At 52.4% G+C, this 68,300-nt stretch overlaps 4 protein-coding genes across 6 annotated transcripts; 1 reads left to right on the forward strand and 3 right to left on the reverse strand.

The window, feature by feature from the left end:
• Positions 1 to 210: 210 nt before the first annotated feature.
• Positions 211 to 2,028, reverse strand: PPP1R35 (protein phosphatase 1 regulatory subunit 35). Of its 3 annotated transcripts, none has more exons than XM_034988500.1 (4): positions 1,662 to 2,028; positions 1,329 to 1,581; positions 1,114 to 1,250; positions 211 to 297 (listed from the first exon to the last, which is right to left on the reverse strand). In XM_034988500.1, exons 1-4 carry the CDS (start codon positions 1,890 to 1,892, stop codon positions 241 to 243), a joined length of 678 nt encoding a protein of 225 aa, XP_034844391.1. In that variant the 5' UTR covers positions 1,893 to 2,028; the 3' UTR covers positions 211 to 240. The 3 variants fall into 3 exon arrangements, with proteins under 3 accessions (XP_034844391.1, XP_034844390.1, XP_034844389.1); XM_034988499.1 differs by lacking the exon at positions 211 to 297 and adding an exon at positions 776 to 1,029 and having other exon boundaries at positions 1,662 to 2,001; XM_034988498.1 differs by lacking the exon at positions 211 to 297 and having other exon boundaries at positions 776 to 1,250; positions 1,662 to 2,005.
• Positions 2,029 to 21,216: 19,188 nt separating this feature from the next.
• Positions 21,217 to 26,210, reverse strand: CUNH7orf61 (chromosome unknown C7orf61 homolog). The gene is made up of 3 exons (XM_034988502.1): positions 25,162 to 26,210; positions 24,649 to 24,972; positions 21,217 to 21,693 (listed from the first exon to the last, which is right to left on the reverse strand). Exons 1-3 carry the CDS (start codon positions 25,213 to 25,215, stop codon positions 21,460 to 21,462), a joined length of 612 nt encoding a protein of 203 aa, XP_034844393.1. The 5' UTR covers positions 25,216 to 26,210; the 3' UTR covers positions 21,217 to 21,459.
• A 233-nt stretch (positions 26,211 to 26,443) lies between these two features.
• TSC22D4 (TSC22 domain family member 4) lies at positions 26,444 to 37,399 on the reverse strand. Its single transcript, XM_034988501.1, has 5 exons — positions 36,729 to 37,399; positions 35,282 to 36,317; positions 32,606 to 32,772; positions 27,490 to 27,538; positions 26,444 to 27,104 (listed from the first exon to the last, which is right to left on the reverse strand). The coding sequence occupies exons 2-5, from the start codon at positions 36,041 to 36,043 to the stop codon at positions 26,895 to 26,897; spliced, it is 1,188 nt and encodes a 395-aa protein (XP_034844392.1). The 5' UTR covers positions 36,044 to 36,317; positions 36,729 to 37,399; the 3' UTR covers positions 26,444 to 26,894.
• A 3,037-nt stretch (positions 37,400 to 40,436) lies between these two features.
• NYAP1 (neuronal tyrosine phosphorylated phosphoinositide-3-kinase adaptor 1) lies at positions 40,437 to 48,932 on the forward strand. The gene is made up of 7 exons (XM_034988503.1): positions 40,437 to 40,519; positions 41,765 to 41,916; positions 43,429 to 43,784; positions 44,246 to 45,763; positions 46,654 to 46,869; positions 47,084 to 47,193; positions 47,776 to 48,932. Exons 2-7 carry the CDS (start codon positions 41,849 to 41,851, stop codon positions 48,025 to 48,027), a joined length of 2,520 nt encoding a protein of 839 aa, XP_034844394.1. The 5' UTR covers positions 40,437 to 40,519; positions 41,765 to 41,848; the 3' UTR covers positions 48,028 to 48,932.
• The last annotated feature ends 19,368 nt before the right edge of the window (positions 48,933 to 68,300 follow it).

Genomic DNA, 68,300 nt, shown 5'->3' on the forward strand with positions numbered 1-68,300 from the left:
TTTTATGTGAAACTTGAAGCAAAGAGTCCATCTCCCCTCCCCAAAAAACCCACTGACAAGAATTTTTTTGTGGGAGCTTTGGACAGAAGGCTAACTTTGGAAGAATTAACAGTGGAGCTAGGAAAAGGCACTACTGATCAGACCACCCACCCACCTTTTTTGTGATGTGCAACTGGATGAATAGGCAATTAACATGAAACTCTTCAGCAGCTCCTCAAGTGTTCCTGGAATTTTGAATATTCATTCAACAAATATTGAGCACTCTTGGATCTGGTGTAAACAAGATGGGCAAGGCCCCTAGAGGTAAAAGCAAGGAAGTAATTTCAATAACTGGGTGCAAATAGCCTGCTGTCTTGCAGGGTCCTTGAGCCAGGTAATTAGGGAAGGACTCCCTGAAGTTTAACAGACTGAGACCCACCCACATGTTAAAGTGATCAGAAATAAGTAGTGCAGGGGCACCTGAGTGGCTCAGTGGGTTGAGCATCAGACTCCTGGAAGTCCTGCTTCCGGCTCCGCGCTGAGCGTGTAACCTGTTTGCGACGCTCTCCTTCTGCTCCCTCCCATCTCCCCCTACCCCCTCACGCATGCTTTCACTATTTAAAAAAAAAAAGTGCAAAGTAACAACGTGGTCCTATGACCGAAGTAAGGGGAAGAGGTGGGACAGTGTTCTCAACTTGCCATCACTACCAAATTCCAAAAAGGCCAAAAACTTGACTTCCAGACAGCTTTCATCCTGAGGCTTGACCCCATTTTAAGTCTCCCAAGAAGAGTCCCATTTGTTAGCAAAAATCACTTTATTCTGAAAAACAGTTTTAACACAAAAATATTAATTAGCAATCCCGGGAGCCTCCACGTCTACACTTCCCATCGCCTCAGTGTCCGGTGCATGAGGAAGGTATCCTCTGAAGGGCGGGGCCGGAGTTGAAGACGGAGAGGAGGCAGACCGTCCAGGGTCAGGTGTGGAGACTCATAAAATAACGTTTCTGGGTCACAAAGGATGGTCATGTCTGGCCCTGACCCAGGTGGCTCCTGTTGGGAATTGGAGCCCAAAGCCAAGGTTACACTCGGGAAGGGGAAGGGGGCACGACACAGAAACAAGCCCAGGTCCCTCACCTTTGGGGGCGGGGCTCGGGCCTGCGGCGGCAGGAGCGCCAGTTTCTCCCTCAGCGCAGCGTTCAGAACCTGTTCCTCCGGCACCTGCAGGCTCACCAGGTCTCGGAAGAGCCGCTTGGAGCGCGGCACGTTCAGCCCTGAGACCGCAGTGGGGAGTGGGGTGAGCGGCGCCTCTCATCCCCGCTCCCGCGCCCCGCCGGCCGTCTCTCTCTCACCCTCGGCCACGCTCTCCTCCAGGCCGCAGCGGGTCTGGAACGACTTTCTCAGCTGTTCCTCCACGGCCTTCGCGGCATCGAACTGGCTGCCGGCTGCAGCCCGCGCGGCCTGCAACTCGAGGCTCAAAGCCAGGCTGCTCTGCTGCGCGGGCGCCCCCAGGTCCTGCGGTGCCGCGGGCTTCTCGCTAGGTGCTGCGGCGGCCGGCGGCGGTTCGGACCGCACGGGGGAGAGCGGCGCCAAGCGAAAGCGGACCTGGGAGCAGAGAGCGGGACGGTGAATAGGTGGGCGCGGGCTTGTCTGCGGCCTGACGGCCAGGCCTTCCCCCAGCTCACCTGCCGCCCCTTGCGGGCCCCGCCCCGCCGGTCCGCCCGCCCCTTCCGCCGGCCGGGGCAGCTGGTCGGCCGCTCGGGGGTCTCGGACCGCGAGCTCAAGCTCAGGTCCAGGCCAGGCTCGGGCGTTGGGGCTCTGGGCTCCGGGGCGCGGGGTTCTGGGGGTGGCCCGGGGGCCGCCAATGCCTCCTCCCCTCCGGCCGACTCCAGCTCGGCCTCCCCACAGCCCATCATCTTGGTGTGGCTGCGGGGGTGCAAGGTCTCCGGAGGCCAGGGGTCACGGGACACGAAATCGCCACCCCACCCCCTCCGCCGCCCCTCCCGGATGCCGCTACCGGAAACCGCTTGCCCCTACCCAATGGGGCGGGAAGACCAGCCCCCGCTCCATCCCATTGGCGCTACTAAGCGTCATTTCCGTTCCTCGGCTGCCTGTCTCCCGCGGGCTTCCGCCCGCAACACCTCGGCCCCGCCCCTAAGCCGGAGTTTCGGAACCGCCGCCCGCGGAAGCCCTACGGGTCCTCACGAGGACCATTTCTCCTTCGGAAACCTGGATGTGGCGTCTCTGTCCTGCAGTCTTTACCTGACTTCTGCTCGAGTGCAGAGTGTGTCTCAGTCCCTTCTGTCGGGGTGCCAAATAGACAGCTTTAGGTCAGGAGGCCCCGCATTGGCCCTCCCTCGTCAGCGCCTCCGCAGCATCTCCCGGCGTTCCTCGGCCCTGGGACCGGAGCTTCCCAGTATGAGGGAGGGCGGGGCTCGCCGAGCCCAGCTGCGGGCTCCTTCCCGGGACTCTGGGCGTTCGTGGTTGCCCGGGCGGTAACTGCCTCGTTCCGCCTTATGGCCTTTTGTGACTTTTCCTCCTTCGAGGGCTCCCTACAGTATTCGTCTCTATAAAAATACGTATCTGTATGTTGAATATACAGTTTTTAAAAAGAAAGTCTCGGTGGATTTACCTGGACTTCTAGACTACGGGGCAGGAGACTGGATCGCTTGTCCGTTCCCTGTGTTCCTTGGGGCAGGTGCTCTCAGTTCTGTGAGCCTCTGTTTCTTCTTGTGCAAAATGTGCTAAGTCGGGCGCATGACTCTCGAGGCTCTCCCCAAAGGGGGTTAATATTCAGTCAACAGGCACGTTTGGGTACCACTTTGCAGTTTGATAGTTTTCTCATGCTTTATCTTACCAGAAACTGCTGTGGAAGATCAGGTGGAATGCATAGCTGGCCGCATTTAACACACACAAAATGCTCCCGAGGATCTCTGGGGTGAAACACTCTGCAGGCTTTCCTGCTGAAGAGAAGAAAAAGAAAGTATGAGAATTCCCTCTACTATTCATTTGTGAGAGTAGAGAGATACAAATGTAAATACTTGTGGTTTTGTTTTTTTTTTACGTGGAAGTATAATTCAAAAACTTTTCATGGTTACTGACATTGAGAAGGAAAGAACAGAATAAAAGGAAAACAGGCTAGACTTTGAATATAGTTCGTTTTCTTTGACTTTGGAAACCTATGTTTTCCATTATTATGTGACAAAAATTAATTTTTAAAAATCAGTCCCGGGGGCGCCTGGGTGGCTCGGTCGTTAAGCGTCTGCCTTCGGCTCAGGTCATGGTCCCAGGGTCCTGGGATCGAGCCCCGCATCAGGTTCCCTGCTTGGCGGGGAGCCTGCTTCTCCCTCTCCCACTCCCTCTGCTTATGCCCCCTCTCTCCCTGTGTCTCTTTCTATCAAATAAATAAATAAAATATTTAAAAAAAAAATCAGTCCCTAGGTGCCTGGGTGGCTCAGTCGGTTAAGTGTCTGCCTTCGGCTCAGGTCATGATCTCAGGGTCCTGGGATCGGGCCCCACATTGGGCTCCCTGCTCAGCGGGGAGCCTGCTTCCCCCTCCTTCTGCCTGCATCTCTCCGCCCTCTCTCTCTTTCTCTCTGTTAAGTAAATAAATAAAATCTTTAATTTAAAAAAATCAGTCCCTAAGTTGAAAGTAAAATGAAACAGATGAACCTAAATGTGTATCTAGTTGCTGGGGTAGCTACACAGAAGGGAACTCTTCTAAATGATTTGAAAACACAGTAATTTAACTATACATCCCAAAGATCTACCCTAAGAACAAAATTAACTCCCATAAAAAAAATAAATAAAAATGGGACACCTGGGTGGCTCAGATGGTTGGGCGTCTGCCTTCAGCTCAGGTCATGATCCCAGGGTCCTGGGATAGAGTCCAGCATCTGGGTCACTGCTCAACGCGGAGTCTGCTTCTCCCTCTGCCTGCCACTCTCCCTGCTTGTGCTCTCTCTCTGACAAATAGATAAATAAAACCTTAAAAAAAAAAAAAAAAAACCTGCCTTAAAATTTTAAATTGTATTCAGTAGTCATGTTAGGAACCTGTGAGGGCGCCTGGGTGGCTCAGTTGGTTAAGCGACTGCCTTCGGCTCAGGTCATGATCCTGGAGTCCCGGGATAGAGTCCCGCATCGGGCTCCCTGCTCGGCGGGGAGTCTGCTTCTCCCTCTCCCGCTCCCCCCTCTTGTGCTCTTTCCCTCTCTCACTCTTTCTCTCAAATAAATAAATAAAATCTTTGGGAAAAAAAAAAAAGGAACCTGTGAAAATGTGTAGGATAAAACAGTTATGCTGATATTATCAGAACTGGAATTTTGGCATAGTGAAAAGAGATACATATACAAAATCAATGGTGTTATGCAAATTCCCTGTTGTCTTGAATTTAGGAAGTAGCTTAGAAACTCTTGGTGTATTTTAGTTTAAATTGAAAAGTATATCCGAATTCTTTTTTTCTTAGATTTTATTTATTTATTTGACAGAGAGAGCACAAGCAGGGGGAGTGGCAGGCAGAGGAAGAGGGAGAAGCAGGCTCCCCGCTGAGCAGGGAGCCCCATGCAGGACTCAATCCCAGGACCCTGTGATCATGACCCGAAGGCAAACACTTACCTTCGACTGAGCCACCAAGTGCCCCGAAAAGTATATTCTAATTCTGTCCACTGAAAAGCCCTTAGAAACAATGATGGACCCAGTAAGCACCTGTGGTCCCCAGAATGTGGTAGCTAATTCCATTTCCCTGAGCACTTCAAACCCTCTACACATGTTTATAGTAGCTTTATTTGTAATAGCCAAGAACTGGAAACAACCCAAATGTCCTTCGCCAGGTAAAGAGTTAAACTATGGCCTATCCATTCCATAGAATAGTACTCAGCAATCAAAATGAACAAACTATTGATATATGACAACTTGGATGAATTGGCTAGGTTATGCTGGGCAATAATAATAATAATAATAATAATAATAAAGGCCAATCCCAAAATACCACATGCCACATGGTTCCATTTATCTAACATTTCAGAAATGATAGGAGTTTAGAAACGGAAGACAGATTTAGTGATTGCCAAGTGCTAGGGATGAAATGGAGGGAGGGAGGTGGGCATGGTCATAAAAGGGCAATACCAGAGATCCTTTGGTGTTGGAACTGTTCGTTTCCTTTACTGTAGTGGTAGCTTCAGGAACCTACACGGGTGACAAAATTGTATAGAATTAATATACACACACAAATGAGTACAAAACTAGGAAATCCAAATAAGGTTGGTGGATTATACGAATGTCAGTATCCTTGAGATAGTATAGTTTTGCAAAACGTTGCTCTCTTCGTCGGCTCAGGCTGCTATAACAGAATACTATAGACTGGGTGGCTATAAACAACAGAAATTTATTTTTCATAGTCCTAGAGGCTGGGAGGTCCAAGATCAAGGTGCTGGCAGATTCAATGTCTAGGAAGGAATGGTTTCCTGGTTTGTGGATGGTTGTCTTCTCATTTGTTGGAAGGGCAAGGGAGTTCCCTGGGGTCTCTTTTATAAGAGTACTGATTGCCTGATTACCTCCCCAAAACCCCACCTCCAAAGACCAACACACTGGGGATTAGGTTTCAACATAAGGATTTAAGGCGGAACACAAATATTCAGTCTCCAGCAGTTACCATGGGGGGAAACTGGGGTAAGTGTACAAGCGATCTTTCTGTGTTATTTCTTACAACTGCGTGTGAATCTATAAGGATCTTAATAAAAATGTTAATTAAAAGTAATGTTGGTTTGGGGAAGAGGAGCAGTGTCTGAGGGTGGTTGTGAAGAGGAAACAGGACTGGCCAAATGTGGGTGATTGTTGAAGACAGATGATGGGTACGTGGGGGGTTATTATAATATTTCCTTTACTTCTTTTTTTTTTTTTTAAGATTTTATTTATTTATTCATGAGAGACAGAGAGAGAGAGAGAAGCAGGCTCCCAAGGAGCAGGGAGCCCGATGCGGGACTCGATCCCAGGACCCCGGGATCATGACCTGAGCCGAAGGCAGACGCTTAACCATCTGAGCCACCCAGGCGCCCTCCTTTACTTCTGTATATGAGCGTTTCTATAATAAAAAGTTGTGTCTGGGGGCGCCTGGGTGGCTCAGTCGTTAAGCGTCTGCCTTCGGCTCAGGTCATGTTCCCGGGGTCCTGGGATCGAGCCCCGCATCGGGCTCCCTGCTCGGCGGGAAGCCTGCTTCTCCCTCTCCCACTCCCCCTGCTTGCGTTCCCTCTCTCGCTGTGTCTCTCTCTGTCAAATAAATAAATAAAATCTTTTTTTAAAAAGAGTTGTGTTTGTTTGTTTAAAGGAGGCTGAGATAGCTTTGGCACACAGGAAGTGTTAGAGCTGAAACTTAAAACTAGCCCGCAGGCCTTGGCTGCTAGGGGATATAAAGGCCCTACAGGAACACTAGCCATGAATTCAGTAAGTTCAGTTGCTCAATTTCAGCCTTAAAATTTAGCCACTACCTCCTCCTAGGTGCAGACAGAGATAAGAACAAGCCATTCTATTTGCCAGCTTATGGGTGGCCTCCAGGAAGTGGAAAGTTCACCACCAAATGACATTACAGAAACAATACGCATGTGAGGATGGGTGGGTGGAGGTGAGGGAAGGAGGGGGTCTCAGTCCTGCCCCCACTCTTCCTAAGACATTTTTTGGTTGGACCAGTGGAGAGGCTTAGAATTGCTTTTCCTTTTAAAAAAATAAACAACAAAACTCCCCTTTAAGAAGGTACTGACAAGTGACTCCTTCTCTATCCTTAACTTTAGAGTCTCCTCATGGTGGCATGTTCTAGAGCTGGACCCTCTTCTGCAAAGAGGGATTTCAATTACATGCCACACCAAACCAAGCCCTGTCTGGGGACAGCAGAAGGTGAGAAGGGGGAACCCTGGAGGAAGGAGTTAGGAGAGAAATTTCAAATATTGTCCAGTAACTGCCCCCACCCCTCTACTCTAAGCAAAAGAGGGGAGAAGCAGAGAAGCTTCCCTGACCGCACTACTTGAGATTGCCAAGTGAGGGGGCCCTGCCCAAGCTCTCATCAACTAACCCCTCCCCGCCCCCCACACACAGGCTGGGCAGCTCCCACCTCTGCATCATCTCCCATCCAGGGAAGGGTGGGGAGAGGAGGGAAGAGGGAAGGCTGAAGGAAGAGGGAAAGAGACACAGAGAAGGTCCCCAGGAAGAGGTCACACTTGAGGCCCTTATGTTCTGTCTTGATGGGTTAGACCCCACCAGGTATGATGTTCCCTTTAGTCATCTGGGAGGGGTGATTCCAGACCTGGATCCTCGTTTGGGGAAGGTGAGTCTGAGTGCTGGAAGGGGTCATTCAAGGTCATCCTGAGCTTCTGCTGGGCCAGATGCTATGGGTGGGTTAGATGGGACTGGAGAGAGGATAGGGTCAGAGGTCCTTCGAGGGACCATGCTGGTGAGTGGCAGGGGGAGATCTCCAATGCAGTGACCCATGGAGTGGCTGGGACCATTGCAGAGGGCAGCTGAGGAGTCCTGCCAGGGAGGAGAGGGCAGGGGAAGGGCAAAGGCTCCACAGGAAGCTACCCTCCAGTACAGCCAAGGCAGTCAAAGAAATGAGGCAACAGCCCTCGCCCACCACCCTCTGCAAACCTGCAGGGACCCTCACTTCCCATCTCCCATTCCCCAACTGGCTGCTGCCTACAGGTGGGGGCCAGCCCAGAGACATTTCCACACTGTGTCCCCGTCACATGGGGAGTGATGGAGGATGGGTCGCTGACCTTGCACTTCCATCAGCTGTGACCCACCCTCAGCCACACACATACACCCATGCTCCCAGCCCCCCTTTCCCATTCTGCCTGATCCCCAGGGCTGGCAGGATAGACCCCCTCCCCCCAGCAGAAGGTCAAGTCTGAGGTATTGTGGCCTGAGCCCACCACTCCTTTCTCCTGATCCAGAGAGGAGAGCACAGGTCAGGCTGCAGGCCAGCACACTGACTCCAAGCCCCCTGGCCTGCCACAGAGAGAGAAAATAAATGTCAAATTAGAGAAGAGTACTCTTGGGTGTCTGGGTGGCTCAGTCATTGAGCATCTGCCTTCGGCTCAGGTCATGATCCCGGGGTCCTGGGATCGAGCCCCGCATCGGGCTCCCTGCTCGACGGGAAGCCTGCTTCTCCCTTTCCCACTCCCCCTGCTTGTGTTCCCTCTCTCGCTGTGTCTCTCTCTGTCAAATAAATAAATAAAATCTTTAAAAAAAGAATAATTAAGAGAAAATTACTCTTTGCACATTGTAAACACTATCCCTGATTCTGACAATTTGGGATTTGTGTGATGTGATGATTTTTTTTTTTTTAAATGGCCAAAATTTCTTTGACACTCCTTTCCTTGAGAGGTGAGGTCTGTGTCCCCTCCCCTTGAATCAAAGCAGGCTTGTGACTCGGTTGCAGCTTCGCTGAACAAACTGTGCTTCCCACAAGCCTCTATCTGGGAGCTGGAGCGGGAGAGGGCCAGCCTGGGGGTAGCTGCCCTAAGGGTTCCTCCTAGGAACTTGGTTGCCTCTTTTGTTATGTAAATTAAGGAGCTCTCAAGATAGTAACCATCTCTTTCATCCTCTGCCCCCCTGCTGCCAGGGAGCTCAATGCCTCAGTTTGGGCTCCCCCACCCCCCATTGCAATAACTAACCTTGGCCTAGGTCTCTAACATGTTTCTCTCCCTTCTGGACTTAAAATGAATGTTAACACCTACATCACAGGATCGCTGGGGGAAATTACAAGAAGAGATCGAACATCTTTCAGAACCTCCTCTAAGCCAGGCGTTGTGCGTGCTGCTTAAAACAAAACCCTGTGGGGTGTGCTCATTCCCATTTTGCAGATGAGGAAATGCATCCGCGTGCACAGAGGCCAAGCATTTCACTCATGGGCACACGGCAAGTCAGCATAGGAAATAGACCATACCCTAGTGCTCTTTTCAGAGATGGAAAAAATAATGCATGTGTGAAAGCACGAAAAGCAACAATGGTTTCCTTCCTTCCATCTGTGGGCTCGTACAGCCCATCCAAACACCCCTTAGCTGGGGCCCTTCTCACCCTGCACTGCGAACATCAGTTTACCCCCTCTCCACTGTGACCTGGCAAGGTCGGGGGGAATTACCTTTCATACCAGGCAGAACCCACTGACTGAGTAAATGTTTGTCGAGTAAGTGAAAAACACCATTCATATTCCATCATTACTCACTGGATAGCTCCTTCATTTATGCTACAAATATCTATTGAGCAGCTACTCTGAAGATCCAGGCACGGAGTAAGTCCTCCGTGCACATAACTTCTTTTAATCCTACCAATCACTGTGTGTTTGCTGTAAGTCTTATTCACATTTTTTTTTAATGATTTTACTTATTTGAGAGAGAGAGAAAGAGCCCGTGTACAAGAGCAAGAGGGGGAGGAACAAGCAGATTCTGCTCTGAGCACGGAGCCTGATGCAGGGCTCGATCTCACAACCCTGAGATCATGACCTGAGTCAAAATCAAGAGTCGGAGGCTTAACCAACTGAGCTACCCAGGTGCTCCTTTATTCACTTTTTTCTAAATGAGGAGTTGAAAGTAGTGGTTTCTCCCAACTCCAGCTGCATTAGAATCTCCTGGAGAGCGTGTTAAAACACAGAATGCTGGGCTCCGCCATGAAGTTTCTGATCCAGTAGGTCTGTAGTATGGCCCAAGAAACTGCATTTTTTTTTTAAGATTTAGTTATTTATTTTAGAGAGAGTGCACGTGTGAGTAGGGGAGGGGCACAGGGAGAGGGAGAGAATCTTAAGCAGACTCCCCACTGAGCACATAGCCCAATGCAGGGCTGGATCTCAGGACTCTGAGATCATGACCTGAGCCAAAACCAAGAGTTGACTGTGCCACCCAGGCGCCCCTAGAAATTGCATTTCTAATAAACTCCTAGGTGATGCTCATCCTGCTGGCGTGGCCCACACTTTGAGAACCACAGCTGGGGTCTGTCTGAATACCCAGGTTTTTACCCACAAACCCTAGTGCTTCCCAACCAGGAGGTGGGGCAGGGGACATGAAAGAGGCCTTTGGGCAAATACTATTTGGGATGCACAACTTGGGGAGAAATGTGGTTGTCCCCTCCAGGTTTTGCTGGTGTAGGATGCTGCTGAATAATGACCTCCCAGAGATATGAGGTCCCATCCCAAGTGTCCTTAAAAGAGGGAGGCAGCAGGAGACGTGACACAGAAGAGAAGGAGACAATGTGACAGGGATCCGAGTGATGTGGCCCCAGAGGCGGGACGAAGCAAAAAAAAAAAAAAAAAAAAAAAGGATTCTCCTCCGGAACCTCGGGAGGGAGCACAACTCTCCTCACACCTTGATTTCGGCTCAGGGAAACGGATTTCAGACTTCTGGCCGCCAGAACTGGGGGAGAATGAATTTCTCGTGTTTGACACCACTGGGTTTGTGGCAATTTGTTCCAGCAGCCCCAGAAAACGAATACAGCTGGGGGGACAGGTCTGGGCTGCACCTCGGGCTCTGGCCACCGTGTTCCCCAGGATCCCACCCACACACTCACCTCAGCAGCATCCCCATCCCTGGAGAGCTGAGATTGGAGGCCCCGGAGTGGGAAGGATTTAGTCTTGAAGGACCATCTTGTCCTGAGAGGGCTTCCCCAGGCTCCAGAGAGTTGCCAAAGGAAACAGGTGAAGGCAAGAGGAGGAAGAGTGGGAGGTAGGAGACTGGCGGAGTGTTGGAGGCACTGGGGAGGGGAGCCTGGTGTTGACATTGTAGAGGAATGACTGACTGGGAGTCCCTCTGTGTGGGAGCCACGTCAGGTCCATGTCAAGAAGTTAATGGGGAGGGCCTGTGTCCAGCCATGCCCATCCAGTGGCCTCCCACATCTTAAGGCCCGGGGTTGGGGGGCCCCACAACTGGTCTCTGATCATGTCCAAAGTGTCAGGTGGCCGTGGTGACCAGGAAGCCTGCTCAAGGAACTGAGGCCTTAGGCACTGAGTTTTAGGAGAGCGAAACCTGGGCTGCAAGCAGAGCCCTAGGAATCAGCTACGCTGGGACATTGGGCACCCAGACCAGGGTCCTCCGATCCAATCAAACTCTCCTCTTCCTTCTCCACCCTCAGGCCAGGGGTCCCACCCCTTCTCACAAGTTCGTCTCTGCCATGCACAGTGTCAGTCCTTCGACCTAAGAAAACCCCCAGAGGCCCAGTGCATTTCCTATCCACATCCTAGGCTGAGGGAAGGCTTGTTGCTCTGGCGCCAGCGGGATGAGCAGAGAGCTGGAGTCGATTGGTGCTGGGCTGGGCGGATGGAGGGGGCTGCCAGCGGGAACGGGGTAGCCCAGCAAGAAGTGAACGTGGCAGAGAAAGAGGCCTTCCACACCAGTGTGGGGCCACCGAGGAAGTGCGCATGTGCACATAGATACCACATTTGCAGTCCCCGGTCCAAAGTCTGTTCTTGGGGACAGAGAGAGGAGTAGGAGGGACTCATCCCGCAGAGGATGGGCCTGGGGCCAGAAGTCAAAGGACCGCCCTCCCACCTCCCAACCCCCTCCAACAACACCATCTCTCTCCTCTTTGAGCCTCAGTCTTCTCATTTTTAATGGCAGGGCTATATTAGTTGATCTCTGAGCAGCTTGTGTTCCAGAGAGAACAACCCCTCCCCCAAAACACCACACACACACACACACACACACTGAGTTCAATCTTTTGCCACCACCCAAGAGCTGGTCCCCTCCCCTTGGCATCCCCTGCAACCAACCTCTTCCTCTCTCCTGCCCAGGATCCTCACTTCTCCTCAGGACTCCAGCATTGCCCCCACCCCACTGGCCAAGGCAGCTTCCCCATCCAGCCCCCCAAGCCTCACTCCCAGCCGGAAGCAGCAGCTCCGGATGACTGTATGGATGTGCCCACAACAGCCAGGCCCACCAGGCATGGCAGGAAGCAGCAGGTATCCTGATGCAACTTAAAAGAGTCAGGCCTGAGGTCATGGCTGCTCCTTGGCAATAGAGAAAACCCTAGAAACATGAAGTGGGTGCAGTGATAGCTGGAGGGGAGGAGCAGGTTCTGTGCTGTGGGAGTCATCCATTGAGCAAGGAACCGAGGTGTAAGGGAGGAACAGAGGAAGCCCTGGAATGGGAAGCCACCATTCCGAGAGAGCCCCACCACTGCCTGAAGCTACGCTGGGACATTGGGCACCCAGACCAGGGTCCCCCGATCCGATCAAACTCTCCTCTTCCTTCTCCACCCTCAGGCCAGGGGTCCCAGCCCGGGGTGGTCCCCCTCACCCAGTGCAGCCTAGGTATCCCTCCCCTCCTCCACTTCCAGGAGACTGGTCCTCCATATCCTTCTCCTCCTCTTCTCCAGACCCCAGGCCAGCTTCTGTCACTCCACTCCCAGCATCATCTCTGCCCCACTGGTGCTGGAACCATCCATGCAATGAGCTCAGTGCTCCTGAGACCATGTCTATCCTCTCCAGATCCCCTCTGTCCACCCTCAAAACTGCAGGGTGCCCAGTGTGGCCCTGGGAAGGGGAGGGTTCCTCCTCTTAGCCCTTATAGTATCAGCTTGGAGGATCAACATGCCTGGTTCATAGGGCTCATCCACCTGGCCTGTGCCCCCCAAGGAATCCTGCCAGGAAAATCCCATCTTGCTCACGAGACACTCTCACCTGTAAGGCATAGTTATGGCCTGGCAGATGCGGTGACCCCCAACACCCCCCCCCACACACACACACACAAGCATGGATTTGTTCATAGGTACAGATCCCACTGAGGAGTAGTGTCATGCCATGTCACCTGAGATTAGATACCTTGGGCCAGGCTCCTGCAGAAAGCCAAGTGCGGCCGTGGAATCTGGATGCCAGATGCACCTGCTGGGAAGAGGAGGAGCAAACTTGGAGAGAAGGCTGCAGGGACACTGGGGCAGCCCAGAAAGCAATTCTGGGCAAATTAGAAAAATGCCCCTTCCGCAAAGCCCTTCACTGCCATGTGATGGAAAATTGCCTTAATGGTTCCATACATCTTTGTTGATTATAGAGTTGTGCAGTGCACAACCTACACAACAGTAACGGGTGGCCCTGAAGGATGGAGAAGGCTCCAGCCTGGCAGACCTGTGTCCCGTCCAATATCACTGTGAGCTCTTAGAGGAGTTATGAACCCCTCCTCAGCGTAATTTTTCGATTCGGAAAACGGCGGTGATGGCTTTCGGGCCTAAGGGATGGTCTGCCTTCAGGACGAAATGAGATTATGGATGCAAAGCTCTGCTAGGCCTGAAGTAAGGGGCCCCGTGATGGTGGACATGGCAACAAGAACAGGAGCGCCGACACACGGGAGGAAAAGAGGGGTCGGCTGTTCCCGGACAGGGGACGGGTTTCACTAGCTTGCGGAGTAGTCGTTCTAACTAGAAATACCCGGTCCCGTGGAACCAGGGTGCCACGGCCCACGTCGCCACGGCGGGCGGCCCCTCCGCGGGCTAACGCCGTCGGGGGGCTCACACGGGGTCCCCTCCCTGTTCGCGGACCCTGCCGCCGCCGCCAGCTCGCTTCCCGGGGCCCCGGGGGAGGCCCGGGCGGAACCCGCGTCCGCGCACCGCAGCGCCACCTGGAGCCCAGGAGCGCGAGGTGACGGGCCGCGCGGGTCTCCCGGCTCGGCGGCCGTCCTGCCGTCGTCCCACCCCGAGCGTGGTGCCTTCGGGCCGGGCCTCTCGCCCCCTGCAGCCGCCGGACCGAGGGAGGAGGCCGGGGAGAGACCCCCGGACGGCCAGGGTCCCCGGGCTTGTGGGGTGACGTCACGGGGTTGGGCGGGTGGCCAGGTCTGGCACGCACTGCCCTCATTGTGTGCCCGTCCTCCCTCTTACTCAGCGACTTCAGGGTAAAGTGCAAATTCCTTCAGTTTCCAGCTTTATATCCCCTCTGCCACCGGATGGGAGTCCTCAGCCCCCGAGGGCTGGAGCCTTCGACTACCCGAAGTGCCTTCCATGACTTTCCCCCAGGGCAGCCTCTGGTGCTCGGACCTCCCCCCAACCCCAAACTCATCTCAGGTTAAAATATAGTTCCCAGGCCTCACCTCAATCCCTGGCTTTGAGGCCAGGAATCTGTATTTTTAACAAGCCCCCAGGTGATTTTGACGTGTCCTTCAGAACCTGACGGTCTGCATTCCCAAAGTGGCAGTGATTCTCAAACTTCATCTGTCTCCTTAAAACAGTTTGCTGGGCCCTGCCCTGGGAGTTTCTGTTTCAGTGGGTCTGGGGTAGGGTCTGAGAGTCTGCATTTCTGCCAGCTTCCGGGGCGCTGCTGGTCTGGGACCGCATCCTGAGAACCACTTCTCCAATATAGTTAGAAGAGCTATTCACCTGTTGCCACTTCCCTAGGTACCAAGCCCTGTGCAAGACACTTCACATTCCTACAGCCACGTGAAATAAATAGTTACCGTATTTTCTGGATAAGGAAAGTAAGGTTCAGAAAGGTTCACTCACTTGTCCAAGGTCACACAGCCAGGAAGGACAGGATTTGAACCCAAGTGTTTCTGAGCTGGCCCCGCCTCCTGTGAACTGCTAATTACCTGCTCCCAGGGGCTTGGTCTGGCTCTAGAAGTCAAGCCGGCACCCCTTGAAGCCAGAGAAGGTACTCGATGGGGCTTTGAAGTCCCCCTCCCACACGGCCCTGGGTTCAGGGGACTGACTCTGCTCGGTGCCAGGTTCTTTGCACAGAGAGCTCACGGAGAGGGGACAGGGAAGCCAACCTGTGGTGTGTGCTGACCCCTCCTTCCTTTGCTCGCATTCATACTGGGAGTGGACGATCCTCTGGCTTCTCCCTGGTTGGCTCCAGAGTTTCCAGAACATTCACCAGGGAACAGGAGAAGGGAAGGACACCAGAGGATGATGGAGGCAGGGCTGCTGGGTCCCGAGAGGAGAAAGGAGGGGACATTGTCGCACAAGGGCCTGGGGAACCTGTCAATGCTGCCTGGAGCTGTTGTCTCAACAGGGCCTGAGTAGCACCCTGTCCTCAGGGGCTGTGGATGGGCTGGAGAAGCGAGCAGGTAGAGGACAATGTGTGTGGCAGGGGAAAGAACGAGTCTGGATGGGCTTTTAGGGATGAGGAGGGTTCTCCCCCGTGACTTCCTACTCGTGTCTATTTCACACCCAGTCCTTCTGGACAGTCCTTATTCTCCCCTGCCTCTCCCTTACAGCCCCCAGCTTTGTGCTTCGCCCTGCTTGCCTGTGGGTCTTAAAGATCTTCTTGGGAAGGGGAGCCCAGTCAGGGAGCCAAAGGCAGGACCCCAAAGGGAGTGAGTCTGAACCCTGAGGCCTGAACCCTGAAGCCCATGCTGAACTCATCGAGTGGACAGGCCAGGACCAAGCAGTGCATTCCCTACCCCAAACATCCACTGAGCACTTCTGCATGCCAGACTCTGTGCTGAGGTAAGCCCTGGGACACGGCCCAGGGGACAGGGTGGGCAGGGACTCCGGGAAGGCGTCTCTGAGGTAGCTGGAGAAGCAGCAGCTCTGAAGGAGGATGGAGAGCAAGCCAGGCGAAGAATGTGGGGGAACTACTTCCAAAACTGAAGAATCAGCATTTGCAAAGGCCCAGGGGGGTTAGAGGAAATAAATGGAAACCAGCCAAGTGCCGTGGAAGTGACAGCACAGACAAACCTGGAGAGATGAGGTCAGGCAGGTGGGCAGGGACCCCAGCCAGGAACTGAGGTAAGGAGATTGGATTTCATCCTAACTGCTACAAGACACCCCGGAAAGGTCTTACATGGAGACACGCTGCGCTCCGAGTTACACCACAAGGATCTCTCTGACCCCATAAAAAATTTCAAAACTCGGGACACCTGGGTGGATCAGTCGGTGAAGCGTCTGCCTTCGGCTCAGGTCATGATCTCGGGGTCCTGGGTTTGAGCCCCGCATCAGGCTCCCTGCTCGGCGGGGAGTCTGCTTCTCCCTCTGCTTGTGCTCGCTCTCTCTGACAAATAAATATATAAAATCTTAAAAAAAAAGTCAAAACTCTATCTGTATGGTAAAAACCTCACACCTGTTAGAATGTCTGTCATCAGACAAGAAATAAGTGTTGCTGAGGATGTGGAGAAAAGAGAGCATTATTTATAATGGCGTTACTTACAAGCTCATTGGTGGATGAATAAAGAAACTGTATATATATGTATAATGGAATATTATTCATCCATAAAAAAAGGAAATCCTGCTGTTTGTGACCACATGGATGGACCTTAAGGGCATCCTGCTAAGTAAAATAAGTCAGGCAGAGAAAGGCAGATACCATAAGATCTCACCTCGATAATGAATAATTTTTTAAAAACAAAGTATATATGCCAAGTAATTTTTGTAAAGATTTCACTTCTACGTGGGAAAACTGGATATTATTTCTGATGACTGCATTCCAATCCACATTATTCCAAAATAAAAAGTTAAAAGAAAAAACAGAGGACTGTGTTAAAACCTCTGCAACTCATATCCCAGAAAGGGTTAACACCCTTTCTATATCCAGAGCTTCTAGATATCAATAAGAAATAATAATAAAAACAAGCATGTCTACAGCACATAATACGTGGCAAGGACTGTTCTAAGTTTTTTTCTGTGCCTTAATTCATACAATCCTCACAACATCCCTGCATTACCTCCGTTTTGCTGCTGAGGTGACTGAGGCACAGAGGGGTTAAGCAACTTGCCCAAGGCCATATAGCTAGTAAGTGGTAGAGCCGGGACTCAAAACCTGGGAGTCTGGCTCCAGAGGGCAGGCTCTTAAACTCTGTATTGAACTACGTGGGCCTCTAGAAAAGACCCATAACCCAGTTGAAAAAGTGTCAGAGCATATAAACAATAAAGGAAAAACAGCTGGCTCTTAACTTGGAGGGGAGGGAGAAAGCCGGCGAAGGGTGCTTCGGACCCCCTGCATCCCGGGGACCGGCCTTCTTAGGGCCTTCTCCGCCCCAGCTTGAGCCAGCCGCGGCCACACCTCAGTTGTGCACTCCTCCTTCAACACAAAACACCAAGCCTGTCTTGCAAAACCTGCCCCTCTACAGCCACTCACCCCGGGAGGCACTGAGGGAAAGGGAAATAGGAAGAAGTCCATGACTCAGCTATGGCAGGGACACAGACCCGAGCATCCCCGGTGAGGTGGGCAGACAGGTGTGGGGTGGGTGGGCTCCGCTTTTGAGACAAAGAGGACCGAGAAGGAAAGAGGAGATCCCTACCCTTGGTCCATTTCCCCCTCGGAGATCTTAACAGGCTGGCTGCCCAGCACCCCCAGAATGACCCAAGGAGCAGATAGGTGCCTCCAGCAAAGGGGCAGACAGCATTACCAGCCCTCTAGTTAATCTCGGTCTTGCCACTCCTGAGGGGGAAGACAGGAACAGGTCAAAATTTAGCCACCGATACCCGCAAGTGCACACAGGCGCGTGCTTCTGCACACACGCCCTGTCTGCGCGTCCGAGAATAACTGAGGCCGAAGCCTTCAGCCTTCAGGCCTGGGTCCAGCCCCTGGTGGGGCTCGGTCAGGGCTGGCTCCCCCCCAGCGGTCAGATAGGAGAGCAGATGAGGCCAAAAGGGAGGGGGTGACGCGGGTCAAGAGAAGACCCGCTGTCCAGGGCTGAGACTTTGTTTCTGGGTTCAAGGGCTTAAACCAAGAATGTTTTCCCTGGGTCGACCCTCTTCCCGGCAGCTTTGGGCTGTTAGGTGGTGGGGTTGAGGGGAGCTGAAGGCACCATGTGTCCCCAACCCTGAAGACTATGTGGTGGATAAAGGGAGCCCAGGGCTCAAACCAGAACCCCCGGAAGCTGGCAGGGAGCAGAACCATTTGCTTCAACCCATTATTTTATTTGAAGAGCCCAAGGCCCAGTAGCAGCAATACTGAGTCCAGAACCAAGGGCTTTTGGACTCTCTGTCAAGTGCTCTTCCTGCTACTCGCTGCACATGGCATTTCTGGTCACTTCCAAAATGGCGTGGCATCCAAAACACAGCTGGTCGGAGTGTGCCTCCCACAGACTAGGTGAACGTTTACTTTGTTTTATTCAGTACTGTTTTAGGCCATGGGGATAGAAACCGTACACCGTACGTCGTAACCATCATCATACTCCTAGCAGCTAACATGTACTGAGTCCTTGTGTTGTGCTGAGCATCATTTCCTTCATTCTCACGACAACCCAGTGATACAGGTACTACTTACTACTTTCCCCATTTTACAGATGAGGAAACCAAGGCTCAGAGAGGTTAGCCGATTTACCCAAGGTTACACATCCAGAAAGTGTTAGTTCAAATCGCTTCCCATGCTCTTCACGACTATACTGCACTGCCTCCCAAGTATACTGGCCAATAAGGAAATATAATTTCAGATACTGTTAAGTACTACACGAAGACAAAGCATGGCAAGAGGCAGAGGATGGCCAGGACAGTGGGTCTCTCTTGATTTCTAAGTCAGGCCATCAGGGAAAGGGTTCGGGAAGACACGTGGCGACATTTGCACAGAATCCAGACCGGCAAGGAGCCCACGGTGCCAAGATCTGAGAGAAGGGCATTTTAGACAAAAGGAACAGTATGGATTTTTTTCCAAGAAGGATGGAAAACTATTGGAAGGTTTCAGCAAGGGTATGACATGTTTTGCTGTGTGGTGGAGCCGGACAAAAGATTTGACATTTTCAGGCCATCAGATGATGATGGAGGAGAAGGGGAGATGGGGCAGAGAGCGAGGGCATCTGGGACCAGCACTCTCATGTTGCTCCCCACATTCCTAGGGCCCCTCTCTTTTGAAAATAAAGGAGGACTCTGGTCCCAACTCAGCCCACCCATAGCCCTACTGCTTTGGCCTCATGAAGTCGAGCAGCTTTGGGGGAGAGGTGCCTGAGGTCTGATGGGGATGGGAGGGGAGGGTGTCCAAGGTGGGAGTTTTTCACAAGACTGTCATCAGGAGGCAGATTTCTGCAGGGGTCACTCTGTCCTCTACTTCTTTCTACCAGGAGAGGGCTGGGGTGAGTAAGCATCCTTCCCTGTAAATCACTACCCAGGGAGATTCCTTATACTTCCCTCCCAGTTGTAAAGTTCCTCCCCAGGCCCCACCACAGGCCTTGCCTAGGGCTCTGGGCTGGATTACTTAGGATGGGGAGGAAGGAGGCCACCTGGGTGCACGGAGACATCTAGGAAAAGCAAGGTCTGTGGACTTCTCTTCCATCCCACCCCCCTCTCTCCTGCAAGTCTCCATTCCCCTGCTTGGCCAAGCCCAGACAGGACTCCATCATGTCTGGGGAGGGAGGGAGCGATGGGAGGTGCCAACAGCTCCCTTGGCTGCGGGCTGAACTCACCTTCTTCCTTTCCTCCCCTCCCACTCCCAAGATGCTAAAGAAGCCAAAGAAAAATGAAGGCAGTATTCCCTCCCATAAGCCCCCAGCTTCCAGCCTGGATTGGCTCCTGGGCCTGTAGCTACTTGCAAGGCTATTTACCAGTGACCCTCCAGGCCACCCTTAACCCTACCCCACCATCCTCCCACTGAAAACCTTAAGGTCCCCAATCAGACCCAATCGGAGAGGACTTGGGAGGGGCTGCTCACACAGTGAAGCACCTTCCAGCCTCTGGACACCCGGGGACACAGACCCTGCACCAATGCCATTGGGCCCCAGAATGGTTCCCGGCACACAGGCAGAGGTGAGGAATAATTGGTGATTGAAAGCCCCAGAAATGAGCCACTGTGTATCCGCCTGTTTTGACTCCCCACCCGAACAGTCTTTGCCTTCATGCCAAACTCAAGACACATTCCCAGTGAAGCCATTTCATGTACTGAACACCTGCAGTGTAACGTGTATGTGTGCGTGTAACCTGTATGTTACATGTCCAGTGTGAGCTAGACTCATCAGTTGGATCAATGAAAGCTACATGATCTTATTAAACATGACCTTTCTGTCCCTCGGTTTTCTCCTCCAAGAAACGGAAGCAGTTAATACTTCATCACAAAGCTGTTGTGAGAATTACTTAGAAGGAGACCTAAAAGTAGTCACAGTAGGAGCTTAATGAGCGGTGACTGGTATTCCGTTGGCTGGCAAGGTTGAGGTGCAGTGGACAGCTAATAGGCTCAGGGTAGCAGGGCTATAGGGCTGGGCAGCCTGGTGCAGTTCCCGACTTTTGGGAAAGGCAACCCGGATTCCCAGCAAGGGGGCCCAAACTCTTCCAGAGCAGTGAGGGGTGAGGAGGGGGTTCTGGGGGGAGGCGAGGAGTTTGCTGACTTCTCTAGGGAATTGGGTGCTTCCAACAATCCGTCCCCTTTGCTCACTACCCAGCTTTGCTCACGCCCACCACCTGCTTGCTATTCGCACCAACTCCCCGAGCCAGACCCAGCAGCACAACGAGCCGCACCCTTCCTCCTCCTCCCCCTCTCCCTCTCTCCCCCTTCCCCGGGGCCTCTGCTGGCATCCCTTCCTCCTTCCCCACCGCACCCCCAAGCCCTGTGGACACTGAAATGCCCTAATTTTGCAGACTTTGTGAAATATCTCTGCTTTTCCTTGGGGAGCCACCGCTGCGCCTCCGTGTGGCCGGGCAAGAGGGCGGACTAAGTGCGAGAGGGGTCTCCCCTCGTGTTGCCTCCCGTCCCCCAACCTCCTCCAAAACACCACGGCCTCCCGCCGAGCCTCCCCCCGACCCGCACCCCCCCGCTCCAACTCCCCAGGAGCCAGGCCGACACCCTCACCCGCAGCAGCACGCTCGGCTCTCGGGCGCAGCCGCGCGGCCCCAGCCCCGCCCCCGGCGCCTCCCGGAACCCTGGGAGTTGTAGTTTTCGGCCGCTCTCGGCGAGGGCGCGGCCAGCAGGGCCTGCGAGCCTAACCCACGGATGCGGGTCCGGCTGCCGCCGCCGCGTGGGTCTTCAGACCCACTGACCTCGCTATGCGGGAGCCCCAGAGGGCCAGAGGGGCGGGGCAGTGGGCAGTTCCAGCAGGTCTCGTTTGTTCAAGTCCCTCAACCTCTGCAAAACGCCCGTCTTTGTAGGATTGCCAGGGAGAGCATGGGCTCAGGACCTGGGAGGCGCCACGTATCTTCACTAAAGGGGTTCTGCTGCGGACAGGATGCCCGGAGTTGCTGGCCTGGCAGAGTTGCCAAAGGCAATCAGTCCCTGGAAGTGGGTTTGGGCCCAGGGGGCCCTGGACATGGGCATCCCCCCCAAGCCCCCAAGTTACTCCCACACATGTTTGGGCCAGCCCGAGGTGCCCCGCCCTGCCCCACCCAAGTTCCCCTCATTGCCTCTGGCTATCCACAAACAGACTATATTTACTCCGAAATATCTGATATTTATTTCCCAACATTTGGATAATATTTTTTTTTTTAAATAAATTGAATAAACGGAATGAAGGGGAATAAGTGGGACCCCAGGCCTGGACTTGGGCTCCCGATGAGAGGTGACAGTATGAAAACTTCTCCTCACCCACAACTCCTGGCCTGCTGCCCTAACCTCTCCTATCAACCTTACCTAAGAGTGAGGTGGGGCTTTTTGGAGGATGTGGGGCTCCCCCCTAGAGGGGACTCCGGGCATCCTGTTTCAGGCCCTGAACTGTGTCAGGTTGGGGGCCCGTGTGGACCCGGATGTGGCGCCGCCTCCGCCTCTCCTGCCTGCGAGCAAGCTGCTGTAGCTGTTTCCGGATGGCCCACAATATTAGGTGCACTTCCCGCAGCATCTCAGCCTCCGGCGTCTCCAGAGGGGACCCAGGCCTCATCTGGGAGGAAATGGAGGTAGAACTCACAGAGGACTACAATAGAGAGAGAGAGAAGATGTGCACACGTAAATAGCTTCATCTAGGGAGAAATCAGGGATACAACCACTGCCAGATGAACAGCAAAGGCTTTTCTAGAGCCAACTCCTCCAGTCAGGCCTAGCTCAGGCACCGCCTCCTTCAGGAAGCCTTCCCAGGCTGCATTAGGTGTTCTTTGTCTCTACCCTTGTGTTTGCCTCAACATTTGGCATGACATCTGCTCTTTGTTCTGCAGACCTGTTTTCAACACTAGAATTCGAGCTCCTGAAAGACAGGCACCATGTCTCACACATCTTTGAGTCCTCACTAGGGTTTCTGGGAGATTGTGTTAAAATGAAGGGCAGGGTTGGGGTGCCTGGGTGGCTCGGTCCGTTAAGCCTTCAGCTCAGGTCATGATCCCAGGGTTCTGGGATCAAGCCCCATGTGGGGCTCCCTGCTCAGCGGGGAGTCTGCTTGTCCCTCTCCCTCTGCCCCCCACCCCAGCTGTGCTCTCTCTCTCTCAAATAAATAAATAATCTTAAAAAAAAAAATGGGGCGCCTGGTGGTTCAGTCATTAAGCGTCTGCCTTCGGCTCAGGTCATGATCCCGGGGTCCTGGGATTGAGTCCCACGTCGGGCTCCCTGCTCGGCGGGAAGCCTCTTCTCCCTCTCCCACTCCCCCTGCTTGTGTTCCCTCTCTTCACTGTGTCTCTGTCAAATAAATAAAATCTTAAAAAAAAAAAAATTAAGGTCAGAATGGCCCCCTGACCTCCATCTTCAGTCCAGAGCTCCCTCCGCATCTCCAGGCCTGTATATCTCACTGTCTCCTAGGTATCTCCATGCAAATATTCCACCAACATCTCAACTCATCTTGTCCCAATGCCCTCAACTCATCACTTGCTCCCCTAAGTCTGCTCTTGTTCCTTCATTCTCCAACCCAGTGAATGGCTCTAGCCCGCTCTGACTTCTGTCTCTCTCTCCCCCTTCACTGTCATCCAATCAACCAGCTGGTACAACAATTCTACCTCTTAAATACCCTGCCTCTCCTCTTGTCCTTTTCTGACCCGCCCATCACAGGGTGCCAAGTGAACTTTTTATTAGTGCTGTAATACTTCATTCAAGGCCAAAATAAGTTGGTTTGGTAGCGATCTAGACACTTCCCTTTTTAAAATTACGTTTCTGGGGGCGCCTGGGTGGCTCAGTTGTTAAGCATCTGCCTTCGGCTCAGGTCATGATCTCAGGGTCCTGGGATCGAGCCCCGCATCGGGCTCCCTGCTCTGTGGGAAGCCTGCTTCTCCCTCTCCTACTCCCCCTGCTTGTTCCCTATCTCGCTGTGTCTCTCTCTGTCAAATAAATAAATAAAAACTTAAAAAAAAAAAAGAATTAAAATTACGTTTCTGACTTTGAGATAATTGTAGTCAGATGCAGTTGTGAGAAATACTAGAGTCCTCGTATGCTCTTTACCCAATTTCCCCCAATAGTAAAATCTTGCGAAACTATAATATTGAATCATGGTCAGGATACTGACACCAATACAATTCACTGATCTTATTCACATGTCCCCCTTTGCTTGCACTCAGTTGTGTGTGTATTAAATTCTACCCAATTTTATCTCACATACGCAGGTTCATGTCGCCAACTGCCACAGTCAACACACAGAACATTTCCATCATCACAAGAATTCCTCATTCCTTTTATAACCAACCTACCTGCTAACCCCCAACCCCTAGACCCTGGCAATCACTAAACCACTAATCAAGTCTCCAGTTCTATAATTTTGCTATTTTAAGAGTGGTATATAATATAAATAGAATCATTTTATATATATATATTATATATATTATATATATATATAATATTGGTTGGGGATTAGTTGTTTTCACTCCGCATAATTCCGGAGACTCATCTAAGTTGTTGGGTGCATCAATAATTTGTTTCTTTTTAAGGCTGAGAAGTATTCCATGGTATGGAGACATCACAGTTTAACCATTCACCCACTGAAGGACGTTTGGATTGGTTTTGGCTATTACAAATAAAGCTGCTCTGAACATTCACGTGGAGATTTTTGTGTGAACATAAAGTTTCATTTATCTAGGATAAATGCCAAGAGTATGACTGCTTGGCATATGATGATTACAAGTTTAGTTTTGTAAGAAACTACCAAACTGGGGCGCCTGGGTGGCTCAATTGGTTAAGCATCTGCCTTCAGCTCAGGTCATGGTGTTGGGGTCCTGTGATCGAGCCCCGCATCGGGTTCCCTGCTCAGCGGGGAGTCTGCTCCCTCTCCCTCTGAAATAAAAATTTTAAAATCTTAAAAAAAAAAAAAGAAAGAAAGACACTACCAAACTGTTTCCAGAGCGGTTACACCACAACCTATGACAGCAGGGGAGCTTTCTAAATTAAAATCTGATTGTGTCACTCCTCCGCTCAAATGTCTACAAGGGTTCCCATTGCTCTTAGGGTCAAACCCAAACTGCACAGATGGCCAACCACTCTGCCTTGTACAAGCTGACCCTTGGCCCCAGGACTGCCCAAACCCATCACGTTGGGCCGGCAACCCCCCAGCCCAGCCCCCTTGCTATTCTGTCTTCATGGAATGCCCCCCTCACTTCCTTGCACCCCACTCCACCCCAAGGCAGGGCCAATCCTTCGGGTCTCAGCTTCACCGTCTCTTCTGCTAGGAAGGCCTTCCTTGACTCGCCAAGTCTGCATGAGATGCTCCTCCTCTGGGCTCCTACAGACCCCTGACCTCCCCTGTCATAGCCCTAAGACACTGAACCAACAATGCCTATGATCTTGTCTGTAGCTCCCTTAGTCTGGGTAAATCTCGTTCACCGTGTAGCCTCGATTGCCCGCCTCAGTGCCTGAGAGGCACACAAAACAAATGTCAGCCAAGTGATTGGAGCGGGGGAGGAGTCATGAGGGATCAGGGAGGGTGAAAGGACCACTGGGAACCAGGTAATAGGGTGCTCACCTTCCAGCTGCACATTTGCCAGCCACTGTGCAGGGTCGAGACCATGAGTGTGGAGACAGACTTGACAGCTGTCCAGGGCAGCTGCAGCAGGGACCGGCCCACACGTTTCTGTGCCACCTCACCCTTATCTGTTGATTTGACCAACGTGAAGGGATCAGCCACCTTGGGGGTCTCCGCCGTCTTGGAGACCTTAGCCTCTTCACAGGGCTCAACCAACTTCAAAGTCTCAATCACCTTGGGACTCTTCTCCACCTTCACTACACTTTTCTGGGAGTCATGGTGTTCCAAGACGGTTGACTTAGCTTTGTGTTTCCAGAAGAAAACCTGAGAACCGAGACAGGGAGAGGAGAGACAAGAGAGGGGCACATGGTTGGCAAGAAGGCCATCACAGAGGGGAAGGGGCCGTGAGTGTCCCCGCCTCCCCCCGCAAATGGGTTTCTGTGACCTAGAGGTCACTGAGCAGAACCTCCCGCCCCAGCATGTCATGAGGAAGGGGCTCTCTCTGAAACTCACCCAGCGAGTAATCTTTTGCCAAATCCATCGGAAGAACCGCATTACCACAGCCATTTCTCCCAATACGCGAACACCAAGCAGGGGGCAGGACAAGCATTTGGTACAAAGGGGGGAGGGGAACAGGCTGCAGGCCAGTGGCCACCACCTGAGGGGTCTCTCAGGAGCTTCAGGCACAGCCAAGAAGAAAGAAAGAGAGAATCCAGGGGGAAAGCCTTCACCGACGACTCATCCTAAGTCTTTCCTCCCCTCCCTGAGACAGGGAGAGGAGTCAAAGTGGATGAGAACTCAGAGGAAGGCAGAGTTCTAGCCCATTGTGAGAGCCTGCCTGGCCCTGACCCCAACCCCCGAGGCCCTTCCAGGACCCGCGGAGCCAATCCCTGTGCCCTCAGCCCTCCTTCCCCCAGGTCCAGGGGAGGGAAACTAAGCAGGCCTTGATGGAGGAGGGAGGGCTCCTGAGCTCCTGGTCCTCCCTGGACATTCCCCACGTATGATGTCACGTAACCAGCGGAGCGGCCCTCCTGTAGGTATTTTACCCACGAGGAAGCTGAGGTGCAGACAACACAAAGAACCTGTCATAAATCTAGGGAGCTATAGGGCGGGAAGTCCAACCTGGGGCGGCCTCCAGTATCCCACTCTTCACGGGGCCCCTTTTAGTCTGGGGCCCCGGGTGCTCTGAGCGGAGGCTGCTGCTTTCCCCCCTTCCCCACTAGATGGGGTCCTTCTCCCTACCTGCCTCTGCTGCCCGGGGTGGGAGCCCAGCCCAGGGTGTCAGGGAGGGGCCCGGCTCACCCACAGGGCCGGTCCTCAGCCAGCGGAGGGTGGAAGCCACGGAGGCCGGCCAGGCCTGGCGAGGGCACCGTGTGCCCGGGGAACCTGGCCCACACCCAGCGCTGAGACAAGGGGCCCATTCAGGGCCCCCAGCCCCGCCCCCCAAGCCGCCGCCACGGGGATCCAGCCCACAGAGGGGACACACTGGGAAGCTGGGGGTGGATCCTGCACAATCACCAAAGGCCTCATTGTTTCCCTGGCCCCCACCCCCAGCACGTGGGCTGACGCCCCCCCGCCCCCGCCCTGCCTGCCCCTTCCCAGGACCCAGGCCGCTGACTCCCCTTTGGGCCCTTGGCGCACCCCCCTCTCAACTCTTTCAACCACTGTGTCTAAACCACATTCAACCTCCCCAGTCAGGACAAGATCTCCAAGGGAGCCCACACCTCCGTCTTTCCCCCACACGTGGAAATACCACTGCAGGCCACATCTGGACACAAGCAACGAGATGCCAACCTCCAGATTCAAGTTTCTTCGGATTTTTTAATTATAATTATTATTTTAATAACAACCTGAATCCCAGAACTTGCAGACTGTCCACACTCCCTCCCCTGGGCAGAGGAGAAGGGGTACTTTGAGGGAACAAGGTGGGGATGGTGTGTCTGCCGGAGAGACTCCAAGTCCCCCAGCCATCGACTGCCGGGGTCCCAGAACACTGACACCTCGGGAGGCAGGAGGGGGGCTCCATCCAACATCCCATCCTGAAGCCCTCCCTCCTCCTTCAAGGCCTGGGGGTGCCCCCGCCCAGTCCCTGGGCACTAGGGGGAGACTGAGGAAGAATGGGGGGGACAGGCCACATCTGAGCCTTCAACTCCCATCCCCAGGGATCAGGAGGCATTAAAGCTGCATAGGAAGGGGGGCAGGCAGCCATGGCAGCCCCCAAAGGCACATTGTGAGGGAAGGGAGGCTCAGACGGAGGGCCCGTTGGGTGCAGGGGGCCCAAGCCGCGGGACTCCCGAGGAGGGCAGCTGGGCTAGCTGCTCGGGGCTGGCCAGGGCACGCAGCAGTCCGTTCTCCTGCTCCAGCGCGGCGTTCCGCTCGGCCAGGTCTCGGATCTGCTCCTTCAGCACCTCTACCTCCTCCCGGACCGCAAACATGAGGTGGGACTTCACCAAGTCCTGGGGGCCCAGGGACAGACAAAGAGTCAGGGGTCCCAGGCCACCCAACCTCATCCCTGCCCAGGGCCTCGAGGGCCTGGGTGTGAGAGATGCCCCTGCCTGCTCCCAAATGATGAAGGACCACTGGAGAAGCAGCAAAGCAGGGAAGAGGCCGGGGAGGGGGAGGCGAGGGGGGTTTGCGGTGTGCAAGGATGCCGACAGAGACAAGGTCAGGGCTTGAGGACAGAGATGGGGGCCAGGCCAGGGGCCAAGGGAGATCGGGAGTTCAGGTGGAGACAGGAGGGAACCCAGCTGGGGAGCGGGCTGAGGAGCCAGGAGTCGGAATTCCCTGATGAGGACAGCAGGACGAGTCGGAACCTCCCGGGACCAAGATGGCTTCTCTTACCATGGCTTGTTCGATCTTGTTGTCAATGCCAACCAGGCTTCCGGAGCCGCTGGAGAGACACAGGGAGTTGAGAGGTGAGGAGGAGTAGGTGCCAAGCCAGGTGTCTGGACACCCCAGCCGGCTGCCTTCCAGGTGCTTCTCAGAGCAGGCTTTGGCCGCCTCCACAAACCCTTCACTGCAGCCTCCCGCCCACACCCCTGCCTGTACCTGTGACAGAGAATCAGGGAGAGGAGAGTTCTGTCCGTTCCCCGGCGGGGTGGGGGCCGTTGCCCAGGCACCCCCAGGCCCCGGCGGGGTGGGGGTGCAGATGCCCCTCGGATGGGGGATGCTCCCCGAGGGGAGCAAGGAGAGGAGACACAGCCCCTTTTCCGGGGAGGCCCTGGCGCCATCCCCACCACTCGGGTCTCATAAGATGACACCAGGGACTTGACAGAGGTGCCTGGCTGGGCCATCCCCAAGGGAAAGGGCTTTAGGCCCCCTCCAAAGGGAGAGGGCTGTATCAGAAGGACTGCCTGGGGGGCTCAGAGCCCCCCGGGGCACAGCGGGGTCTGGCTGGTGCCAGGCAGGCAGAGAGGAGACAGTGCCCAGGGGGTGCTCGTCTGCAAGATATACGCCGCCCCCCAGGGCAAAGCCTGACTGCTATTGGCTCCTCGGGGACACGGGGACCCCCTCCCACTGACTCCACGGTGGGCGGGAATTCCCAGACACGGTCAGTGCCAGTGTCCCCTTCTCACCCTGGCACCAATCCCAGAGCAGAGGGAAGGGGGCAGGCTGAGGGAAGGCAGCTGGTGGGCTGGGTCAGGGGAGGGGCTCTGAGGCCAGAGGCCTGGGTCGGGGGGGTTGCGAAGGGTGAGGGAGACCTACCCCCACCTCACCCCGTCCGCCCCTCTGGGCTAATACTGGCCTCCCTCAAGCTCTCAGCTCCATTCAGCTGGGATAGCGGGCGTTTCTGATAAACTTGTCATCTTCCTTGGACTGTAAGCATCGCCCCCTGCCCCGGCCATCCCAGACACAAAGCCCACATCATGGGTGACACCTGGGGCCTGGCCAGAGAGGATCTCCCACCTCCCATGGTGAGGGAGAAGAGAAATGGAAAGGTCACCAAAGCAACGAAAACAGCCCTGAAAGGCAAGCACAGCCTATGGATCTGGACCCTGGGTCTCGGGTCTGGGGTCTTAGAGGGAACAGAGGCTTGAGGAGAGGTGGGAAGGTGAGGCTGGAGGTGGGACATCGGGAATTGGAGCAGGGGCTTTGAAGATCCTCGGGAGCGAATGACAGGGGAGAGCAGGTCTGGCTGCAGTTTGTTAAATGGCCAGCAGAGGGCGACTCAGGCCCAGCGAAATGGGTCCCAGGGTCAGCCTCTGGATCCCTCAAGCATGTCTTGCCTCTCGGAGGCGAAGGGCCTGCACAAGCCTTTCTGCCTTGCCCTCCCCCCTCCCCCAAGTCTCCCTCTTGTCACCACCCAGGTCTCAGGCTCCTGCCTCATCCCAAGGCTCACGACCCACCCCTGTCCAGCTTCTCCCTCAGCCACGTCAGCCCTGGGGCCAGCTCTACACCCAGGCCCCCCTGTGCTGCAGGATCGATCCTGTCCTCCAGCCCCCAGCTTTGCCTCTCTCAGAGTGGGTGGTCTCAACATGCTGCATCCTGCACTCTTGTGCTCCCTTGTTGAGCCCTTTCTCCTGACTGTCGGCTCCAACTCATTTCCCTGTGGGGGAATGAGCACTCCATTCAAGGTGACCCTTGGATGAGGCCCTGCAGCCAGGAAGGGAGCACGAGGGAGCTGGGAATTTTCCATTTCCTGTCCAAGCTCTGGGTGCAGAAGGCACTGACAGGTGGAGTAACCAAGGGGGTGACCAGACCTGAGAGAGCGGGACAGGGTAGGGTGAGGAAAGGACACTGGGACTCCTGGGGTTGGGGCGGGGGCGGGGGGAGACAAGACAAATTTAAGAGTGGAGGGTGAGCCAGCCAGCTGGAGAGCCAGGGCAGTTTTTAAGCTATTTCAATCTGAGACACCTGGGTGGAGTCTGGGCGACCACAGGGCACACACCCTGTCCCCCCTCCCCCAGTACACACACACACACAGAGACCAAAGAGGGGAAGATTCACAGGAATAGGAACACTGGCCTTGCTTGGCGGACACTCAGGTAAAGATGCCAAGTAAGTTGTTTGTTCTTGCCAGAAATAAAGGAATAATACAACAATAAACATTTCTTGGCTGATAGATGACTATCTCCTGTTTGTCTAGTGCTGGAGAGTTTTTGACAGCACTTTCCACTGTCACACTCTAACGTTAACCCTTTAAGGGACCAGGACTCCGGCTGGCAACCCAAACCCTCCCTTTGAGAACCTCCCCCGCCCCGCACTAAGTAAAGAGAGGGCACTGTGCCGGAATTCCCCAGGCAGAGTCAGGACCCCGAAACTTGGAGCTGGCTGTGTGGGATCAGCCCCCACCACAAGCCCAAAAGGTGACTGTGTGCATTAGAACAAAATGCCCCCTCCTTCAAGACACTTATTGCCATCTTCTGGAAAACTGTCATGACTTTAAGTGTCCACGACAATGACTTCAAATGTGAGTGGCGCCCCCTGGGGTTGGGCCTGCAGGATATGCACAGCTGAGGACTCTAGCCCTGCAGGAGGACTCTGGGGCCTGGGACAAGGACAGCCCTAGAGGCTGGCCTTCCTTTTTGAAGGTCAAATAAAACAGCCTCAAAATGAGGATCAGACAAAGAAGCAGGACACCTGGGAGAGGTGGAAAGGTTCTGATCCTGGGGACAAGGGCCAGCCCCGCTCCCTAGCTATGCTCTGAGGAGCCCGCAGGGGATGGGCCTGAGACCAACAAAGTGGCATCGGACTGTCCTCTCTGCACTACGCCCTCCCGGATATGTGGTGCCTTTGGGGTGGGGCCAGGCCAGAGTTGGGGGGGGGAGCTCCTTGCCCAGCTTAGGAAAGCTGTCCCTGCCCCTGTCCTGGAAAGAAACGGCATCCTAGAGATGACTGCCTCCTCCTCTTGGGACGTAGGCATCCCAGTAGGAGAATGTAGAATGTGGCTTTGGGGTCAGACCCAGGCTCTGCATGCAGTCCTAGCACTTACTAGCCTTACTAGCCCGGTGACCTTGGGCAAGTTTCTAACTCCTCTGAGTTTCAGCTTCTTCATCTGGAAAGTGGGGATCATGGGGTTGCTTTAGTGAGATAAAAGGTAGCACCTGACCCAAAGGAGGCACTGGATAAATAAATGTACTTTTTCTTTCCCAAGTCCCTGGGATTCATTCCCTGTAATGCCTGGATCCCCCATGCTGGCCATCTACCCACCCATCCATTCGTCCATCCATCCACTTATTCAATACCTTCCAACTGCCAGGTCCTGTCGGGGACACAAAGGTTTTGCCACCCAGGATCACGTGAGCCTTCACCATTCACCAGGCACCCTCTGTTCTCCCATCCCCAGATTCTGAGATTGGCAGGCATCCCCAATTTCCCATCTGGGATCCAGGCACTTAACTCCCCAGCCCACTTTCCCTCTTGAAAGGGAGATTCCATGCCACTCAGACCCTGTTCTTCTGCCAGCTCTGGGCATACCAGAGAGATGAGGTGGGGGCTACATGCCTCATTCCAGGGGACCAAGGGGGTGGCCCAACCCAATCCTTCCTACTGGCCCAGCAGGGTGGGTCAAGAGAGGCGCTGGGCTAGAGTAGAGCCCCCGAGGCTTGGAGTGGAGCAGGATAAAGTGGAGGCTGGGTGCCTGACCGGTCAGACTGGGGTGTGGGCAGGGGTGGGACAGAGGGAAGGCACGAGCCAAAGAATAGAGCTGAGGAGGCTCCTGGAGGGCAGAGCCCTCTAAGAAGCAGGAGGCTGGGCTCTGAAATCAACAGGGGTGGGGAGGGATAGGGAGCCCTCGTGCCAGGGAACCTCCCAAGTAGGAGGGAGTACGGGTGGGAAGCGCTGAGAATAGCAACAGGGCAGGTGACTCGCCCGGCCCTGGCCAACCTCACACCTCACACATTCCTGAGAGCTGGGAGCCCAGAAGCCGCACTGCCCTGCCCCACTGTGTCCCTCACTCTCCACCAGCTGCCACCAGGTCCCTCGCCCTCCATCCCACTGGCCCCGCCACCCCTTCTCTTTCCTCTCTGCCTCAGGCTCCCCACAAGGCCACAAGCCCTTTTCTATGGTGAGACTTAGTCCCTCACTCCGAGGGGTGAGGGTGTGCAGGCGGGTGCCACACGAGGGGCAGGCAGGAAGGAGAGACTCCCTTCTGGAACAGATGCCCCCCATCACCCACAAAACTCAGGGCTAAGCCCCACCCCTTATTTCCTTCCAAACAGGAAGTCCCTCCCCCAAGCCTCAAACAGGAAGTCCCACTCCTCCCTCCAAAATAAAAGTGGTGACTCCCCAGCCCTTCTATCAGTCCGCCGCCAGAAGGGAGCAGCCTGCCTATCGCCCTCGCAATTTCGTTCCTCCCTTTTCAGCTTGCTGACATTCCTATGTTGAAACCTGGCCCTTGAAACAGGAAGTTCTGCCCACCGTGCCTCCGAACCGAACGGCCATTCTCCCCTGGAGGGCAAACCCCAGCCGATCCTGCTCTCCCGTGCCTCCCCTGTCCCCCACAGCCATCCTGCCCCGGCTCTGGCTTGGTGCGGAGAACAGAACCCCAGGGACGCGCCTTCTTGGTACTAGAGGTCCTAGGAGCCTAAAGTAGTGCGTATGGTCCCTAAGGATGTTACTCCAAAGGCAGGAGCTCCATTCCCCTCAGTAGGGGGAGGGAGGTGCGAGCCAGGGAGGAGACCCACTCCCTTTTCTCCTCTCCAGCGCATTTGCCAGTAAATCCTCAGGGTTGGCCAAATGATCGCTAAATCTGCAAGAGCTCTGGAATTTGACAACAATGACTCCCTTCAAACTCTAAAAAAAGTCTATGATTTGACAATCCTAAGCCAGGGAGTCCCACCCAGCTCTCTCCACAGAGAGGGAGTGGGTCCCGGATCAACTTTGCCCAGTGGTTGTGCCCAGGCCAGGTTTCTCTGTTGAGGAGGCCCTCTCCAAGCTTAACTTGGGGGAAGGACACCTACCGGGCAGTTTCATGCGGCTATCCCACGTGTTGGGTGGGGACCTGGAGCCCACCTACCTATCGTCATCGCTGTCCAGGTGGCCACTGATGGCCAGCATGGAGCGGGCCAGGCTGAGGCTCTGGGCTGCCACTGCTCCAAAGGGGTCTGGAGACTTGTGAACCCGACTGGCATCGGGGAACAAGCAGAGGGCTGGGGAGTCGGGCCGAGAGTCGAGTGGGGGCACCTGGAGGCAGAGAGGTAGGAACCATCACATCAAGGGCAAGAGAGGGACCAGCCACCTTACAACCTTGCCTAGTAGTCTGCCTCCCCAGCTCTCCCCATGTACTTCTGCTCTCTTCTGAGGACCCAGGAGTCTTGCCCCAAAGGCCCTCTCTCCCCCAGGTCTGGTGGAGGTACTAGGCAGGTATTGGGAGCAAGGAAAACAGTGCCCATCCTGAGGACTGGGTGAGCAGCTTCCAGAAAGTGGTCCATGGGGTATCAGAGTACCAGAGAGGGGCTCTGGTCTGCACTCCAGCACCCTTCCACCAGCTCCTCCAGGAACCCCCAGTCAGAGGCTAGTCAGAGGGTGTCTGCCTTCTGTCACCTGACTTATTAAAGCGATTCAGATGTCACTTCCTCAGAGAGGCATTTCCCCATCATTCAACTAGTGAATTCCACTGAACTGCTCTATTTTTTTTTTTAAGCGCACCGAATAGTATCTGAAATTAAAGTATTTTTGCTTCCCTGCTGCTAGAAGGTAAGCTCCAGAGGGCAGAGCTTAGAGTTTGTTCAATAGCTATTTGTAGAATGAATGAATCCTCAGAAACTGGTCCTGCCCCCAACACCCTCCCCACCCCACTCTATCCATTCTAGCCTCTTCTCTCTAACTTCTCGGATTCAGGTGAAGTTCTGCTCCTGTGCTGGGCCCTGGGGCGGGGAGAGCGGTTGGGTGGTGGAGACGGGGGGGGGGGGGGAAGCCTGGGCACGGACCCACACAGCCTGGCTGCAAAGGGGCGGGGGCCACAGGAACAAGCCGCCTCTGTGAGGCCCCAGGAGGCCCCTGCTTCTCGGAAAAGCCAAGAACAGAGAGTCCGGGGTGGTTAGAGGGACACAGCGGAGGAAGGGGGCCCAGGTGGTGTCCCCCCGGCCCTCCTCCCAGCCTCTCTCTCTCTCTCGAGAAGACATGGGGGGGTGTGGAAGAGAGCCAGACTTAGGGGCCAGGAAACGACAGCACAGATGCATGCTCACAGGAAGGGATCGGGGTGTGCACACGGGAGAGGGTCTGGGGGCACTGGGGAGAGAGGGAGGTCTGCAGGCCCAAGGGAAGCTCAGGCAGGGCTTAGGGACACAGAGAGACTGGGGCAAAGGAGGCTTGCTTTGCAAGAGCATGGGGACAGGGACCAGCAAAGAAAAGAGCATCTTGGGGCGCCTGGGTGGCTCAGTTGGTTAAGCGACTGCCTTCGGCTCAGGTCATGATCCTGGAGTCCCGGGATCGAGTCCCGCTTCGGGCTCCCTGCGCAGCAGGGAGTCTGCTTCTCCCTCTGACCCTCCCCCCTCTCATGCTTTCTATCTCATTCTCTCTCAAATAAATAAAATCTTAAAAAAAAAAAAAAAAAAGAGCATCTTTTCCCCTGGGGTAGGAACTGAATGAAAGCTCCAGAAAAGTAGGGGGAGCAACATGAGAGATGTGAGCTTGAGGCCAGGAGGGGGTGGGGGGAGCCGTCGTGACCGGTCCTGACAGGGCCCAGACATCCAGTCCCAGGTTATTTTTATACTGTGGTTTGTGCCCAAGGCCAGGAAGGGGGAAAAGTTCTCATCCTCACATTCCCTGCCTTTCCTCCTGAGGTCCAAGGTGTTATTTTCTCCTTCAGGACAGACACATCCATCCCCCACATCCCTGGCTGCCCACCCCCACCCCAGGGACCCAGGCATCCTGCCCCCCAGCCCAGACTTGTTCCTCTTTTGGAGACAGGAAGCAGAAAGAGCAGAGGATTTAACTCTTTCTCCACTGCTTCCTGCCTCTCGCCCACTCCCTGGTGGCCACCCCCAGTTATCAATCGTGGAGAGGCCTAGATGCAGGGACCAGAGACAGACACCGAGGCTGGAAAGGACAAACCACCAAGCCCTCTATCCCACCCAATCCTTCAGGTCCTTGGAGAAATCTGACTTGGTACAAAGCTGCAGATGGGGCTGGGATAGGCTGCTAATGAGAAGACAGACCCCCACCTTTGGAATGGCGCTGCCAGGGAGACTGACAATGGAAAGCCTACTTTTTACCCCTCCCTGCCAACCTTGGCAGCTCCTCTCCCAGAGACCCAAGCACCCAGCCCCACCTGGGACCCCCACCCTCAATGCCCGAAGCCAGAAGAGGTGAAACCAAGACAGAAGGTGAGGACCAAAGTGAGGAAGGCACATCTCTGTGATGGGGGGACAGCAGGGGGCTATATGGAAACGGAGACGGGGGCCAAAGGTAACAAACTGAAGGCCAAAGGGAAAGAAAGAAGGTGCAGAATGTAGGGGCAAGGGGAGCCTGAGAAAGAAAACAAGGCTGTGTGAAGAGTAGGATCGCCTTCCCAGGGAGAGGGCAGGAAGAGAAAAGAGGGGCTACCTGACCTGACACCAGTGTCGATGGAGTGGGGCGAGGGCGGTATGGAGGTGGAGGCAGGAAGGCCCAGGCTGGAGGTTAGGCCCCGGCTGAGATGAGCAAGCACCACCCCTCAGGTGTCTCCCCCACCCCAGAACCCAGCTCTTACCTGCCCCATCTCCTCTGGAGCAGCCAACTCCATTCTCAGCCGCAGGGCTCCATCCTTGGATCGGGACAGTGGAGGGGTCCCCACTGCTGAGCCCCCAGCCTCCGCTTCCACCCTCAGGGAGGGCAGGGGCGTGGCAGCCCGGGACGTGCCAGCGCTATCCCCAGTCCTGGGCTCTGGGGGGCGCTGCTGGGGTGGGGAGGCTGACTGCGGGGGTGTCTCCACCTTGGCCTTGCCAGGCACCGCCAGCTGGCCCAGCCCCCCGGTGAAGGAGCGGGCTTGAGGTCCAGGGGAGGTGGGGGGCGGACGGAGCCAGGAGGTGGGGCCCTGAGACAGGCCTGGCTGCGGGGTCGGGGCACCAAGGCCCAGGCTGGCCAGCTCCAACCTGGAATCCAAAGATCTGCCCCCGGCGCCTCCCGAGGCCCCTCGAATTCCCTCCAGGAGCCGGCTGAAGCCAGGGGTCTCCAGGTCTCTCTCGTAAACATCCACACACGTCCAACGGCCTCGGCGATAAGGCTCTCCCAGGCCGTGGGGCAGCTTTACCACTCGGAAACGGGAGGCGGGGGCCCCAGGCGGTGGGGAGCCATTCCGGGGGGTGCTCTTGCCCCCTGGCTCGGGGTTGGGCTCCCCGTTAGGCAGACGGGGTGGGGGCCCAGTGGGGGCTGGCAGGGCAGGGGGCTCAGAAGCCCCTGGGCTCCCTGGGCCCTCATAGTCCGTGGTGACGCTGGTGATTTGGAAACTACTCTTCTTCTTGCCCCCACTCATGGTCCCTGGGGCTCAGGACTCGGCCAAGGTGGGCGGGGGGTGCAGCTGGGGCTCCTCCAAAGGGCTCAGGCTCCCCTGGAACAGGGGGGCCACATGGCGGGGGCATCAGGGCCCCTGGGGACATCTGGGTCCGACATGGCAGGAGGGCCTTGAGGGAACTGGGGGTGCCTGGCTGGTGAAGGGGGCACAGGGCAGGGGAGGTGGCGGGAGATGGGGGCAGGGGCAGGTTTTTCCTGCCGCTGGCGCTGCCCAAGTCCAGAGCTGAGTTTGCAAACTGGAAAAAGAGAGAGAGAGAGTGTGTGTGTGTGAGAAAGCAGTGGGCAGGCCACCTCCGGGGCTTCCTCTCTGGGGAGCAGGATGGGGGAGGAAGGGGAAACCACCAGAGACCCAGAGACAAAGAGACAGGCAGAGACGACAGAGACCCGGAGATCCCAGCGGTCCCACAGAGTAGGAAGGGGCGGCCCAGACCCAAAGTTGGGCATTTCTTGTCTGGGATTCAGACTCACAAGACCCAGTCGCCCGACCGCAGGGGGGCTCCAGGGCCTTGGTTGAGCAGGGGTGAGCAGCTCCTCAACCTGGCCCCGCCGCCGAGAGGCCTCTGCTGGGTGTCCAGGCGACCCCCCTCGCACCCCAGCTCCCCCATCCCTGGGGCAGTCCCGACGCCCCGCCCGGCCCAGAGCCCTACCTCTCGGCCTCGGCCACCGAGCTGGGGCCGGGGGTCCCGGCCGCCGAAAATGTCGGGCTGTCCTTCCTCCGGGGCCTCCTGGCCCCAGCAGCGTGGGGGGGGGGGGGGGGGGGCGGGGACGCAGGCGGCGATCAGAGGCTGTCCAGTTCTCTTCAGGGGCCGCACTTCGCCCCGCAAGGCATCTCAGTAAAAAGTTTGCTCTCCGGAAAAGAAGAAACCCCCGCCTCCTTGGTGGAGCCCAGGCGCGGCCTCTCAAAGCCCCAAGGGTCTCGGGACTGGTGCGGGAAGAGGCGGCTCTGCGCCCCCCGCCCCGAGCCTCCAGGTGGAGCCGCCTGGGTGGTGGGGGCGAGCGGGTCTCCCAGATCTCCTCCGCGTGGCCGGGCTGCGTCTCTCTCCGCTCCCCAGCTCCTCTCGCTTCGGTCTCTCTGCCTTTCTCTTTCTGGGCTGTTGACAACCCCCACACCAGGAAGTCCTGCCTCCTCCGGCCTGCTGACTGCTCCTCTCCTCCTCCTTCCCCTCTTCCTCCCCTTCCTCCGCCCTCTCTGCCTCCTGGGGCTCCCGGCCAGCTGGCCCGGGGCCAGACCTGCCACCACCACTGTTGGTGCAGTTGCCGCCGCCGCCGCTGCCGCCGCGGCTCCCCGGGGCCCCCGCACGGGCTTAACCCCACACCTGCTGGGCTCCAGCCCCGCGCTTCCTCGGAGGGCGGGGCCGTGGAGGGCGGAGTGAAAGGGGAGGAGTCTGCAGGGAGGCCCGGGATTCCCTTACTTGTAGGCGCTCGCTGCCATTGGCCTACCGAGACCGCGAAGAGTGGGAAGCAACTTACCAACCCGGGGCCGTCCTGGGAGCCCGCCACCCCGTAAGCAGCGCGTCCCCGTAAGGGTGCTGCTTCGCTGTTATTGGCGTCTCTTCCCTGGTTTTCACGGTAACTCTATGAGGAAGGTGCTGTTAGTCTCGCCTGTCCTTATTTTTTTTTAAAAGGGGGATTATGGTGACAATTTGCAAACAGGCCCCCAAGTAGAGAGAGAATATGGTGGACTCCCAAGGTCCCCATCGTGCAGTTTCAACAATGATCAACTCACAACCAGCCTTGGTTCATCTCGACTCCCACCCAGTACCTTTTGTAGTGTTGTGCTGGAGTATTTGAACCACATCCCAGGCACCGTATTATCCCCCTGCTTAGACGTGGATATTGAGACCTGGAAGGTTCAGAAAGGCTGTCAGTGGTACAGCTGGAACATTCTACATACCCAGGTGCACCCTTGTCTGGCCCCCATATAGAGAAACAAAGAGATCTGCTCAGAAATGTGCTGACTTGCGCTTTCTCTCCAACCCCGGTCACATACACATTTATACATCATGTACACACAGTCCCCCACACAGATGCACCCAAAGACAAACCCAGCTGGCCCAAAGCACCCCACCTCTCCCACCCATCCCTCCTTTGCTATTGGAGGATCTGCACACACGCATGAAGGGCCTACTGTGTGCTTGGCATGAAAAAATAAACCTCCAACGGCCATTTTCTCTTTTTTGGCACCCTCAACCGACAATCTGAGCAAAAACAGGGTCTAAAGGCCACATCTGCCCTCACTCCTAGCTTCAGAAGGAAATGGATTCTAATTAATTTTGGTCATATGGAACTATTCTTGAGCACATTGAAAATTCCTCATATTCGTCTGCTTTGTATAGTTATCTCAGAGATTCTCAAAACAGTCCAGGGCAGGGGTGGGGTAGGTTTTAAACTCCAGTGTTTCTGGAGGAAACAGAGGCTCACAGGCATTCGGTTATTTGCCCGAGGCCTCAGAGCTAGTATTTGACGGCACTGAGACTAGGACTGGGCTGACACATCCCTCCTTCTTCAGCTTTAGCTCACCACTCTTTAGGGTTAGGGAAAAACAAAATGATGCCTCCTGCCTCCACGTTTATGTATTTATTCTGAATTTCTTTGTTAAAATGCATCTGCACTCCTCCCCTCATAGTAACAGTGGCTACCACGGCCAGGTCCTAAAGGCCTCATAAGTCCTGAGGTCCAGGAAGCAGCCTCCCACACAAACCTCCCTCCCCCCCACCCAACTCTATCCCCTCTGGCAATATTCAGAACACTGCCCCGCTGCTCCGCCCCCAGATCCTCCTTCCTTCAGCGCTGACTCGCTACAAACTATTCAAAATTTATCTTTGGACCCTTCCCTTCCCACCAACTCAGACACTCAGCACCAGCTGGGGACTCCTCCGTGTCTGCAGGCCCTGGGACATGGCTGGTCTCTGCAGAAATGTTTATTGAATGAATAAATAAAAATTCACACTAAGGTGTAAATGTGAAAGGACTGTTTTATTTTTTTTTATTTTTATTTTTAAAAGATTTTATTTATTTATTCATGAGAGACAGAGAGAGAGAGAGAGAAGCAGGCTCCCAAGGAGCAGGGAGCCCGATGCGGGACTCGATCCCAGGACCCCGGGATCATGACCTGAGCCGAAGGCAGACGCCCAACCGTCTGAGCCACCCAGGCGCCCCGAAAGGACTGTTTTATACTTTAATGTGTTCCCTCTCCTGGGGGCAACAATAGCCCTTTAAGTATTTTACAGCTTACGAAGCTCCTTGTATTAATTCCTTTGCTGCCCCCAACAACTTTATGGAGGTAGGTACGAGATGAGGCATCTCTCAGAGAGGTGGTGTGATTTGCCCAAAGCCACACAGCGCATCTGCAAAGATTTGCCTCATAAAGTAAAGTGCACAGGTTCCGGGGATTAGGGATGGATATCTTTTGGAGGTCCGTTTTTCAGCCACTTAAGGGTAGAACTCAGATCTTCTTGCAGCTAATGTTCGGCACAGGGATTTCCGAGGGAGGATTTCTCGGAGCTGAAGAGAAAGGTGATGGGGCATTGAGAAGGGGGGCGCGAGGTCGCGACCCTGAGCGGCTGCATCGACCGCACCCGGGGCCGTTGCCGCGGTGGTGCCAGTCAGAGGCCGACCCCCGGGGCACCCAGGACCTGGCAGGCGCCGCCGCGGAGTCAGAGGTTACCGGGAGGATGACTCGAGCCGCTGGGGGGGACTGGCGGAAGCCTTTGAGCCCAGGCCGTGAAACGAGGTCCGGGTGCCCTCCCCGCACCTAGGGGGCGGCAGGAAGATGGGGCGCAGCCAAGGGAATACGCCCCCTGCTGGGCAGAGACGCGGATGGTAGGGCTCACGACTCTCCGAGCCCCTCGGCCCGCAAAGCGGCACCCCCTGCCGGCCTCGCCGCCTCACTGCACTCGGCCCCGCAGCTGCAGCCTCGCCCGGGCCGGACGCGGGGTGCGCACCCAGGGAGCGCCGGGCGCGCGCGGGGTACGCGCGGGGTTGCAGGTCGCGGGCTGCCACCGGGGGGCGCCGCTACGCGCTACGCCCCGCTTCGCTCCGCCGGGGCCTCGGACACCCAACCGAACACCGCCCGGCCGGGCAGAGGCCGAGGGGCGACGAGGAGCTGACGCCTCAAAGCGGGGGCGGGCCGGCGGCAGGTCCCCCGCACCCGCGGCCTTTCTCCGAGTGCCCCCGCGAGCTCCGCGGGCTCTGCGTCCCCCGCGCCTCCCACCCGAGCCCGGCGGCGCAGCGCAGCCCGGCCGCTCCCACTCCGTCCTTGGAGGGTGTGGAAGGGTGGGTTTGGGGCCGGGGGCGGGTCTGGGGGCGGACCCGGAGGCGGGGCTGTCTCTGCGGCAGGGCCCAGCTCGGCTCCCCCCGGTCTCTCTCTGTCTCTCCTCCTCCCTCCTCCTGCTCCGGGCGGAGCCCGGCATGGGGGGGCCGGCGCCCGGCAGGCCAGGTACGGTGATGTGGAAATTGGGGAGCCTTGGTGCGGGGAGGTGGGGGGCAGGGAGTAGTGAGGATTGGCGGGGCGAGAGAGACGGAGAAACCCAGGGTAGCAGGACAAGGGGAAGGGGAGGGGTGCCTGGGAACCTGGGGCCCTTGGATGGAGAGGGGAATGAAGCCGCCAGGTTTGGAACAAACAGGGAAGGAAGAGGACGGCAGGGAGGAGGGGCGCCTAGGAGGAGAGGTGAGGCCGACGGCGAAAAGGAGAGTGTGTTGGGGGGGGGGGGGGGGAGGGAAACCAGAGCAGGTCTGGAGGCCGAAGCTCAGAAGGTAGCTATGGGGCCAGACCGGAGACCCCCGGGTGGGATTGAGGGCAGGGACTGGAAGAGGGCAGCCAGGAGCCTCTCAGATCCTGGAGGAAGAAGGGGATCTGGGCCATCATCGAGGGAGGTGGAGCCAGTCACTGAGGGGCCAGGGCACAGGAATAGGGGTGGACAGAGGCCGGGGGCCCAGGCAAAGGACTGGAAGGGGGAACTGCCCGCAGGGAATGGAAATAGACGGATGGGTCGTATTGTAGATGCCCAACTCCGAGTGCCTCCACCCCTTCGCTAGCATCCCCACCCTGCCCTCATGACACCCCCAGCCTCAGGGCCCAAGAGCGGGTGGGGATTCTGACCATCTCCCCCTTCCCCAGTGGGGTGCACTGTACGCAAGTAGGCCGTAGCAGAACTCCTTGTCTGTAGGTATGTCCAGTTCCCTGCAGCCGGTGTGTGTATCTGGAGGTCTGTGTGTGCTGTGGGTGTGTCGGGGGTGTTTATGTCTGTGTGTGTCTGCCTGTTCCTAGGTTGTGTTTACCCACGCTGATCTATGGGTCTGGTCCTCTGTTTGTAGATAGGGGTCTGTGGCCTGGTGGTTCGTGTGTCTGAATGTGTGTTTGTGGGGCCTGTCTGTGTGGTAGATCAGGATGTATTTACAGGATAGGAATCTGTGTCAAGCTGATCTCTCTGGGATGTGTATCTGTGGCTCTGAACACCTTTGTCAGGCGTGTGACTCTGTGTACACATAGCCTTCCGTGTCTGTCTGTCTATGGATCCTAGAGGTAGTGTTGGGTTTTCTCTGCCTCCATCTGTTTTCCACTCTCTGAGGACCCAAGTCACATCTCTGCTCCTTTCTCTCTCTCTTTCTCTCTCTCTCATTCATTCCTGGCCCCCACCCACCCCACATCTTTCTTTTTTTCCTTCCCATCTCCCCCACCAAGTGGATCCGGGACCCAGGGAGGGCCGCCCCCCGGGCCTGGTGGCGCTGAGCAGGGCCCCCCAGCCCCCACCTCCTGCCCCACGACATGAACCTCCTCTACCGAAAAACCAAGCTGGAGTGGAGGCAGCACAAGGAGGAGGAGGCCAAGAGGAGGTAAGGCTTCAGTCCCAGATTGCCCTCCGGGCTGTCCCACGTCTGCTTCCCCGCTGGCTGGGGCCACATCCCTCTGCCCTTCCTGGGTCCAACAGCCTGGTCATGAGTCTGATCTTAGAGTCTGTGCTCAGTACAGAATTGCTGGGATTGCATACACCCTGTCCCCACCCTGCTCCTGGCTCCTGGCGCTAGCCCTTGTCCTGGCCTCTTGGGGGGGCTTCCAGCTCAGGAGCACCCTGTTGGCTCTTCCCGACCCCTGGAGGCCCGAGTCACTCCTTCCTGACTCACCTCTGGCCTATAGTCTTCTTTCTGTCAATGTGGGGTTGGCTCCAGGCTTCCCTGTCACCTGACCTTGGAAGGGGCAGGCCCTACTGCCCTCCTGGTCCAGGGACGGGGTCATTTGCGGGGTACCCGAAAAGATCCGTTTGGCCCCCTCCCCACCACGGCTGCTGGGGGAGGTCAGTGGCCAAGTGACAGGGGTGTGTGTGTGTGTGTGTGTGTGTGTGTGTGTGTGTGTGGTGGTGAGAGAGGTGAAGGCTGGGCCCTGCAGAGGGGCCAGGGCTGGGGACCTCCCCCTGCTTGCCCTCTCTCCTTGCCCTCCCCGGGACCTGGACCCTGGCCTCTCCCCTCTCTCTTCACCCCCATTGACAGCACAGCCTCTTGGAGCCTGAGTCAGAGCCACCTCCCTGCTCCCTTCTCCCTCCTCGAAACTGTGGAGTTTAATTCTTGTTGTTAATTAGATTAATCAGAGCTATGACTGCAGTGATCTCTCCCTAATGAAGGGTTAGTAGACAGGGCCTTAATGAGAGCCCACCCCACAGTGGCTCTCCCCTATTCCCTACCAGCCGCCCCTCCCTTCACTCACACGGAAGCTCAGGGACAGTGAGAGGGAATGGGGGTGAGCCTGGGAGGGTGACAGAGAAAGGACAGCACCGAGGGAGAGGGAGAGGGAGAGCGAGGGGAAGGGAGGAAAAGGATCAGCAGGAGGAGGCTGTTCTGCCAATGCGGCTGCACAGGCCTCATCTGGGAGCGGAGGCCGCAGGAGCCGGACACGCTGGGAGGCCAGAGGCCAGAGGCCAGAGGACAGGTGTGGGCCCGCGCGCGCGTGAGGAGCAGAGCCGTGGCGGCAGGTGTATGTGCCAGGCGGGGCTGTGCTGCCTGTCTGCATCTCTACCTGCGCATGAAGCCGTCCACACAAGCGCCGCGTGCCAGATATGCCCAGGCTGGGATCAGACAGCTCCAGGGATGCTCCCCTGCACACGTACTCATCCCTTCACTCATCCCTACTCGCCATCCCTCCCCAATTTCCTTGTCTGTTTTAAAACCGAGGGATTCTGCCTGAAGTTTCTACTTCGGTGCCCTAGACCTTCAGGCAGCCTCCCATCCCCACCCCAGGCCCCTACCTCCTCCTCCTGGGAGGCCACAGGGTTGCACACCCCCTCTGAGGGTAGAGGATGGGGAGGCCCAGGCCTGAGGCCCAACCTCTGTTCCATCTTGGCCTTCTCTCCCCAGCTCCAGTAAGGAGGTGGCTCCTGCAGGCCCCGCAGGGCCCGGGGCTGGCCCGGGGCCTGGGGTCCGTGTGCGGGACATCGCCTCGCTGCGCCGCTCCCTCAGGATGGGCTTCATGACAATGCCAGCCTCCCAGGAGCACACCCCCCACCCCTGCCGCAGCGCCATGGCCCCACGCTCACTCTCCTGCCATTCAGTGGGCAGCATGGACAGTGTTGGGGGTGGGCCTGGGGGGGGAGGTGGGGGTCTCACAGAGGACAGCAGTGCCCGAAGACCCCCTGCCAAGCCCCGGAGACATCCCAGCACCAAGCTCAGCATGGCAGGGTCGGGGGCAGAGATGCCCCCCGGCAAGAAAGCAGGTGAGACACCCCCAGCCGTCCCCGGGAGCTGGGAGGATCCATTCCAGGCCAAGAAGAGGCCTGCAGGGGAGGGTTCATTCAGGGAAGAACCAAGGAAATGGAAGCTTCCATTCTCAGTGGGAGTGGTGGTGGTGGGGGGTTCTTTTTGGAAGGGCCTGAGATGAACCATTCAAGGGCAGGGGAAGCTCCCTGAAAAGTCCATTCCTGGGAAAGGGGTGGCCTTGAAGGGACATGAGGTGGGACAGAATTTACGGCGGGAGCTGCAGATTCTGGGGAGTTCATCAGAAGGACTGAGAGCAGGCTGGTAGAAAAGGAACCCACTGTGCTTTAAGTTGGGGAATGTGGGGAAAATAAAGACGCACATGTGCCCTTGCAGATGGGTTAAGAGATCAGAAGGGGTCTGCCCATCTCCTTCCCGCACTAAGAGCCCAGTTTGTTTTTCTCCTTCCCATTCTGCCCAGGCTCACAGAAGCCAACCCCAGAGGGCCGAGAGTCCAGCCGGAAGGTTCCTCCACAGAAGCCCAGGAGAAGCCCAAACACCCAGCTCTCTGTCTCCTTCGATGAGTCCTGTCCCCCAGCCCCCTCTCCTCGAGGGGGGAATCTGCCCCTTCAGCGCCTCAGTAGGGGGTCCTGCGTAGCTGGGGACCCTGAGGTGGGTGCCCAGGAAGAGGAGCCCGTGTACATTGAGATGGTGGGGGATGTCTTCAGGGGAGGAGGGCGAAGTGGAGGGGGCCTGACTGGGCCCCCTCTTGGGGGTAGGGGCCCAACCCCTCCAGCTGGCGCCGACTCGGACTCAGAGGAGAGCGAGGCTATATATGAGGAGATGAAGTACCCGCTGCCCGAGGAGGCAGGGGAAGGCCGGGCCAACGGGGCCCCTCCATTGACCGCAAGCTCCTCGCCACACCAGCCTCCTGCCCTGCAGCCCCACACCCACCGTCGGCCAGCTTCAGCCCTCCCAAGCCGGAGGGATGGGACACCTACCAAGACCACTCCTTGTGAAATCCCCCCGCCCTTCCCCAACCTCCTCCAGCACCGTCCTCCGCTCCTGGCCTTCCCCCAAGCCAAGGCTGCTTCCCGAACCCCTGGCGATGGGGTCTCGAGGCTACCGGTCCTCTGCCACTCGAAGGAGCCAGTGGGCTCCACCCCAGCTCCCCAAGTGCCTGCCCGGGAGCGGGAGACGCCTCCCCCACCGCCTCTGCCTCCTGCTGCCAACCTGCTGCTGCTGGGACCCTCGGGCCGGGCCCGGAGCCACTCAACACCGTTGCCACCCCAGGGCTCTGGCCAGCCCCGGGGGGAGCGGGAGCTCCCCAACTCCCACAGCATGATCTGCCCCAAGGTGGCAGGGGCGCCGGCAGCCCCTCCTGCCCCGGCCGCCTTGCTCCCTGGCCCCCCCAAGGACAAGGCTGTGTCTTACACCATGGTGTACTCGGCAGTCAAGGTGACCACGCACTCCGTCCTGCCAGCTGGTCCGCCCCTAGGTGTTGGGGAGCCAAAGACGGAGAAGGAGATCTCAGTCCTCCACGGGATGCTGTGCACCAGCTCGAGGCCCCCAGTGCCTGGGAAGTCCAGCTCCCACAGCGGGGCCATGGGCGCAGCAGCTGGGGTCCTCCACCATCGTGGCTGCCTGGCCTCCCCACACAGCCTTCCGGACCCAACCGCAGGCCCCCTGACTCCCCTCTGGACCTACCCAGCTGCAGCAGCTGGGCTCAAGAGACCCCCTGCCTATGAGAGCCTCAAGGCCGGGGGGGTGCTGAGTAAGGGCTGTGGAATGGGGGCCCCATCCCCCATGGTCAAGATCCAGCTGCAGGAGCAGGGGACCGACGGGGGTGCCTTTGCTAGCATCTCCTGCGCCCATGTCATCGCCAGTGCAGGGACACCGGAGGAGGAAGAAGAGGAGATGGGCGCCACGACATTTGGGGCAGGCTGGGCTCTGCAGAGGAAGGTCCTGTATGGAGGGAGGAAGGCAAAAGAGCTGGACAGTGAGTGAGGGGTGGGAATTTGGGGATGGGGGACTGGGGATGCCTGGGATGATTTCGGGGAAGTGTTGGAGGGGTTATTTGGAAGCCACAACCCATTGTCCTGAAGTGGGAAGTTTTCAAGGAGACTGGAGAATAAGGGCATGCAGCAGGCTGGTGGGCTGGGGTCCCCATGTGTGTGCTGGACGGGCAGGAAGATCTGCAATGGGGAGGGGCTAGAATCTGTCCCCAAGGGTCGCCTCCTCCTGCCCTGTCCTGCTCTACTCCCTGCCCTTCCCTTTGCTAGGCTGCAGGGGTGTGTGTTTGTGAGTGTGCGCACACTAGGAGCTAAACACAGCTGCCTCCCAGCTGTTGCCATGGCAACCCATCCAGACAGGAGGGAGAGGAGAGGGAGGCCCCTACCGTTGCCTGGCAACGCAATGCTCTGCCAGGCCTCCTCTCTGAGCTGAGCTTAGTTCACTTGCAGCCCTTCCCCCAACACCCCCCCTTTCCACTTCCTGGCTCAGGATTTGGGATCTCCCCCTCCTGGGGGAACAGTGCTCCTGGTCTATGTTTCAGAGGGTGGTCATTGTGGCCCTATCAGGCCAGAGGGGTTCTGGAGCTAAAGTTGGGGTAGGGGAGACCCCTATGACCACAGAAAAGGGTTTGGCAGCAGCAAATATTTGTGTCTCAGGCCAGAGATGATACCAATGGGTGGAAAGGAAAGTGGCAGTATTGGGGTCCCTCCTGTGTGTTTGTGTTTGGGGACTGTGAAATAGGGTCCCTCCCTTCTCTGCTGTGACTTGCAAAAGGGCAGTCACTTCTGGTCCATGCACGCCGCAGTGTGTGTAGCTGGGGGGAACAGCAAGACCCTTCCCATGTACAGCACTAAGCTCTCCTTGTCATCCCAGCAGAGGTCGAGGATGGTGCCCGGGCCTGGAATGGCAGTGCTGAGGGTCCAGGCAAGGTGGAGCGTGAGGACAGGGGCCCTATGGCATCAGGGATCCCAGTGAGGAGTCAGGGGGCAGAGGGCCTGCTGGCCAGGATCCACCACGGAGGGGACCGAGGAGGGAGTCGCACGGCGCTGCCCGTACCCTGCCAGACGTTTCCTGCCTGCCACCGCAATGGAGGTGACATCCCGCCCGCGCCCGGACAAAGATGGGGCCGGAAGGGGGGGAGATCTCTCAGGGTCCACGTCCTGGGCTCTCCTTTTTAACACCACAGCGCCATCCCCTTGCCTCCCCTGCTGAGTCAGGGGCAGCCTGGAAGGGGCTGCCGTCTGGGAACTGCAGAAGGGGAACCTGGAGGCCCCTACCCTCCTCACTTACCTTTTCTCCACCTCAGACTTCACGGGAGGCTACCGCCTGGGGCGCTCGGCCTCCACCTCTGGAGTCCGGCAGGCCGCGCTCCATACCCCCCGGCCCTGCAGCCAGCCTGGAGATGCCCCAAGCCAGGTGAGGAGGAAGTCGAAGTTGGGTGTTCTTTTATTTGTGAAGGAGCAGGTGGGGAAGAAGGCCTGGGTGTGGAAAGAAAAGTAGGAGGTCAAGCCGGGGCCTGGCATGGTCGAATAGGGACCCAGTGGCGGGGGGTGGGAGGGGTGGGGGGGGCGTTGATCCTGGGAAAGGGCTGTATTTGGTGGGGACAGCCAGCCAGGCAGCGCCACCTCTAGCTTACCGTGTGCCTTTGTGCGTTTAGAAAATGGGGGGTACCAATTTGAAAAGTGCGTTCTACTGGGAAGACAATGATTTAAAGGTGCCCATTCCTCAGGGTGAGATGGGCCCAGCCTGGCACCAGGGCTCCCTGCCAGGAAGAGGGTGCAAGAGCTGGGTTTCTGTTCCTGTCCCACCCCCCCACACACACACCCCCAGCCAGGCGGAGAGGACAGAGGCCTGGGGGGCAAGAGAGGACTTGTTTCTGGGGGAAGACATTGGTCTTTGCAGTGGGGGACAGGGCCTGGTCACTCTGAGGTCCTTGACCCGCCCCCCTCATTCCTTTCTCCCCTCGTCGCGGGCCGGCGGCGGGAGGAAGGGGCACAGACCCACCCCGCCCTGCCGCTGCCCCTACCGCCTCCGCCCTCCCGGGAGCGCGACGGCAAGCTGCTGGAGGTGATAGAGCGCAAGCGCTGCGTGTGCAAGGAGATCAAGGCCCGCCACCGCCCAGACCGAGGCCTCTGCAAGCAGGAGAGCATGCCCATCCTCCCCAGCTGGCGGCGGGGGCCCGAGCCCCGCAAGTCCGGCACCCCGCCCTGCCGCCGGCAGCACACTGTTCTCTGGGACACTGCCATCTGAGGAGGCCCGGAGACCGGGGTACCGGACTGGGGAGCGGGGCGGGGGTGCCCGGCTCTCCGGGAGACTTGCCTTGAAAGAGGGACACTTGAAGGACCAGGTGAGAGAAAGCCAGGGAGAACCCCCTGCCTTCCACCCTAACCCCCGGAGACGGGGAATCTGCCAGGCCCATCGGGCATGGGGCACCAGCCGCACCCCCTGAAATTTGGGGGAGGAGGGTTTGAGGTTGGGAGTGAGGCCCTCCGCTGCTCTCCCTACTGGGCGAGGTAGACTCCTCCTCCTCCTGAGAGGGCCGAGCCAGAGGTCAGCATGGGGGAGGAGGGAAGGGTAGGGAAGATGGGGGCGGGTCAGGTGAAGGACGAGGCTAGGGAGTGTGAGGTAGAGGGGCTCTTTAATAGAGCCGGGAGTGGGGAGGGGGTATTTATTTCGTTATTTATTTTAGTTGGGAGGGCAATTCTGGGCTCTTCTGACCTACTTCTGGGCAGGGAGTAGGCAGTGGTGGGCAATTAAAGGGAACCAAGTTTGTGCTCTCCCCAACGCCTGAAGGCCCCACCATCCACGCCCACCCTGCCGCTGGGGATTGGTCTGGACTGGGGAGCCAAGCAAGAGAAGGGAGGGACTCCGGTGAGCTGAGGGCCGCAGACTCATTTACAGTATTTACGAGTGGCCAGAATTTGGTAGTGAGTGTGGCCTGCTGTGAAACAGGCATCTTATTTAGCTCTGGGGTGAGGGTCTAGCACCAGGGATGGGCGGGATGATGGGGAAGGAGGGAAATTTTAGCGGGTGGGGGGAGGGCGGGGTATTTATTTAAATTTTAAAAAAATCAGAAGAGATGTCAGGAACTTTTTTTTAATTCCTTTCTTTTCAGAATAATATATTAAAAGACTAACGATCCTAGAACTGGCTTCTTATATTTCAGTGTGCTCTGCTTTTCTTACACCTGTTTCTTTTCCCTCTTGCCTGTGGTTGGTGGGAGTTGGAGGTGGTGCAGGGAGGGGTGAGTGGCTGTGACAAGTAACAGGGAGAGGTGGAGTGTGAGGTAAGTCTGGGAATGCCACCATGCCCTGACTCAGCAAGCATTTACTGAGCCAGCCTCTGTGTGCTTGGCAATACACCCATGCAGAAGGAGCATTCAGACTAAAGCCTGCCCTCAGGCAGTGTATCGTCTGCTCAGGGTGATGAGCCACCTGGGACACTAGATGTTCTACAGCAGTAAGTGGGGTGCAGGTGGGTACGGAATCATCTAAGAAGGCTTTCTAGAAAGTGAGCCTAAAAGGACAGGTAAGGTTTGGATGAGCAAGGGGAGGAGGGAAAGTCCCAAGATCACACACACCGTATGATTGTCTGCAGAACAGAAGATGGGGGTGGGGCAGGAAATGTGTTTAAATAACGCAAAGGGCAATGAGTCAACCACGATGAAGCTGATTCAGAGAGATAGGCATCAAAGCAAGATTCTGATCCTTAGGAAGCAGTCAGGGAGGAGGATAAAAAAAGTGTCTGGGAGAATGGAGGGCAAGGGACAGTTTGCAAGATGCAGCCGAAAGAACATCCTCAGGTAGGGAATGAAGGAGTCGAATGGGGCATCCTCGAAGCCCAACTTTGGAACACCTGTGATTGGGGAAATGATCACTTTGACAGAGCAAAGCAAGGGGGTGAGAAGGATTTTGAGGGAAGAACTTTGAATGGGAAACAATGGTTAATATCCAGGTTGAAAGGTTTGTTACCAGCTAGAACAGACTTTCAAAAAGTGTGGTGGATGATACAAGAGATGTTTTTAAGCAATCTGAAGAACATTTTTTTTGCCTTTTTTTTTTTGAAGATTTTATTTTTATTTTTTTATTTTTTATTTATTTATTTTTTAAAGATTTTATTTATTTGACAGAGAGAGACACAGTGGGAGAGGGAACACAAGCAGGGGGAGTGAGAGAGGGAGAAGCAGGCTCCCCACCGAGCAGAGAGCCCCATGAGGGGCTCGATCCCAGGACCCTGAGATCATGACCTGAGCCGAAGGCAGACGCCCAACGACTGAGCCACCCAGGCGCCCCGAAGATTTTATTTTTAAATAATCTCTACACCCAACATGGGGCTCAAACTCACAACCTGGAGATCAAGAGTCGCACGCTCTACCGACTGAGCCAGCCAGGTGCCCCAAGAAGAATGTTTTTTTTTTTTTAAACTTTAGTAGTTTTCTATTTATTTTCATTCCTATTAGAGAAATTATAACCAGCACATCAAAGTATTTGTTATTTCATGGATATTATTGCACAAGATAAAGCTAAATTTATTTTTAATGAGTTGTTTTAAAGAAAAATGTTAAATAAATAATGGTACAGGTGTGATATACAGAATATGGAAAATTATGACAGCAATATGAGAATTTTTGGAATTTAGGAAACACCAAGTTGGAGAGGAAATGAGAGCTTGGGAAAGATGAGAAGACTGTAGACATTAGGAATCATCAACATAGAAATAATACTCAGGGCCTAGACTGAGTTGTATAAGGGAGAATTGGATAAAGATATGAGTTAAGAACAAAATATGAACAAGAAATAGCTTTCTACATTTTTTTAAAGATTTTATTTATTTATTTGACAGAGAGAGAGAGACAGTGAGAGAGAGAACACAAGCAGGGGGAGTGGGAGAGGGAGAAGCAGGCTTCCCACGGAGCAGGGAGCCCGATGCGGGGCTCGATCCCAGGACCCTGGGATCATGACCTGAGCCAAAGGCAGATGCTTAACGACGGAGCCACCCAGGCGCCCCAGCTTTCTACATTTTTATTTATTTTTTAAATTGAGATATATCAACATATAACATTGTATTAGTTTCAGGTGTCCAATATAATGATTTGATGTATGTATATATTGTGAAATGATCATCACAATAAGTATAGTTAACATCCATCCCCACACATAGTTACAGTTTCTTTCCTTGTGATGAGAACTTTAAAGATCAACCCTCTTAGCAACTTTCAAATGTTATTGTTAACTATAATCACTATGGTATACATTACTACTCTAGGACTTATTTATCTTATAACTGGAAGTTTGTACCTTTTATCCACTTCACCAATTTTGCCCACACCCCAACCCCATCTCTGACAACCACCAATCTGTTCTCTATGTCTGTGAATTTTTTGTTGTTGTTTTAGATTCCACATCTAAGTGAGATCATAGAGTATTTGCCTTTCTGTCTGACTTATTTCACTTAGCATAATGCCTCAATGTTGTCACAAATAGCACAATTTCTGATACCTTTTTAATAATTAGTTAGAAAATTAATGGAAGTAAGTATCCTACTTATAAGAGCAACAAGAACCATAAAATATCTCAGAGTAACTTTTTTTTTTTAAAGATTTTATTTATTTATTTGACAGAGAGAAACACAGAGAGAGAGAGAACACAAGCAGGGGGAGTGGGAGAGGGAGAAGCAGGCTTCCCGCAGAGCAGGGAGCCCAATGCGGGGCTTGATCCCAGGACCCTGGGATCATGATCTGAGCTGAAGGCAGACGCTTAATGACTGAGCCACCCAGGCGCCCCTCAGAGTAACTTTAATAAGAAACGTGCAGGACTTATATTCGATCAATCAATAAAACTAAAGTCCTTTGAGTTACTTTAAACCAGGAATATTTGCATAAGCAGAGTAATAACTTATTCTTAGATAAGAAGGCCATAATATAAAAGATGTCAGTTTTCCCTGAATCCATAAATTTGATGCAGTCTCTAAATTCCAAAAGGATGAGTTGGGAAACTTGACAAAATAATGCAAAAGTTCATCCAGAATGATAATGAGAAAAACCAGAACATTCTGAAACAGAAGAGTAATGGGGGGACCTGGCCTACCAATATTAAAAGTTGAAACAGGGGCGCCTGGGTGGCTCAGTTGGTTAAGCGTCTGCCTTCGGCTCAGGTCATGATCCCAGGGTTCTGGGATCGAGCCCCGCGTCGGGCTCCCTGCTCAGTGGAGAGTCTGCTTCTCCCTTTCCTCTGCCTGCCTCTCTGCCTACTTGTGCTCTCTCTCTATCTCTCTGTCAAATAAATAAATAAAATCTTAAAAAAAAAAAAAGTTGAAACAAAAGCACAGTGTACTGGGATTGGCATAGGACTGGCACATCCATCAGAATAGAGTCCAGAAATAGTTCCAAATGCACATGGGAATTTGGCATGTATATGATAAATGTAGTATTTTAAGGGTGGGGAAAAATATTATTCAATGGTTGTTCCTTGAGCAACTAGCTACTTGGGAGAGTGTGGGAAGCTGGATTTCTATTTCATTCATTATGCCAAAAGATTTAAATGTAGAAACAAAACATTAAAATAAAAAAATGGGTGAACATTCTTCTAACCTTGGGATGGAGAAGGCCTTTCTAAAATGACATGAAAATCAGAAACAGACTGAAACACTTTTTGATCATGTTCTCAACTAAAACTTCTATATGGCAAACTCAAACTATGAACATTAAACTAGGAAAATCTTTTTTTTAAGATTTTATTTTTAAGTCATCTCTACCCCAAGGTGGGGCTCAAACTCACGACCCCGAGATCAAGAGTCACATGCTCCACGGACTGAGCCAGCTAGGCGCCCTATGGGAAAAGATTTCGAACATATGGAAAAGATTGATACGGTATACCAGAAAGATTCGTGAGTTGATAAGAAAAGGAAAAAACAACCCAAATGAAGGACATGAGCAGATAATTCACCAAAGAAACAGAAATTACCAACAAACATGTTCAACCATAACCACAAGTGATGTGAAATAAAGTAATAAATTCTTTTTATCTGTCTGACAAAACTGAAAAAAATTCATAGCAAGTATGTGCAAATTCAATCTGGCAAGTATGTGTGGAAAACAGGCACTCATTGTGTAAAAAAAACTAAATACACCTTTTCTGGAGGTCAGTTTAATAGTATTTGTTAAAAATTTAAATGTACATAGTTTTGACTCAAATTCCATTTCCAGGAACTTATCCTACGGAAATGGTTACACAAGGATACAAAGCTAGATGCACAAACGTGCTAATTGCAGTGCTGTTTGAAATGATGAAAAATTGGAAACCACCCCAACTTCATTAGTATGGCACTAATTTATAGTAACAATGGAACACTGAAGCTGTTAAATTGAACACAGAAGATATCGATGTTCTAAACACAAAAAAGTTCACAATAAATTAATAAGTGAATAAAGCAATGTGAGGAAAAGCACATTTTTAGAAAAAATTATTCATAAAAAGCACATTTTTAGAAAAATCATTTATTTATAGGGGCGCCTAGGTGGCTCAGTCGTTAAGCATCTGCCTTCGTCTCAGGTCATGATCCCAGGGTCCTGGGATCGAGTCCCCCATCCGGCTCTCTGCTCCGCAGGAGGCCTGCTTCTCCCTCTCCCCCTGCTTGTGTTCCCTCTCTTGCTGTGTCTCTCTCTGTCAAATAAATAAATAAAATCTTAAAAAAAAAAAAAAGAAAAATCATTTATTTATAAATTTTTATGTAGGTCTGAAAGAAAATACACCAAATATTTGATGGTGATTATTTGAGGTCTGAGAAGAGACGGGGCTTAATTTTCTGTTTTTTTTTTTTTTTTTTTTTTTTTTTAAAGACCCCATTTATTTATTTGAGACAGAGAGAATGAGAGACAGAGAGCATGAGAGGGAGGAGGGTCAGAGGGAGAAGCAGACTCCCTGCCGAGCAGGGAGCCCGATGCGGGACTCGATCCCAGGACTCCAGGATCATGACCTGAGCCGAAGGCAGTCGCCCAACCAACTGAGCCACCCAGGCGCCCTTAATTTTCTTTTTTAAAATGTATATTGCTTGAATTTTTATGTGTAGATCTTTATTCTGAGATCAGAAAATATATTTTTAAATTTTTTTTAAGATTTTATCTATTTGAGAGAGATCACACGTAAGCAAGCAAGCACGAGTGGGGGGAGGGGCAGAGGGAAGGGGACGAACAGATTCACCACTGAGTGGGAGCCCCACACAGGGCTCGATCCCAGGACCTTGAGATCATGACCTGAGCCGAAGTCAGATGCTTAACCAACTGAGCCACCCAGGCACCCCAGAAAAAAAATTTTTTAAAGAAAAATAAGTAGTTCTGTGTTCAGGAAGGATGAAGACAAGGGTTGTGCTCCATGACAAGAAGCAAGGTAGGCATGAAGTGTCAGCACCAAGGAGCCGGCATGTGAGGGTTCAAATCTCAGATCGGCACATAAAGCCAAGTTTCTCGCTTTCAGATAGCGCAATGGCTCCTTTGAGGAGTAGGGACAGACACCAGAACCTCTGCAGAGATGGAGTGAGAGTCAGGAACGAACAGAGTTAGGGTAGGAAGGGCTCAGGTTAGGCAGGTGCTTGAGGTTGATGTGAGCCCTCAGGCTACCTAAGATTGGAGACCTGTGAAGAGTTTGCAGTTTCAAGAACTTAAGCTGTGCTGGAAATTTATAAACTACACATGAAGGATGGAAGGATGAGCAACCCTGGGGAAGTCTGCCCAGACGCAGCCCTCCCTGCCTGACACCTGGTAAAACTCACCTGGACTCACCTGGGACTACACCTGTGTCCCCTCCTAGGGTCACAAAGGCATCTTCAACACTGACTTTCTACCTTTCTAGACCCCAGCACAGCAGAGGACTCTAGGGCAGTTCAGCTAGAGGTGAGAGGGACTGGAAGCCTTCAAGTCAAGAGGGAGATAGGAGCTGCATGGAGAGACCCCCATTGGGGAGGCAACACATTCAAACTACAGGGGAGAGAAAAGAAATACTTCAGAAATAATATTCTGCCTTATTTCTCATGGCCCATATCACCTGTTGAGATATTTCAGCTCTGAAGAGAGATTTCAATCAAAGTTAACTAGAGTCATATCAAAAAGTCTTGGGAGCAAACTTAAAGAGGCTCCTAATAACCAAAGGATAGGATAATTTGAGCATCAAGGTAAAAACTACAATGAATTGAAAAGCAAATGTGCTTAAATTCATTACTTCATACTGACAAAAAAATGTTCTCACCTTTGGAGGATGCTAGAGAATAAATTCATTATTTTAAATTATAAAGCTTCTCTGTAAAGAAACATTCTGGCTAGTAAATGATGACAGAATTTTAGAATTAGAATATTACCATGAAGTAATGGGTCCAGGTATTGAGTTCCAACAAAGACAAACATCCCATATCACATTGTAAGAGACAACCAGACCTTATGTGCCTCCTGATGAAAGAATAGACCATCATTTTTGAAGTGTTCTTGCCCCCCCCAAAAACTGAACCTAGAGATACCATCAAGCCTGTAGATGCTGCCACCAATTACAGGAAATACAGAGGAGACAGGAATGCATTGAACACCAGTGAACACGAACAGCAAAATCAAGACCGTGGGAAACACCTCAGGGCAAACTCCCTGGGTTCTTCAACAAATGTATTGCTAGGGGAAATAAAGAGATGGAGAGGCAACCTATTGATTAAAAGAAACTAAAGAAGACATATTGCTCATTGCAATCCATGGACTGTATTTGGATCTTGATTATTTTTTTTAAGATTTTTTATTTCATTTATTTATTTTAGAGAGAGAGGGAGCACCAGTAGGGAGGAGAGGGAGAAGCAGACTCCCTGTGAGCAGGGAGCCCAATGTGGGGCTCGATCCCAGGACCCTGGGATCATGACCTGAGCCGAAGGCAGATGCTTAACCAACTGAGCCACCCAGGTGCCCCTCAAACAAACTTTAAAAAAACCTTTGCTTCTTGCATTTATGAGACAATTGGGAATATGACCACTGACTGGATATTTGAGGATATTAAGGAGTTATTATTAACTTTTTAAAGATTTTATTTATTTATTTGAGAGAGAGAAAATGAGAGAGAGCACATGAGAGTGGGGAGGGTCAGAGGGAGAAGCAGACTCCCCGCCGAGCAGGGAGCCCGACGTGGGACTTGATCCAGGGACTCCAGGACCATGACCTGAGCCGAAGGCAGTCGCCCAACCAACTGAGCCACCCAGGCGCCCGGAATTATTATTAACTTTTTAGATGTGATAGTGTATTGCGGTTATATATTTTTAGAGTCCTTAGAGAAATAATATTGAAATATTAATGGGATAAATCATTTGAGGTCTGGTATTTGCTTTAAAATAAAACAGAAAAAGAGAAAGTACATGCCAGAAAAGACAAAACAAGAATGGCTATGTGTTTATCATTGTTAGGCTGGATGAATGTTCTGTCTGCACTTGGGTCTATTTGAAATTTTCCACAATAAAAAGTGGGGGTTTTTTTTGTTTTTTTTTTAAGTCAATGTGATGAATCAAAAAATTTCCTCCTTTGAAAAAAGTGAGGGTTGGGAGCAAATGTTCTAGGAAACCCCTCCCAGAACATACTCTCTCTCCAATTAAAAATAACCTTTTATTTTTATGAAGCAATATACATTCATTGTAGAAAGTTATCTAATACTGAAAAGCAAAAATAAAACACCACATTTCCACCACGTAGAGGTTACCATTTAAAAACTTACTGTATAACATCACAGGACTTTTTCTATGCATATGTTTTTTAACAAAACAAGATCATCCTGCACATGATGTTTTGAAAGCTGCTTTTCTCCATTGATGGTCTACACCTCCCCATATCAATAGATTTTCATCTTATCTAATATCCAGGCTATATGTACATTTCCCTAATCTGTCCCAAAGTGTTCTGGAGTCTTAGCTCAGCTGCCATAACAAAATACCATAGACTAGGTGGCTCAAACAACAGGCATTTATTTCTCACAGCTCTGGAGGCCAGGAAATCCAAAACAGCGTGTTGGCCAATTTGGTTCCTGGTTAAAGCCCTCTTCCTGGCTTACAGACAGGTACCTTCTTGCTGTATCCTTACATAGCAGAGAGCGAGAAAGTGCAAGAAAGAGTGAAAGAGAAGGATGTCGGGGGATGGTCTGGTCTTTCTCTTCTTAGGAGAACACTAATCCCATCATTAGGGCCCCACCCTGATGACCTCACCTACACCTAATCACCTCTCCAAGTCTTACTTCCAAATACTATCACTTTGGAGGTTAAGGCATCAACATGTGATTTATGGACCAAGATTCTATCCGGAACCAGGAATTGCATCTGGTTGTTATGTTCCTTGTCTCTTCTTTTTTTTTTTTTTTTTAAGATTTTATTTATTATTTTTTAGAGAGCGAGCGAGAGAGAAACAGCATGCGAGGGGAGAGGGTCAGAGGGAGAAGCAGGCTCCCCGCTGAGCCGGGAGCCCGATGTGGGACTCGATCCCAGGACCCTGGGATCATGACCTGAGCCGAAGGCAGACGCTTAACTCTCTGAGCCACCCAGGCGCCCTTTCCTTGTCTCTTCTAATTTGGCACATTATCTTTGCTTCTTTTGCTCCCGTAACTCTGACTTATGGAATAGCCTGGGCCATTTGTCTCAAAGAATGTCACACTCCCCACATATGCTTGGTTGCTTCCTCAAGGTACCTCTACAGTTTACAGGTACCGGGAGATTGGAGCCTCTTGTCACTTGCTGTTCAGACCCAGGTGCCCCTGATGCATGTGCCCTCAAAGTGGCAGCCCATTCTGAGGGTCTAAGTTCCATTGCACCTCTGCCATCTCCAAACTGCCCCTAGGATGGAGTGAGGAGCACGTTGGCTGGGGACTCATCCAGGCCATCCACTGGCCTCTGCCACCACCCCAGGGCAATCTTTTGCCACCAAAAATGGCTTTAAGTCAGAAACCCTAGGCTGGAAGCACCAGAAATAGTGTCACCACCATCTAAAAAAATTTCCACTGACCAAGTGGTGACCTTATGCTTATTGTGTTTGACATTCCTGCCTTAAAGCCCAGGGATGGGTGGGATAGCGAGATGTACACATTCCAGAGATTTCAGAGTAATGAGGGGAAACCTTCTGGAAAATTAGAAACTAGACGGAAATTTTTAATTATATGTAGTATTTATTTCCCTGCCCATTCAGATCTGAAGGCATTTTGTTCGTTTAGTAACATAAAATGTATCCTTGTATATGGGTCATAAAACTGTCATGGTTGGTCTACTTAGAGATATGGAAATCTAAAAATAGAGAACATTCCCCCCCATTTTGAGGTTGGGGCTGAGTGAGGAAGTCTATGGGGAAAAGTTTTCCCCTCCTTCTCCATGTTTCAGTCTACCTTTCCCACCTAGGAGGCCCTAAAATAAGGGAATAAAGATGGTCCTAACAGGAACTTTTCCCAGAGGCAAACCCACACACCCACGGTGGGAGGGGACCCTGACAACAAAACAGACCTGGGGAGGGACAGTTAGCTTCTAGAATTCCCTCCTGGGGTGTGAGTGTGGGTTATCTACCTCCTTCCCACCTAAACTTGCCACCCTCAATCATTGCTCTGAAAGAGACCTGTCCCCAGCCCACCCTTTCTGGGGTGGATGATTTCCCTTCCTTTGCCATTCTGAAGGAGAGGGAGGGGGTATTGCCCTGTCCACCAACAGTCCACCTCTCTTTATACCTTGGAGGGAGAGACCACTCTGGATTTACAGTGTGGGGTTGGGGAGGGTACAAGAGGACAGCAGCTCCAGAGGCCAGCCATTGCTCCCAGAGGTGCAGATGAGGACACAGCACAGAACCACCGACCAGGCTCAGGGAGAGGACGGACAGGGTGCAGTGATGGAGGTGCCCCACCAAGGAAGCAAGCGGTGATCCTTCCCAGAAGAGTGAGTGGGATGAGCCTAGGTGACTAGAAAGTGATCTAGGGATGCTTGGTGCCCTGGGTGGGCCCAACAGACATGAGTCCCTGACCCTGGTGGTACTGCAGCCCAAGAGAAAATTCTACCATTCAGGTGATGTGCTAATCAGTAGTTAGAGCATGGTTCTCCACCTAGTGATTTTGCCCCCCAGGGAACTTCTGGCAATATTATTCATTGTCACAACTAAGGATGGGGTTGCTCTTGGTATCTAGCAGGTAGAGGCCAGAGAGGCTGCTAAACATCCCACAATGCACAGGACAGCCCCTCCCCCCCCAAAATAAAGAAGTATATGGTCTGAAATGTCAATAGCATTGAGGTTGATAAACCTTGAATGTTGAGGTCAAGAAAGTTTGAGTATCTTAATACTTAGAACATGGTACTTTGACAGGGGGAGCCTGGCTGGCTCAGTCTGCAGAGCATGAGACTCTTCATCTTAGGGTCTTGGATTCAAGCCTCACATTGAACATAGAGCTTACTTAAAAAATATATATACACTTGAACATGGTACCTTGAGATTCCTATTGTAAAACCTAACAGCTTTCCTCCATCCACAAGTCTGTGTGTTTTTGTTTTTGAGTATGCCAGTAAGACTTCTTACTTCTAATTCAGACTGGTGGGGGGTGGGTAAATACACAAAACTTTCCTTTAGGGGCGCCTGGGTGGCTCAGTCGTTAAGCGTCTGTCTGCCTTTGGCTCAGGTCATAATCCCAGGGTCCTGGGATCCAGTCCCACATCCAGCTCCCTGCTCCGCGGGAAGCCTGCTTCTCCCGCTCCCACTCCCCCTGCTTGTGTTCCCTCTCTCACTATGTCTTTCTCTGTCAAATAAATAAATAAAATCATAAAAAAAAAAAAACCTTCCTTTAAGTTCCAACCTTCATCACTTGCTAGCACTTTAAGTTTGTATTATTTCTTGTTAACAATTGGCTATTGACCCCTGGCTGCATGCACAATGTAAGCTTTAAAATCGTATTTCTGTTTTTAAAAATCAGCTCTATTGAGGTATAATTTATATATAATAAAATGTACCCACCTGAAGTCTACAGTACAATGAGTTTTGACAACTCCCTATACCTATAAACACAAGTTTTAAAAAGCCATGTTTAGGTTTATGGCTTAACGGTTAGAAACATGGACTTTGAAGTTGATCAGATGTGGGTTCAAATCCCAGCTCTGCCTTCTAAACCTTGGTTTTCTCATCAGTAAATTGGACTAATAAAATCCACCAGAGGGGTTATCCTGAGGATTAGAATGACCCATTTGAAGTATTTAGCTCAGAGCATGCCTGGCATATGGAGAAATGCGTCGTCAATGGTCATAACATTCATGATTATTAATGTTCTCACCCCATTTCATGATACATTTGGCTAATAGGGAGTCCTTTTTTTCTGTATGTACGTGTCTTCCCAGGACGATCACATTCTTCCCAAGGTTACAAATAATCATAGATACATGTGCAGTTCCCAAACTAATATTTCCAACTTCTCTCCCGGGCTCCAGAAGAACAGGGCAGTTTCCCCCTAGGCCCACCTCAAAGACAACATGTCCACAGCTGCACTCATTAGCTTTCCCCCAAACCACCCAACATGTCTTAGACTGCCCATCTTGGTCGATGCCATCACATCCAGAAATCTCTTTACAGAAATACCTGCTTCGTTCTCCCTCACACACCCTCCTCGTTCATTAGACTATCAGTTGAAGTGCTTTAAACAGACCCAGTAATAGTGGCCAAACCTAAGTGGGAGGTTATCTCTTGATTATAAAAGCATCTATAGACAGGGGCGCCTGGGTGGCTCAGTCGTTAAGCGTCTGCCTTCAGCTCAGGTCATGATCCTGGAGTCCCGGGCTCCCTGCTCAGCAGGGGGTCTGCTTCTCCCTCTGACCCTCTTCCCTCTCGTGCTCTCTGTCTCTCATTCTCTCTCTCTCAAATAAATAAATAAAATCTTAAAAAAAAAAAAAAAAAAGAATAGCATGGCCTAGAAGGCTCCTGAGAAGAAGGCAGATTACAGCTGAGTCTTGAAAGCAGAGGAGGCTTAGTCCCATGATGGTGGTGGGAGTGGTGGTCGGTGGTTATAAGCTCATTCTGTGCTATTTTACAAAAGCTTGAGATGTTATTTATGAAGATTCGGGTCTCTGTCATTACATGATCGTGTGTACACACACAGGTGTATTCACTCCCATAGCGTACCTGTGGATCTCTTCCTGTTTTCTCTCTCCACGTTTCTGACTTTGTGTATGTGTGTCTGGGTACGTCTTTCCGTATCTCCATCTGTTTTTCTGTGTCTTTTTTTTTTAAGATTTTATTTATTTATTTGAGAGAGAGAGAGAGCATGGGCAAGGGGAGGGGCAGAGGGAGAATCAGACTCCCTGCTGAGCAAGGGGCCCAATGCGGGACTCTATCCCAGGTCCCTGAGATCATGACCTGAGCTGAAGTCAGACACCCAGCCGACTGAGCCACCCAGGCGCCTCTGTCTTTGTGTGTCTTGGTGTTGTTTTCTGTCTCTCCCTGCCCTTCCTCTCTTCCTCTTTCTTTCTCTTTCACACACTTTCTCTCATCACCTGTCTCTCCTCATCTTTCCTTTATAATTGGTCTCATATAAATCCTAAGTGCACTTTTTTATTATTCATTGCACATATAAAATAGTTTGATGTGCCCTGCCCCTAACTTAAAATGCGAAGGGACAGAATGTTCCATCCTTCCACCTAAATCTCTTGCATTTTATTGCTCCTTCCCCCTGGCTTTTATTGAATCAGTTTGTTTTTATTTTTATCAAGTTAGACCTGTACGTGATTTTTTTTTTTTTTAAAGATTTTATTTCTTTATTTGACACAGAGAGAGACACAGAAAGGGAACACAAGCAGGGGGAATGGGAGAGGGAGAAGCAGGCTTCCCGCGGAGCAGGGAGCCCGATGCAGGGCTCGATCCCAGGACCCTGGGATCATGACCTGAGCCGAAGGCAGACGCTTAACGACTGAGCCACCCAGGCGCCCCCCTGTACGTGATTTTAGAAGTCAAATACTAAAACACAGATCCGGAAGAAAAGCAACCCCACCTCATTACACTCTCAACGTGATTCTCAGATTGAATCATTTTCAAGTCTTTCAGCCATTTCTCCTGGTAGGTAGGTACCTCCCTATTTCTCAGGAACATGCTTGTACAGCTATTTCTTAATTTTTTGTTTTTTGTTTTTTTGTTTTTTGGTTCCACATGATTTCTTAAAACAGAAAATGAGAATTTAACTCTTACACCTCCATCCCCACACACAACTCTTCCCCTTCTTCCATCATCCCTAAAAAAAGTTATATCCTGGGGCAGACTGGCTCAGTCTGTGGAGCACATGACTCTTGATCTCAGTCAGGGCTGTGAGTTCAAGCCCCACGTTAGGTATAGAGAGTACTTAAAATATTTTTTAAAGATTTTATTTATTTATTTGAGAGAGAGAGAGCATGAGCAGGGTGAAGGGCAGAAGCAGAGGGAGAAGCTGATTCCCTGCTGAGCAGGAAGTCTGATGTGGGGCTCGATTCCAGAACCCTGAGATCATGACCTGAGCCGAAGGCAGACGCCCAACTGACTGAGCCACCCAGGTGCCCCCAAAATAAAAATTCTTTTAAAAAAGTTATATCCTAGTTTTTGGTCAGAGCAGAATTCAGTGTTCATATTATTATTATTATATACATATTAGTTCCGGCCATGTGATAGACTACGGTTGTATTTTCTTTCTTGGAGTTTTCTTTCCCTGGAGTTAACTGTCTCAAGTTTTTGTTTGTCTCATTTCCAGGTGCCTAACACAAATTCAACCACAGCAGGTGATCCGTCAACCGAAGCTTTTTCTTGGAGACCTCTGTCCTGTAGCTCTTCATCTCCCTCACACTCTAGAATGCCCACTGTCGGCTGCAACACAGCTGTCATCCTGGGACACAGCTCACCTCTCTCCCTGCTCCTGTTCCTGAGTTCCACGGTTCCTCTTTCTTGGATTAGTCCCTTGTTTCATGGGAGCCTATTCCCCCCTTGGGAAAGCATGCCAGGAGATCTTTCTTTCTTTCTTTCTTTTTTTTTTTTTTTTGAGACTTCACATACCTGAAAATGTCCTACCCTAACTGGATTGATAGTTTGGGTAGGTACAGAATTCTAGGTTTGCAATCATCTTTCCTCAGAATTTTTTTTAATTTAGTAATCAGTCTCTTTCAACAATAGGTTTCAACAAAAATATATTAATACTGATATTGTGGGGGCGCCTGGGTGGCTCAGTCATTAAGCATCTGCCTTCCGGTCTGGTCGTGGTCCCGGGTCCTGAGATCGAGCCCCGCCTCGGGCTCTCTGCTCCGCCGGAAGCCTCCTTCCTCTCTCACTCCCCCTGCTTGTGTTCCCTCTCTTGCTGTGTCTCTCTCTGTCAAATAAATAAATAAAATCTTTAAACAACAAAAAAATACTAATATTATGCTTCTCCATGGAAGGTTTGCTTTTTAAGAACTGAACTAGAATTGACATAAACCATTGTATGAGTTTTAGGTGTACAATATAATGATTTAATGTATCTATATTTCCTCAGGCATTGCTTGATGGTCTTCTACTTTTCTTTCTTTTTAAAAATTGGTCTTGGGGTGCCTGGGTGGCTCAGTTGTTAAGCGTCTGCCTTCAGCTCAGGTCATGATCCCAGGGTCCTGGGATCAAGTCCCGCATCAGGCTCCCTGCTCAGCAGGAAGCCTGCTTCTCCCTCTCCCACTCCCCCTGCTTGTGTTCCCTCTCTCACTGTGTCTCTCTGTCAAATAAATAAATCTTTAAAAATAAATAAGTAAAAATAAAAATTGGTCTTCTACTTTAAAAAAAAATTGTTCTACTTTTCAATAATATTGTTGAGAAGTCTCAAGTCATTCTGATTCCCTATTATTTCTCTCTATCAACTTTCAGGATCTTTGGTTTGGCTTCTATGTTCTGAAATCTCAAGATTTTTCATCTTAATATGGATTTCTTTTAATCCATTATATTTAATACATATGGGGTATGGGGTCTCTCAACCTAGAAATTAAATTTCTCAATTCTGGCAATTTTCCTAGTTGTTGTTGTTATTATTATTGTTATTTTGGATAATTTCTTCCATATAGTTTTCCCTTTAAAACTAATGTTTTTGATGTTGGATCAATCTCCTAAATGGATTCTTGAATTTTCTTAATTTTTTCTCTCTTATTTTTTGTATCTTTGTCATTTGTTCTACTATCCAGGGGATTTTTTTCACCTTTTTTAAAAAACCCTTCTACTGAATTTTTCATTTTCAATACCATATTTAAAATTTTTAAGAGCCTTTTTTGGTTCTGAATGTTCCTTTTTTAATGGCCTTTTGTATTTGCTTCAGGGATGAAATATCTAATCTTATCTTTCCAACAACTAACAATATTAAATTTTTCTTTAAGGTTTTCTGCTTCTGCTTCTTCCAAGGTCATTTTTTTCTTTGTTGCTTTGGTTTCTATCTTTCATGTCACAGGCTGGTGTGACCTTTAGCTATTTACTTATCAATATCTGAAGGTCGTTCTCTTGAGCAAGTCGGTTACTCCAGAGAGGACTCCACCAATCATCCATGGAAGTGGGGGAAGAGATCAAAGAGAGAGGGGCTGGCTGGAGAGCTCGCTTGCCCTGTTAAGCCCCCTGCCCTCAGCTGTGTTACATCCTCTGGCCCAGAGTTCCTCTTGTTTAAACTTCCCCAGAAAGTCAACATCACATCTTCAGCTTGGATTTGAGGAGAAACTGTTATCTTGCTCAGGGTGGTGAAGGGGAGCCAAGAACCTGTTTCTTTATCAACTTTGTTTTCACTGTGGTCAAATGTACTTAACATAAAATCTATCATGTTAACTGTCTGTAAGGGTATAGCTTAGAGGTGTCAAGTATATTCACACTGTTGTGCAACCAATCTCCAGAACATTTCAGCTTGCAAAACCCAAACAGTACCCAACAAACAGTAACTGCCCATCCCCCCTGCCCCCAGCCCCTGCAATCACCATTTTACTTTTTGTCTCTATTTGACTACTCTAGGGACCTCACAGAAATGGAATCCTGTGGTATTTGTTCTTTTGGGACTGTTTTATTTCACTAGCATAATGTCCTCAAGGTTCATCCATGCCATAGCAGGTGTCAGGACTTCCTTCCTTTTTAAGGTGGAATAATATCCCATTGTATGTATGTACTGCATTTTGTTTATCCATGATCAACAGATGGATATTTGGGTTGCTTCTATTTTTGGCTATTTTGAATAATGCTGCTATGAGCATAGGTGTGCAAGTTTCTTATAAATTTTTATCTGATCTCTTTGTTCACCCCCATTTGCACTCCCACTTTCAGGGATACCTGGTATCTCTAACAGGGGAGGCTTTCTGGGGTGCTGTGATGCCAGTCAGCTTTCTTTTTTCTTTTTTTTTTTTTTAAGATTTTATTTATTTATTTGAGAGAGAGAATGAGATAGAGAGAGAGAGCCTGAGAGGGGGGAGGGTCAGAGGGAGAAGCAGACTCCCCGCCGAGCAGGGAGCCCGATGCGGGACTCGATCCCGGGACTCCAGGATCATGACCTGAGCCGAAGGCAGTTGCTTAACCAACTGAGCCACCCAGGCGCCCCAACCAGTCAGCTTTCTATTGGCCTTCCCCCCTGCTCATTAGGACTGAGCTTTCTCTGGTTGGCTGTGAATCAGTTACCATTGTCCCTTTGTTTTTTAACTTCAAGACATTTTGTTGCCATTTTCTCCTTTCTATCTTTTTTGTCCCTGAAGGTTTATATCTTAAAAGAAAATCATTTACTATCATTTTAGTGGGGTTTCAGGAGGGAGAAGAGGTAAACATGAGTGTACCTCCATATTTACTCAAAGTCCGTAAATTGTGTTACTTCTGAGTGATATGATTTCTGATTTTTTTTCCCTTGTGGGTAGGTAAGTGGCTTTCAATTTTTTAAATACTATTTCCTTAGTGTAAATATAGATGTGGTTATGAAAAACAGTTTGGCAGTTCCTCAAAAAGCTGACCGTATCACCCAATGACTACACTCCCAGGGCAAAAGAATTATAAACATATGTCCACACAAAATGTATACGTTAGTGTTCATAGCAGCATTATTCATAATATCCAAAAAGTAGAAACAATTCAAATGTTCTTTGGCAGATGACTGAAAAAAGAGAATGTGGTATATCCATACAATGGAATATTATACAGCCACAACAATGCATGAAGTACTGATATATATATAATATAGATGAATCTTGAAAACATCATGCTATGTGAAAGAAGTTGGACACAAGAGATCACATATTGTATGATTCCATTTATCCAAAATGTCCAGAATTTGCAAATCTATACAGACAGAATGTAGACAAGTAGATTAGTGGCTGCTAGGGGATAGGAAGGAATTGCGGAATGGGGAACGACTGTGAATGGGTACAGAATTTCTTTTTGGTGGTGAAAATGTTCTGGAATTAGATGGTGATGATGATTGCATAACACTGTGAATATACTAGAAACCACCGAACTGTACACTTTAAGATGGTGAATTTTATGATATGTGAATTATATCTCAATTTTTTTTTTTAATGTTTGTGGTTAGGAATAGGACTAAAAGCTAGGACAAAAAAATTTAAGTAAGGGACATAAAACCTCAATAGTACATCAAATTCTCTTTTAGTCATGGATTGTGGAGAGGCGGAATGCAAAGATTGGGATCTACATTATAGGCCAAACCTCTGTAGCTCACACAATATTTAACCATCACATGGCTGGGATTGGCCATGATGCTAAGAAAGGAAGGTGCTCTGGTAGGCAGTAGAGGAAGAAGGAGGAAAGACCACGCAAACAAATGAAAAAAGCTGGGGTTCTTGTCTCAACTCTGTCCCATGTGTCTCTTGTTCTCATCTGTAAAGTGAGAAGGTTGGATTAAATCCTGAGCCCTATCCAGGTAAGATCTCGTAGCTTTGCATTGGGCTCCAGAAATCTGCTGTTGTTGTTTTTTAAAGTTCCCAGGTGCCTCTGATGCTCATCTAAGTTTGGATATCTCTTTTCAGAAAATGAAGTGTTCTGATGGTTAAAAAAAAAAAAAAAAAAAGTCAAACTGTGTGTGGTCTGAGACTCTTGAACTTCTGCAATCCTCTTTGTGAAAGGTCAACACATGAACAAGCTCAAACACCTTGTCGTATGCTAAGTATATTTGCCAATAGGAAGCATGTAGCAAACAGAGTTATTCTAGAGAGAACTGGGTATCAAGCCCATTTATTTGGGCCCCTATTCAAAGGGGGTAACTTATATATATAGCTCATGCCCATACTCCATGCTGTTTTAAGCCTCCCTGCCTTAACCTGTCCTGTTCCCTATGCTTGGAATACCCTTCCAATCTTTCTGGACAATGCTTTTTTTTTTTTTTTTTAAGATTTTATTTATTTATTTGACAGAGAGAGACACAGTGAGGGAAGGAACACAAGGAGGGGGAGTGGGAGAGGGAGAAGCAGGCTTCCTGCTGAGCAGGGAGCCCAATGCGGGACTTGATCCCAGGACCCTGGGATCATGACCTGAGCTGAAGGCAGATCTTTATGACTGAGCCACCCAGGCACCCCGTTTCTGGACAATTCTTATGCACCCTTCAAGACTCGGGTCAAGTTTCCTTTCCTCCAGAAAGCCTTCTAGACCTCTCATATTGAGCTAAGTATCCATTCTTTGTGTTCCCTTAGTGCTCTGTGTTCACCTGCCACCATTATACTAGTTAGCTGTTGCTGCATACCAAATTACCTCAAAACAGAGTGACTTAAAACAACAATGATCACATTATTTCACAGTGTCCGTGAGTCAGAAATTCAGGACACGAGGCGATTGGCTTGTGTCAGCTCCACAGTGTTTGGGGCCTCAGCTGGAAGATGAGAAGGCTGGAGGACTTGACTGAGCCTAGAGAATCTGTTTCCCAGATGGCTCACACCCATAGCAGGCAAGTTGGTGCTGGCTATTGGCAAAAGTCTCAGATCCTCTCTGCGTGAGTATCTCCACAGGATGCTTGAATGGCCCTATGATATGCAGCTGGCTTCCCCCAGAAAGGGGAATCCAAGAGAGAGCAAGGTAGAAGCATAATGTCTTCTATAACCTCCTCAGAAATCATGCACTATCACTTCCATCACATTCTATTTGTTGGAAGTGAGTCCCTAAGCCAAGCATACATTCAAGGGGAGGGGAATTAGATTCTACTGTCTGGAGGGGGGAGCATCATAGAAATGGGGACATATTTTAGGACCAACACAACCATTTTGTATTACATAATATTTAATTACATGTTTCTCTGTGTATCCCCTACTAGTCTGTGGGCACCCCCATACCAGGGCTCTGTCTGACACAGGGCTTGGCACTGAGGGAGTGCTGAAAGAATATTTAACTATTTCTTGGATGTCGGAGAATTTAATAACCCTGACTATGGGGCAGTTGAATCTTCTCTGGCCTCTGAGAATGGGCTCAAGAAACTCAGATGCAGTGGTCCAGGCCGTCCAACCTCTCCTCCCTGAATGCCCTATACATTCTCCTAGCAAATCTGTCAGGCTTGGTTTAGGATGGGATATTAGTACAGTGTTGCAGAGCT

The sequence above is a fragment of the Mirounga leonina genome, unplaced genomic scaffold, assembly GCF_011800145.1.
Source record: "Mirounga leonina isolate KUSES-001 unplaced genomic scaffold, KU_Mleo_1.0 Mir_454, whole genome shotgun sequence".
Classification (NCBI taxonomy): Eukaryota; Metazoa; Chordata; class Mammalia; order Carnivora; family Phocidae; genus Mirounga; species Mirounga leonina.

What these genes read in the sequence shown, in the direction of transcription:
- PPP1R35 (XM_034988498.1), bottom strand. Translation starts at nt 1,892, where the DNA reads ATGATGGGCTGTGGGGAGGCCGAGCTGGAGTCGGCCGGAGGGGAGGAG. An exon ending in GGGCCCGCAAGGGGCGGCAG is followed by an intron (nt 1,582 to 1,661) that starts GTGAGCTGGGGG and finishes CTCTGCTCCCAG; the next exon opens with GTCCGCTTTCGCTTGGCGCC. An exon ending in GGAGGAGAGCGTGGCCGAGG is followed by an intron (nt 1,251 to 1,328) that starts GTGAGAGAGAGA and finishes CTGCGGTCTCAG; the next exon opens with GGCTGAACGTGCCGCGCTCC.
- CUNH7orf61 (XM_034988502.1), bottom strand. Translation starts at nt 25,215, where the DNA reads ATGGCTGTGGTAATGCGGTTCTTCCGATGGATTTGGCAAAAGATTACT. An exon ending in GGCAAAAGATTACTCGCTGG is followed by an intron (nt 24,973 to 25,161) that starts GTGAGTTTCAGA and finishes CTCGGTTCTCAG; the next exon opens with GTTTTCTTCTGGAAACACAA. An exon ending in GGCAAATGTGCAGCTGGAAG is followed by an intron (nt 21,694 to 24,648) that starts GTGAGCACCCTA and finishes TCTCTATTGTAG; the next exon opens with TCCTCTGTGAGTTCTACCTC.
- NYAP1 (XM_034988503.1), top strand. Translation starts at nt 41,849, where the DNA reads ATGAACCTCCTCTACCGAAAAACCAAGCTGGAGTGGAGGCAGCACAAG. An exon ending in GAGGAGGAGGCCAAGAGGAG is followed by an intron (nt 41,917 to 43,428) that starts GTAAGGCTTCAG and finishes TTCTCTCCCCAG; the next exon opens with CTCCAGTAAGGAGGTGGCTC. An exon ending in GCCCCCCGGCAAGAAAGCAG is followed by an intron (nt 43,785 to 44,245) that starts GTGAGACACCCC and finishes CATTCTGCCCAG; the next exon opens with GCTCACAGAAGCCAACCCCA.
- TSC22D4 (XM_034988501.1), bottom strand. Translation starts at nt 36,043, where the DNA reads ATGAGTGGGGGCAAGAAGAAGAGTAGTTTCCAAATCACCAGCGTCACC. An exon ending in CTCCAGAGGAGATGGGGCAG is followed by an intron (nt 32,773 to 35,281) that starts GTAAGAGCTGGG and finishes CTCTGCCTCCAG; the next exon opens with GTGCCCCCACTCGACTCTCG. An exon ending in ACAAGATCGAACAAGCCATG is followed by an intron (nt 27,105 to 27,489) that starts GTAAGAGAAGCC and finishes CTGGGCCCCCAG; the next exon opens with GACTTGGTGAAGTCCCACCT.